A 72089-nucleotide genomic window follows, 5' to 3' on the forward strand; every position below is an offset into this window, starting at 1 on the left:
GCTGTGCCGCTAAAAGGCATGCAGTGTAGCCACTGTTTGTTGGCAGGAGAGAGCTCTCCTGCCAACAAACACCTTCCACCTCCAATGAGCGGCATTAGCATTGTCGGCAGGAGAGTGCTCCGACAAAGTGCTGTTCACACCGGCACTTCTCATTGACAAAACTTTTGTCTTTCGGGGGGAGGGAGGGGAGGGAAGGAGGTGTTATTTTAACACCTCTGAATGACAAGTTTTGTCTTTCGCTTGCCAGTGTAGACAAAGCCTGAATAAAGACACTGGATTTATGGCTTATTTCAACAATCTGTAATGCACTAACCTCCCTTTTTGCATCCGATGAAGTGACCTGTAGCTCACGAAAGCTTATGCTCAAATAAATTGGTTAGTCTCTAAGGTTCCACAAGTCGTCCTTTTCTTTTTGCGGATACAGACTAACACGGCTGCTACTCTGAAACCTTTTTTGTTCTATGATTGAAGAGGTGTTAATGGACCACTTCACCTTCAATCGTCTCTTAGAATGTGTGTTAACTACTTACACTAAACAATCTGTTCCACCTTGTATTTAGCTGTGACACTCTGAGTACCTTTCCCAAACCTGAAGAAGAGCTCTGTGTAGCTTAAAAGCTTGTCTCTTTCATCAATATAAATAAAAGATATCACTTCACTCACTCAATTTTATTATCATGGAATTGTTTCTTTTTATTATCCTGTTTATCCAGAAAGAAACTCAATACTTGTGAACCCCAGAGTCCAGCTGCCCAGCTGGTGAAAAATCGATGTAGCTCCATGGACTTCAACAGAGCTATGCCAATGTACAGCAGCTGAGGATTTGGCCCTACATGTCATTCCATCATGACCACTCATGTAAATGTGATCCCAATACCCCAGCATTGAGCGGGGAATGCCAGCTTTATGGCAGGTGCCTAATAACTCTGTCTAGTACACAGCACATGCTTTAATAAGCTCTTGTAAGCTCTTCAGAGCAGAGGTGGTCTTCTATTCAGTGTGTGTACAGTTCCTAGCACTAGGAAGCCCTCGCTTTGGATGGGGCCTTTAGGCACTACCAGATTGCTACTACTACCAGCAATTCGTATGTAGTGTATTTGTACCAATATATTGTTTTGTATTTGCAATTCAAATTCAATATGCAAATTATTTATGTCATTTTGCAATCTAATATACAGCATGGGCCAAATTCTGGCTGGACTTGTAGATTATGGAGAGAAGGTGCAAAAAAACCCCACATCCATTCAAGAAGAAGCCATTATTTGCCACAAGCTCTAGGAGGTGCGAGGTGGGTGAGAGCTAATGAACATAACCCTGTCCTCTTCTGAGCACCAGCAAGGGAGTGCAAGGATGAGAGCAGTTTCCAGAGGGGTAATAAGACTCACTTGGTATCTCTATAAGCATTATGAATTCCACAGTGATAAAGCCTTCTTTCAGTAGTAGAAGCAGCTGGGTGCTCTAACTATCAGGTTCAAAATATGCAGGCTCTGTTAAATACTTGCTTCAGACTCCAGAATGGTTCAATCAGGCCCTCAGCATTCCAAAGTAGAAAGAAGAAGTGTATAAGTAGGGGCATTGCCAGCAGATTGAGGGACGTGATCGTTCCCCTCTATTCAACATTGGTGAGGCCTCATCTGGAGTACTGTGTCCAGTTTTGGGCCCCACACTACAAGAAGGATGTGGAAAAATTAGAAAGCGTCCAGTGGAGGGCAACAAAAATGATTAGGGGACTAGAACACATGACTTATGAGGAGAGGCTGAGGGAGCTGGGATTGTTTAGTCTGCAGAAGAGAAGAATGAGGGGGGATTTGATAGCTGCTTTCAACTACCTGAAAGGGGGTTCCAAAGAGGATGCATCTAGACTGTTCTCAGTGGTGGCAGATGACAGAACAAGAAGCAATGGTCTAAAGTTGCAGTGGGGGAGGTTTAGATTGGATATTAGGAAAAACATTTTCACTAGGAGGGTGGTGAAGTACTGGAATGCGTTACCAAGGGAGGTGGTGGAATCTCCTTCCTTAGAGGTTTTTAAAGTCAGGCTTGACAACCCCCTGGCTGGGATGATTTAGTTGGGGATTGGTCCTGCTTTGAGCATAGGGTTGGACTAGATGAACCAGATATGAAGTTCAGCTCCTTGGGAATGTCTTCCCTCTATGATTAGCAGGAAGCTACTAGCTAAGTGCCAGAGTATATCCTCAGCCCTCAGCTCTGCTCCATTACTCTCTTCTACACACTGGTGAGAGATCTAACCCAGGAGTTAACCCTTGGCTTGCTGGTAATACAACAGCTGCCGGGTGCGCTGGGATATGGATATAGTAGATTTTGATCTTTGGATACCATAACTGTTTACACTTTGGGAATCTTACTGATCATAGATTCAAGAATCCAGCTACAAAGTTCAAGACTATACACGTTATCTGAAGTGGAGACAGTCCTACATCAATTTTTTGAAGAATGATTATATGCAATTTTATATTTCCTACTTTATCAGAAAAAAAGCTAGCATAAAATGGGCAGTCTTCCTTTTTTGGACTTTTTCCATAGCCTATGCCTTATCTGGTTCTCACGTAGGAAATTTATATTGGATACGTAACCTACTAGCTAAAATGATCAGACACATATAAGGCTTCTTAAGAATGATTTTGAACAATCATCTTATTTTTTAACTCCCCACAGGATAGTCTCAGTCTTGAGAAAAGTGGTAAATACAAAAGGTTCTCCTGCCAGATTAGTTGTTAAAAGTAAAAAAAGGGTGAGAATCACTGCAGAAGAAAATGTACTATGGGAAGCTATCCAGCACTGGCAAGAGAATGAAACCAGTGAACCCAATTGTTTTTTTTCCAGCTCTGTCAGATCTTTGGGACTAAGAAACCATTGAAGCAACCTGCGTGGAACTTGGAGGGAGGAGAACAGGTTGCAGGCCAGGTTGCCACATGTCCAGGTTTTCCCAGGATTGTCCCTTTTTAGAAGTAGCTGTCCTGAGAAATCTAGGGCTGCTCAGTATACAAAGCCAGCCAGCCAATTTTATGGGCTCTGGATCATCCCAGAAGTCCTGGTTTCTGGTACTTCAGAGGTGGCAACCCTACCTGTCGGAGCGCAAATTTGGAGGAGGCACTGGGAAGTCAGTTTGCATGCACATGGCTGGAATGCTGTAGCTAGAGAGCTACTGCTGCAGAACCTCTGTAAATAGTTCTCTTAATGAAGAGCCAGTTTAATTTTGGAAACATGGACATCTCTCAGAATGTGTGTACATTCCTATGTAAACAATCATAATTTCATAGTGTTTGTGGAGTATTAAGTCACTGATTTCTGATTTAAGCAGTGGGACCGGATTCTGCTCCTGTGAATGCTCTAATCACTGGGCTACAGAGTCACTCACGTTATCTCTCTCTCACCCAATGTTCCTTTCACTAATTATCCAGAGTGGGACAGCTTCAACAGGAGAGATCGAGGGCGAATACCCCATAGCCCAGTGGTTAGACCCGTCACCTGAGAGGTGGCAGATTCCTGCCAAATCCCTTCCCTCTTCCTGCCCAAGCAGAAGGCGCTTGAACTGGGGATCTCCAACATCCCAGATAATGACTCTGATCTCTGGGCTATGAGTTATTAGGAAGCACTGCCTCCTTCTCCTCCAGCTGTTTTGTGTAAACTCGTCGATAGTGACCTAATCCAGTAGGTGGGTTCTGAGCCCACTTACCAGATCAGGCCTTGAAGGCAATTAGGCACCCTGTACTAGACGGACCTCTGAACTTAACTGGGACTGTTCCAGTTGGGAAGGTCCTGACTGCTGCTATCCAGCCTTGGAGACTACAACTCTCATGATGTCCTTAGGAAGAGAGAGAGATTCCACTTCCAGGGGATAGAGGGAGAGCAGTTGGTGGGCTGCAACTTGTATATGAGGAGCTGAAATCCCTGGAGACTGCTATAAGGATCACTGTCCAAGCCAGGAGCTGCTGCTAAGCTAGTGACAGAAAGTCAGAAGCTGCTGTTGATAGTCTGCTGGGGCTCTGCCCAAGCAGGGAACCTCAGAGGCTGTTGGTTGGCTTCATGGCAACCAGAGCAGAGACTGTTGTGCCAGAACTGACTGAGGCTGGCCTGCAGTGAGGGCGTTGGGAAGGGGGATAGCAAAGAAACGTTAAGGGGTTGCTGTGATACTATGCCCCACATTCCCCATGGAGATGTTATGATATGATTATAGCATATCTGAGATATATTTTATGCAAGATGGGTCATGTGAGCTGGAAAGGTTATGATTTACTGAATATGATCATCATATTTGTATGCATGTATCATTTTTGTATCTGAAGTTAGGAATATTGTCTATGCACCTATTGCAAATGTGTGTAAACCTGGGAAGTGCCCACTAGACAGAATGCAATCAGTTTAGACTGCTAGCTGGAAAGGGCCATTAGGAAACACAATAGGTCTTTGAAGATGCTAATCTCCCACCTTCCTGGAAAGTCTTCCTGTGGACTCTGCAAATAGACTTTGAGTTATGGCTGCAGGGTCAGTGATCAAGTCACCTGATACTGGACTCCATGATAAAATTAGTACTTTTCCACTGAGTGGGGGTGAGAATCACATTGGAAGACAAAGGACTCCCGCCATATGTAAAACCTATTTAAGGCAGGGGAGTGATATAATTGTGGTTCATTCTTCACCGAATCCCTGCCCAGGAAGACTGCTGTAAACATCTAAGAAACAAAGATAAGGTGGGAGAAGGACTGAGCCCAGGCTGGAAGGATGTCTAGGCTCTGAATGAAATATCTGAAATTTTAAGCTGCAGGCCAGTGCAGCTGTCCTTCAAGAATCTCTGCAATCTGCCTAAAACAACATTCAGGGTGAGAATGTGCAAATTGTAACCAATTTCTTTAGTATCTTAAGCTTAGATTGTGTGTTTGTTTGATTTGCTAAGTAATCTGCTTTGATCTGTTTGCTATCCTTTATGATCACTTAAAATCTATCTTCTGTAGTTAATAAACTTGGTTTTGTTTTCTCTAAAACCTGTTTGTTGAATTTATAACTTGGGTGGAGGGGCAAAAAGCTGTGCATATCTTCCTCCACATTGAGGGAAGGGGCGAATTTCAATGTGCTTACGCTGTATAGTTCTCTGAGCAGCGCAAGACGATATAGTTTTGGGTTTACACTCCAGAGGGGGTGTACACTTGAGTGCTGGGCAATTCCTTAGTTGAACTTTTCCATGCAGAGTTGATCTCAGCATCTGTGTGTAAAGCTGCAGGTGGTGTGTCCCTACCTGTATGTTTGCTGGTAAAGTGCAATCTGAACCCTGACGGTTGCCTCAGCAATACAGTGTAAAGGGAACCCAGGCTGGTGGGACAGCTGGGCTCAGTAGTACCTCAGTTTCTAGTGGCACCCCAGAGGGAACCCATCACAATTGCCTGAGTCTGAGAAGAAACAAGGGCTCTTATCACCTAATCAGGACCTCTGGTTATAACAACTCCCATCTTCATGTTATTCTTGGTCTACCTTGTCACCTCTTAACTTGGGGGTTCCAGTCCCTTGGTTGTTCTGTGGTCCTTCTCATTACCCAATTCACTACCACTAAAAGATAATGGGTGACATAAAACATGCTTGTATCTACATGGAGAACAAATATTCAGTAATGGGCTCTTCAATCTAGCAGAGAAAAGTATAACATAATCCAATGGCTGGAAGTTGAAGCAAGACAAATTCAGACTGGAACTAAGGCATAAATTTTTAACTCTGAGTGTAATTAAGTATTGGGACAATCTACCAAGAGCTGTGGTGGATTCGACAACAATTTTTAAATCAAGATTGGATGTTTTTCTAAAAGATACACTCTAGGAATTATTTTGGGGATGTTCTATGGCCTGTGTTATACATGAGGTCAGACTAGATGATTACAATGGTCCATTCTGGCATTAGAATCTATGATGCCAGTAATAACTGCAAATGGCTGTGTCAGTTCACTATTATGTATTACTTGCATGTCATATTTCCATGTAAACTCTGACTGATGTTCACAATTTTTTGAGGGATTCCCTAGTAATATACCAACTTCCATAGAACTGTTTTATCCACTGTATCATAGGCTTTTTGGAAATCTACATGAATTTTATAAAGTCGTGACCACCATTCAACAATTTATGATGATATGCAGAATTACTATTTGCGCTATACATAATTTCTCCTGTCTGTACCCTACCTGTTCTTGTTGTAACCATTGATCTACTCTATTCCTTATTCTGTTTAGAATAATGCACATAAATACTTACTTGGGATAGACAGCAATTGAACGTCCCTCAAGTTTTTGCATGGACTCAAGTCTTTGGCAGCTTCATTATATGACCCTTTCCCCACTTGTCTGGTATTTTTCTTTTTCCCATATCTTTTGTAAGAGACCTATCAAAATGCCTACTGTTTTCTTCAAGTGTGCCTTAAGGACCGCGGTTGAGATATTTTCCAGGCCAGATGCCTTTCCACTTTTTAACTGATTGACTGCCTTCTCTGCTTCTAGTGATAGGTCCCAGTTCAATGTTCAGATCTTCTTCCTCTATATCCAGGGGATTGGTCATTGGCATGCCATTCAGTAGCTGATTAAAGCACTACTTCCATATATTCTGTTATCTCTGTTGTTAGGTTGCCGTCATTGTCTTGAACCAGCTGGTTTTTATTTGTTTTTCTTCCTAACAACTGTCTAATGATAGTGTACATTGCCTTTATGCCATTTTAGGCTGCAGCTGTCCGCACATCTGTTGCATTTTTGTCTATAAAATCTCATTTGTCTGTCTTAGGACTTTTTGGCCTCTTTGTTCTTTACGACATATTCCTCCTGTGTCTGTGTTTTTATTCTTGCTTGATTTCATTTTAGATTAATTTTGTGTCTTTCTTCTATGTTCTACCATCTATCCTCAAATAACCATCCATTGTTTCTCTCTGAATCCAACCCATTTCGACAAGTTATAATGTAAGTTTCCATCTGCCTATGGCCATATTATAAATGGCTGCACCTGCTTGGGTATCATAACTCCTATTTACAGTTTACAATTTCAGTAAGACAACACCTACAGGCAGCAATATCAGCTGAACTGATCAATGTATCTGTATTGTATACCCATTTTTATAATGTATGAAACCAATGGTTCAATGACATTCTGGAATAGGTTACCAAAGTGAATCTTACAGCCAAAAATAACACTGTTGTCTCTATGCTCTGAATTCCACTGTGGCATAGAATTAAATATACATATATATAAATAGTGAATGCTAGTCATTCCAGACTGTCTTTAATTAGTCCATCATAGGTTGTCATTCACTTATCACTGGTGGTGGAAGAGTTCAGCCTCTCCCTGTGAGCTGTGTCTTCTGCACTGACCCAATATGGTGCTCAAAACACATGGGGATTTGCAGGACACACATACTTGTTATTTACATAGCACCATAGTTGTATACATTAGTTATCTCCCCAAATAAATACCTCTCCAGTTCTGAAGATCTGACATCGTAAAAGTGATATAGTAGAATACAATCTAGGATTTATTCAGAGGAAGCTGTAGTCTTACTCCCTGACATGTTGTAGAGATCAGATAGGTATTTAGCAGCATTTTGGTCCTTTGGTAAATATTAATGTTGCTGCTCATTTCACTAATGGTTGTGAAGCACTTTGAGATACCTGAATCAAAGCTGCTATAGAATTGATCAGTGGCTGCCAGTATAATGCCAGATGTTCTGAAAAGGATTTATTTAAGATTCTCCTTTGTCCTGTCCTGCTCAGGCTACTAGATTTCAGTCTAGACACTCTGTGGGATGTTTAGTCACTATTATGAATTTAGGTCCAAAAGATTATGATCATTTGCATAGACCCAGAATATCAGAGGAGTTAAACTGCATGGTTCATCCACCCTTAACAATTACACATGACCATGACAATTCTAAGACGGAAATCAAAGGCTGTTAAAAATTAATACAGCAAGATGCTAGTTCCAACATATTCAAAACACACATAATATTACTAGAGAGGTTTTATGTTTAATTGTAATTTAATTATTCTAAAGAAGAAATAATAAACCAAGATCACCAGCTTATACTTCAGAATGACAGGATAATGTGATTTACTTTGACACTTTTATTACAGCTACTAGGTACAATAATATTTTTAACTATAGAATGCATGAGAAACTAGAGCTAGAGACAAAGGGAATTAACTGAGAGCTAATCAATATCATAACTGTTTTTAATTCATTGCTATTGACACTTTTTAAAAAGCTGTGGGTAAGAAGAGATGAGACTCTGAAAGCTACAGTAAGAGGCTGCTAGGGAGTTGTTCATTTATGTTTTTATGGGAATTTCAGTGCTCATAAGTTGCTGAATTGACAGCCCTGCAGACTAAAATCCTATATGCAGGGGACAAGTACAGAACAGTCAGCGGGCACAGTACAAGCTATCCTGTTCACTGCATCAGCATCATTCAGTTCCCATGCCTTTGAATCTAATCCAATTTAAACTGCAGCCTGATTTATTACATTGCAAAAGAGGATTGACCACATCACCTCCATCCTCCCACTTCCACTAGCTCCCCATATGTTCCATAATCCAATTCAAAATGGCCCTTTTTGTATTTTAAAACATCCCTGGACATTCCAGACTGCCATGCACACCTTCCCTCTTACTCCTTCTGCTCCTCTTATCTAGCATCAACATCTTTTCTGAACCTTCACATGATCTTGTAACATTCAGTGCAAAAACCTTCTTATCTGAAGTCCTTACCTCTCCTTGGTTCATTAACTCTCCCTGCTAAGCAAAGATTTTTAAATCTGGGTGTCTAAAGTTAGATTAAGGGTGGGATTTTCAAAAGCCCCTATGTGATTTAGGAGCACAGGTCCCATTGACTCTCTATGGGATTTGTGCTTCTAAGTCACTTAAGCACTTTTGAAAATCCCACCCAAAATTCATAGTGTTGCCTCTGCTGTGCAGGAGTAGCTTTCAGGGCCCCACAAGTCAGTTTCCTATTGAAAGAGAAATAATGGAGTCTGGGTATTTTCTTAGTATGACTTGTTTATTTACACTATGTATTCCAGTCTTTGAACAGAGATGGTTACAAACAGCAGGCAGGCAATCCCCTCTTTCAAAAATCTCATCTCAAACACCAATGCTCAGTTCTCAGGAAGTAACTTTACCCCAGGAATTGACTCAGAGAAAGGAAAACAGAAAACTCTCCAACTGCTTGCAACAACTGCCCCGCCTCCAAAAAAAATAATTACACCACAAAACAACAATATAGCATTTCTTCAAAGACTGTTCACTGCTAGCACAAGACAAAGAACTTGTAAGACTGTATTCAGAGTAGCAGCCGTGTTAGTCTCTATCTGCAAAAAGAAAAGGAGGACTTGTAGCACCTTAGAGACTAACACATTTATTTGAGCATAAGCTTTCGTGAGCTACAGCTCACTTCATCGGACACATGCATCTGATGAAGTGAGCTGTAGCTCATGAAAGCTTATGCTCAAATAAATGTGTTAGTCTCTAAGGTGCCACAAGTCCTCCTGTTCTTTTTGTAAGACTGTATGTAACTGTGCCACCTGATGACTCAAAACATAATATTTGGATACCAGTGTGACTCAAAAGTGATGAGCAGTCTGTAGTTCTCATGCGGCCTCTTATTTAGGTGTCTTAAAAATAAAAATGGATTTAGTAGCCTAGCTTTAGATACCTACATTTTAAAACCTTGTCTGTGATCTGAAAACCTCTCTTCTCCATTGTCCATTTATGCATTAAATTCCCCACTCTTCACTTACTCACGCTCACTTTTCTATGTATTAGTTTAACTCTGTAGTCACATTATTTAAACCAGCAGCAGACCTGCCTCATTAGACTCCCAGAATTTTCCTTTGGGTGAATCAGCGCCTGATTAGACAGGGTTACTACAGGGTTACTACAAATCATGAGAATGCAGATAGCTGGGTCAGCGTGTCCCTGATTTTTTTTTTCTTGACTTCTGGTACAACAATGTATGTTTGAAAGTTCACCATTTAGGCCACCCAGGGTATGTCCACACAGTGGCTGGCAGCAAACCTCCCAGCCTGGTAGCCAGACAAGTATTAGCTCTATTCAAGCTAGTGCACTAAAAGTACCAGTGTGGATGTTGAGGCAGGGAAAGTGGCATGGGCTAGGTGCCCAAATACAAGCCCACCTGGATCTGGTGGCTAGCCTCAGGCTCTGGCTACAGTAGAGAGCTTACACCAATGCATCTGCACCACTGTAAGCTCTCTAGTGTAGCTGGTCTAAGCCAACGGGAAAGAGCTCTCCTGTCAACTTAAGTAATCTATCTCCAACAAGCAGAAGTATTTATGTCGACAGGAAAAACTTTCCCACTGACATAGCACTGTCCACACTGGCGCTTTGGTCGGTGTAACTTATATCGCTCTGGTGGGTGGCTTATTCATACCCCTGGGTGACATAACGTAAGTAGCAGTGTAAATGTAGCCTCTGCTGCTGACCATGTTGCAACATCCACAATCGTTATTTTTAGTGCCTGTCTGTCTCCCCAGGCTGGGGGGCACACTCCCAGCTGCGGTGTTGTCATACCCACCAATGAAAGAGTGTAGAAATACATAAGTGAAAAACCACACTGCAGATAGATCAATTATGATTATTGTTATTGGTGAAACCATGTGTAACAAGCCAGCAGACAGTGCTTAGGTGCAAGCAGCCAAGTCCTGGAGGAAGAATGGCCTAGAGTGCCAAGAAACCAGAGGATTCCAGGACAGTTGAGAGGACTGAGGTGCAGGCGCCATCTTGGCAGGAGGTGTATGCCGGACCTCAGTGAAAGGAAGGAAGGAAGGACTGTGTTGCTCTAAATGCAGGTGTGAGTGAGTCCAGAGAACAGGGATATGATGGACCCTGCTAGACTGGGACGGGTGGTGAGCACTTTGGACTAAGGCTCATTTGTGTTCCAAGGGCAGGTGAAGGCTGAGTAGCTAAGTAGCAATGTGCCCTGCCAGGCTGGAGGGCCAGGCCAAGTGACACACCCCGCCAGGTTGGAGGGCCAGACTGAGCAGCCACTCAGCAGGTCAGTAGCTCACCAGGCTACCACATCTCATCTTTATGTGAATCACTGGAGGGATTAGACATATCGAGGAAGGTGGGGGGAGGGACTGTCCTATTGTGGTGGTGTATGATTTTTTTTGTTTTGTTTTGTTTTTTACTGTTTCACTGTTGCTGTTGAATTCCCTTCTGTCCCCCATCCCTGTTTGGTTCCTTAGGCTGTACCCATTCCCTTGCCTAGTATTATTTTATATGAATGGCCGCAGATCTCCTCTAAAAAATCAGTTTTTGCGTCAGAAGCTTCCAGATCCAGAGAAGCAAAGGGAGTCTATGCACAACCCGAAGAGAAATAGGTGCAGGCTTGCCTCCTTAGGGCATCTATCAGCACCTATGACCAGCACAGAGAAGGGGTTGGGGGTATTGGTACAATACCAGTGATCAACACTTCCTTATGTTTTGTGACTTGTTGCACATATCTACGGTAGAGCTGAGTGAATTATTGATTTTTAGGTTTAGTGCCTCAGTGGCTCACAGCTGAGGATACCAAATTCAGGACAGACTCCTGAGAAATAGGGCAGACTCACCCCAAACTGGTGGTTATTCTATCATTAAATTATACCAAGCCAGTATCAAAAGTGAAATTCTGTGTCACCACACTGGTTAAATAAGAAGCCAAAAACACATTAGGCATCCCAGCCCTTGACTCACCACCAAGACACTGGGCTTAATGATGAATAGTTACTGAAAACGAATTTAATCAGATATAGGATCCTTTCAATCCCAAGAGATCAACTACTTAGCCAGGTCAATATATAACTTAGATCTTACCCAATAATCACGCTGATGCCAATCCTTTAGTAACTAAAAAACTAAAGGTTTAATAAAAAGAGAAAAGAAGAGTTATAAATGGTTAATAGATCATATACCTGCAAGTGACTTTTTAGTGTTCATAGATCAGGAACATAGCTGTGATGGAATAAACTGCTAGCTTGCAAAAGTCGCTCTGGAAATTACCCAAACAGGTTGGAGGTCATGAGACCTTGTTTAGAGCTCTCTTAGAAATCCAGTCCAGAGAAATGAAGCAGGAAATGAAGACAAAATGGAGATATCTCAGGGGTCCTTTTATATCCTCTGCCAGATGCATGGAATTTTACTGTATCAAACAAACCTTACAGTCTCAGTTTCTGGAAAGTTACTAGCCCAAGATCAAGTCCAGGGTCACATGAGCATATCACATGTCCTTACATGCTTTGATGACTCCCAAGGGCAGCCATTGCCCTTATTCTTGCTGAGGCATCCACAGAACAGCTTACTGGGTGAGATGAGTTTTTTCTATGGCTCATTGTTAGAGTGAAGTGTCCTTAATGGGCTATCAGCATATAGCTGTCTAGCCTTGATGTAAATCTTATCTGGTGGGTTTTACCCAGGAATACAATACAATACAATACATGTATACAATACAAGTTCATGGCCAATATTCATAACTTTAGATACAATGGTGATACATGCATAGAAACAGGATAATCATACTTAGCAAAATCATAACTTTTCCATTGATCCTTACATGACATACTTTGTTGTAATTATATAACAGTGGTAATATCAGTGACCTTGAATATCAATTATGTTGTCAGGCAAGTTAGAGAGTTTCTCAGACAGGTGTTACTGGAAAGTCTCACAGTTGGTTTGGTCTTGAAGTGCTTTGACGTTGTACCGCTTAGTCTTTGGGTGTTTGCAGTGTGGTGGAGCGAGCATGATTGATCTTGCTAATCAGTGGTCTGTCCAACAGTGATCTGTACCTCTCATGGCTCGTGTTATATGGACGTCAGTGTAATCTCAGGCTCTGACTATAACAGTCAAGAATATCTCAACATCTCAAGTTTCAGAGTAGCAGCCGTGTTAGTCTGTATCCATAAAAAGAAAAGGAGGACTTGTAAGGTGCCACAAGTACTCCTTTTCTTTCAACATCTCAAGTGGCTGGAGTGGTTCCAGCAGCACTGCCTCAGGAGCATTCTCAGGATCAACTGGGAAGACCAATGCACTAACATCAGCATTCTCTCTGCAGCCAGCATCAGCAGTATAGAAGCACAGGTCATGAACACCAATTCCGCTGGGCTGGCCACTGTGTACATATGTCTAAAGACTTACCTCCCGAAGCAAGTACTCGTCTCTCAGTTAAGTCACGGAAGAAGGGCTCACAGAGGGCAGTGGAAGTGCTTCAAATAGATACTGCCTTAAAAAGAGAGGCATCAACCCAGCAAACTGGGAGGACTTGGTTCAGAACAGAACACAGCGGCGCCAAACCATGCACCAAGCCACAGCTCACTTTGAGGATAACAGACGTGCTCAAGAGATAGTGAAGCGACTTGAGGACTTCAATAGCTCAGACATAGGTGAGAGGTTTTTCGCAGGAGTGGGTGGGTGAGATTCTGTGGCCCGCGTTGTGCAGGAGGTCGGACTAGATGATCATAATGGTCCCTTCTGACCTTAGTATCTATGAATCTATGAAAGGGCACAACACTCCAGCCAACAACTATGTCTCATCCAAGATCACATCTATTACTTCTGTGGGAAAATCCACAGAACATGAACTGGGCTCCTCGGCCACTTAAAAACCCACCAATGAATCCTCTGGCAGACATCATCCTCCCGTTGAGGGATAGCCGAAAAAGGTAATGTCAATAATATAAATGGTCATATTCAATCATACAGCATCATAGTGGCCAAACAGAAAAAAAAAATCAGAAAAAAAAAAAGATTTGGTTTGTTTCAAACTAAAATAGATTTTTTGTTTTTGCCTCTTATGAACAAAACAAAAAAACAAACAAAAACTTTTTCAGGTCAAACAAAGTATTTTGCTCAACCCCAAATGACATTTTTTGATTTTTCCTTTAGTAACTTTTTTGGTGTTTTTATCCTTTTAAAATACATTTTAAAAACAAATCTACCTAAATTTCTAAAAAAACATCATCATTTGGAAACCAACATGTCAAAACATTTCACTCTCAAAATGACAAAAGTAACTGTTTCTATTTTTTAGATTTTTTTACCTCACTTTTATAGTTTGCCTGAAACTATTAGCCAAATCTACCCGCACTCGAAAATAATTTTGGTTGGCCTACAAATATATTTTTGGAAAATTTATTAGCTGATCAAACAATTGCATCCAGCTCTACTCTAGAGTTCAAAAATTCCTGTTCTCTGGTTGATCCCAGAACTACATTTATGAAAAATGTGTCTTGGCTCCTCAGTGAAAGGGCAAAAAGAAGGACATCTGATCTTGTTCCAATTGACTTCAGTAGCATACATCCCATGTGATTTCAGTAAAAGCAGGACAAATAAACATTTTCCTAAGTGTAGTTATGAATGTCTCAACAAATAGGACACCCAGTTACACGATTCTTTTCACACGGTGTAATTCTCAGTATGTTTCTCTTATATTTAAGCAACTACAGTAAATGCCTATAGTTAATTTAATACCTGTAATTTTCCATGAGCAACAACAGAAGTCAGCATAACTTCGTGAGTTTATGCTTAGAGCATCCATTAATTTTTTTCAGTCAATATGATTCTATATTTCGCAAAAGCAAAAAAATTAAAAATAAAATAAAGTATTTGACATATAAAAATACACAAAAGAAAAAGGAAAGTTGAATTATGTAAAACTAGGATATTGATAAAATAGCCACATGAAGAATGCTTTGCTATTTAAACAGGCAAGTTAAATAAAATATATTTTGGGCTAAATTAATTCCCCCGTCTAGGTCTCATGAACCCACACCTCGGGTCTCTGAATTAGAAAGGATGGGGACACTGAGAATGTAAACAGCGTTTCCCCCCCACAGGCACATTCATGCTTTCTCCTGTGCTGCCCCTTATGTTTGTGCAGATCTCCCTTGACAAAGCCACCACCTCCCAGCTTGTCTCTATGGTGTGGCAATGTTCACCACAGGGATGTGAATTTGAACCTGCATCAATATGTCATGCACTAAGTGACCCATGTGGACCCTGTAGGCACGCTACATGCTACATGCGAACTGCTAGTGCACAACACTCTAGTCCTGTTTCAAGCAGTACTACGTTAACATTCACAAGGGAACTTTAGAAATGTGCTCCAGCGGGGTCACATGGGCCAAAAATCACACCCATCTGGTGCGTGTTGCCGCACCTTTTCCCTTTGAACTCTCTTCTTACAGACTATCTTTGCTGTGATGACTACAACCCCTATTATCTGGCAATGATTTGGCTGGCAACCACGATTACAACACCACTGCACCCTATACAAATGATCCTGTCTCTGCTATTTTCATGTCCTTCCCCCATTTTCCCATACACTTCTGCTTCTCCATTTATTCACCTGGGGCTCTATCCTGCAATACTGTTCATAGAAAATATCAGTTACATCAACTCTCAGAATACAATTAATTATATATATTTTTAAATATATATATATATTTTTAAATTACATGAGTACAGCTCTCTCAGCTGAAGCCACAGCCTGTGATCTTATTCTATGTGAAAGGGTAAATATTAGTGTGGTAGGCAGTGCTGCTCTTCAGTACCCCCTTCAGGGCCACGAGTGGTACTGCAGGCATTCCCTGCCTGAGTCTGCAAGGTTTGGCAGCCTGCTTGGGGCAGGATAACCTGTGCTGTAAGCTTGGTGTCAAACAATCGAGTAACAAAGTAGCAACTCAGGATTTAGTTGTCTGCACCTTTATACAAAGGGGAGAAAACCCCTTCAAATGCACTTAGTTGCAGTTCTTCGGGCAAGGCCCAGGCCTGGGTTAGCCCTGAGGAGCAACTCCTCTGTCCCAGTCTCACCCAGCTTTGTCCCTGAGCAAAGGCGGGCAAGCCTTCTTAACTGGCATGATGGTCCTCGATTGGTCAGTATTTCCTCCTGGTCCATATAGGCCTCTGGAGAACTGTCTTGTTCGTCACCCAGTCTGAGTGGATTTGTCTTGGGAGGGAAGCATCAGAGCACTGATGACTTCAGCAGGAGGCATAGAAGGCTTGATAGACACTGTCACAAGCTGAGTGGGTAAGATTTCTAATTGTATATCCCATACCATAAGATCAAGGGTCTCTTTCCAGGTATTGAGAAATTCAATACCATTATTATAAAAATGTCGTTAGGATCAAAACAAAGTCTGACAAGTCTCACTACAAGCTCCCTATTCTTCTGCTCATTCCTTGCCCTCTCTCCCTTCTCCCCACCTCACAAATATTTGGATGACCACTGGGCAATCATGAAATGTTCACAAGCTTGAAAGTTTTGTAAGTGTTTGCACAAGTATCCAAAAGTATGGCCTAGAAATTAATTTCTCATTTATTCTCCTGTTTGAGAAGTTCCAGTCTTCCAATCAGGGTGAAGAATCAGTAGAATGTGACATAACTGACCAATCATAAACCTGAATAATGAATGTGAAATAGTCAAAGCAATCAATCCAGACAATGAAAATTACCAGTTAAAACTATTAGGTGGAAAGTTAAGAACTGATTAATGAATTTATGGAAATCAGGAAGGGTTTGAAAACAATGTGTTAACCAAAAAGAGGGGCCAAATTCATACCAAATATTACTGGAAAAGAGAATTCTGACCTGTTCAAATAGCATACCTACCTCACAGAGATGATGTGAAACTTGTTAGTATTTGGCACTTTGATGCAAGACAGTAGTTGTCATAAATATAAAGGGAAGGGTAAACCCCTTTGAAATCCCTCCTGGCCAGGGGAAAGCTCCTCTCACCTGTAAAGGGTTAAGAAGCTAAAGGTAACCTCGCTGGCACCTGACCAAAATGATCAATGAGGAGACAAGATACTTTCAAAAGCTGGGAGGAGGGAGAAAAATAAAGGGTCTGTGTGTCTGTCTATATGCTGGTCTTTGTCGGGGATAGACCAGGAATGGAGTCTTAGAACTTTTAGTAAGTAATCTAGCTAGGTACATGTTAGATTCTGATTTCTTTAAATGGCTGAGAAAAGAACTGTGCTGAATAGAATAACTATTTCTGTCTATCTTTTTTGTAACTTAAGGTTTTGCCTAGAGGGGTTCTCTATGTTTTTGAATCTAATTACCCTGTAAGATATCTACCATCCTGATTTTACAGGGGGGATTTCTTCATTTCTATTTACTTCTATTTTTATTAAAAGTCTTCTGGTAAGAAAACTGAATGCTTTTTCATTGTTCTCAGATCCAAGGGTTTGGGTCTGTGGTCACCTATGCAAATTGGTGAGGCTTTTTATCCAACATTTCCCAGGAAAGGGGGGGTGCAAGTGTTGGGAAGATTGTTCATTGTTCTTAAGATCCAAGGGTCTGGGTCTGTAGTCACCTAGGCAAATTGGTGAGGCTTTTTACCAAACCTTGTCCAGGAAGTGGGGTGCAAGGTTTTGGGAAGTATTTTGGGGGGAAAGACGCGTCCAAACAGCTCTTCCCCAGTAACCAGTATTAGTTTGGTGGTGGTAGCGGCCGGTCCAAGGACAACGGGTGGAATATTTTGTACCTTGGGGGAAGTTTTGACCTAAGCTGGTAAAGATAAGCTTAGGAGGTTTTTCATGCAGGTCCCCACATCTGTACCCTAGAGTTCAGAGTGGGGGAGGAACCTTGACAGCAGTGCTTACATTATGCCACCTTTACTCCTGTTGAGTAGCACCTTAATCTGCATGTGGACCAGTTGAAGACAATGAGTTTCACAGAGTAAGGTACTACTCAACAAGCATTTATCCAAATGTTTGTGAATAATGAATAATATGATTCTTGAATCTGAGCAAACGGTAAACCTCCCATCGCAGCAGTCAGTACTTTTATTCATGAAGACACAAACCAATGAATTTAACTATTTGATCAGCTCTAGTAAGAAGTATACTAACTTCTTTCCAGGATGGTTATTTGTGGTTGGGAGTCTGGGTTTGGTTTAGCAGGTGTAAACTGGTGTAGTGTCTGCAGATGCCCTCAGTATCAAGCATGGAGGACTGTCTGGGTTTTCTAACTTCTCAGTTCAGTTTTGTTAGTCTTTTCTTTCATTCCCAGTTTAGCAGCAGACCTTTGTAGCAGCATCTAAGATACCTTATCCCTATGGAGTAATTTAGGGGTGGATTTTCTCACTAGCCACCCTTTCTAGGACTGAAAGCACCTCATCTGTCACAAGGGGCACTGAAATGTAACGCAGGCTTATGTGCTGTTCTAAACAAGGTGTTTCTCCATCCTCCTTGATGTTTTCCTGAACCGTGTTCTTTAGAAGTGCTCTACTACTCCAGCACTCTTGATCACAAGAAAACTTGTCTTCCATCTAGTAAGAATTACTGTATCCATTTGGGGAAACTGAGGCAGAGAACGGTTAAGTGATTAAGCTAATATAGCTTAGGTGAGTTGCCCTATGTCATACAGATAGCCTGTGACAGAGCTGGAAACTGAATTCAGATCTCCTGTGCTCCAGGCCAGTGTCAATCACAGGACCATCCTTTCTCTCTTCCTTAAGAGGACGCTAGCTTTAGGTGAACAAATGGATTGATCAGTGTTGTGGTCAGAGGTACATTGCACTGAAATATTAAATATCAGGGCCTAGCAATGTTAGTTTTGTGAACGTTTACATGTTTTTTTTTACTGTTGAAGAAACTGGGACTATTCATGGTGTGAGGAGCCACTGTGTGAGAAAGGGTGGCACAATCTAGCCCTGTATCACTACCAAGAATTTGTATTATTATTATTGCGAAATTCTAAGTTGAATTGTGCCTGTAGATTAAATTTTCTTATATTCTAAAAAATCTCCAAGTAACATAGGCCAAGAGTTTCAAAAGTGACCAGTGATTTTGGATGCCCAACTTCACACTCTTTAATGGGGCCTGACTTTCAGAAGGTGCTAAGCACCTGCCTTCTGAAAATCAGACCCTTTTAAGGTATCTCAAGTTGGCCACCTAAAATCATTAGTCACTTTTGAAACTCTTAGCTTTATGCTTTATATGAGTTGAACACAATAGAAGTCACCTGGAAAATGCTTTACATACAATCACCCAACTCTGGATGATACTTTTTTTTAGTTAAAGAACATACAGGTTCAGTATGAATCAAAAAGGACATGTTAAATATGTTAGCAACAGATTTGTCAGGGCAATTAAGGCAATAATTGAAAGCAACTGAGGTTACTTCCAGGCTGTTAGCTCCAGGTGTTAATTTAAATGTATGGCATTGGGGACATCATTAGTACACATTAACTTTAGAATCAAAACTGGATCAATATTTAAACCATGTCCAGGAAAGACTCACTGAGATGATCATATTCACCAGAATTTCCTACAGGGACCCAGAGGGGGCAGACAGATGTTATTTCAAAGCAGTCACAAAAATATAATTGCATGACATCAATTAAATGTGTCATACAGCACTTGCATATTTATCCTTAAACAAGACAAGATGTTTGATTAGAATAGCAAATAAGTAGCAAGTGGCTTTCTGGCAAAAGATCCTAGTTGAAAGCAGCATGATATGTAAAATGAGATACAATCATGTTACAATCATTGTCAGAATTGTACTGTATACATGGATACAACAGATCAGATCTTCCTCTATTGTAAATCAGTTTAGTTCCAGTGAAGTCAGTTGAAGATCTTCCCCAAGATGTCACTCAATATTCCAGTTTCTGAAGTTCCCATTAGAGATGACCCTGTCCCAAGACCTGAGATCTAAACATGGCTGTTTGGATCCAGATTTCACACTTGGCCCAATATCTATAATGGCCCAAACAAAAATCCCAGATCCAAACTGTTTGAAGATGAAATCCTGGTCCCATGGCAAAACTCCCATTTGAATTCAGTGGGTCATGATTTCATTCCCAAATTTGGTTTGGATGGGGAGGGAGAAGAAGGTTCAAGCTAAGATTTTACAGCTCAGACAAATCTCTCCATTTTATGTTAATTACCTGACAGATCCAGTGGAATCACTGTTATTACCAAAACCCTTTTCTGACACTATCTTTACAGTCCCCAAACTGAAAATTAATCAGTACCAATTAATCTGACTCATAACACTTTGAGAAGGAAAATACCTATATTAAAGGTATCAGATCCTCTTGGGAAAGATTATTCTTTAAAGTATATTTTGTCCAGACTATCTTTTTAAAAATATCAAATGATGAGCCCTCCACAAATTCCCGTGGAAGAAAGGGAACCTTATCTAATGGTTAGTGCAAAGGAATTGGGAGTTGGAACTCATGGTTCCAGTATTGACTCAGTATTTGCTTGTGAGCAAGTCACTTCAAAACTCCACTTACCTCTAATGTTCCCTCTAATTTTTTACATGTGTGGAGTGAATTTTGTTATGTGCACCAATATGGAGGTGATGTGTGGTGGGGGTGAGGCCAAGGGTTCGGAGTGTGGGAGGGGGCTCAGGGCTAGGGCAGAGGGTTGGCGTGCGGGGGAGTGCAGGCTCTGGGGTGGGGCCAGGGATGAAGGGTTTTGGGTGCAGGCTGCTCCAGAGCTGTGGCAGGGAGAGAGGACTCCCCCCAGTCCTCTCTCGCTGCAGCAGCTCAGGGCCAGGTGAGAAGCTCCTCTCCCTGGCCACAGCAGTTCCAGCAGGCCTGGGCTGGGCCGGGGGAGGGGCTCCTCTCCCCAGCAGCTCTGGTGGGGCTGGGCCGGGCCAGGCCGGTGGAGAGGCTTCTCTACCCGTCAGCTCCAGGGGGACTGGGGGAGGGGCACCTCTCCCACCTGTGTGGCCCTTGATAGCCTGATGCATGGCCATGCAGCTTACAGGGAACTTAGCTAGACGTCAGTGCTGAATGTGTGAGCAAAGAAATAACCATCTCTCATATAACCAGCCAAGATTATTAAGTACCTTATTTTATTAATTATTATTACCATCATATTCTTCTCACACCAATGTCGGCACACAGGGCAGAAACTACCATCCCTTTCAGTACCCTTTCTCTACTTCCCTTTCTCTACCATCCCTTTCAGTCATTAGCCCGCTGCTTCGTTTGCTCTATGGTGTTGAGACTGAGGGTTCTGTCCTCCCGGATAAGGGTTCTTGTTAAGGTTTCTCGAGGGCATCCTCATTTCCTCAGACCAGTTGGTTTCTACTTGACAGCTTCATGCGGGAGTCTGTGTGCTGGCATCCAAGAACATGGTGCAAATATGTCCAGGATTTTCTTCTAATTCCAGTGGAGAATTGCTTCTGGTTGGTAATTTCTCGGTGATAACATCTCTCCATCCAAAGCGCAGAATCTTTTATGGGCATGTATTTTCAAAGGCATCTAGATTTCTACCTAACATTTTAATAGATCTCCAGTTCTTGCAGCCATATTACTGTTTAGCTAAGTAGAATTTTGACAGACTTAATAGGAGCAGGAGCGAGCCTTTTAAAAGTAAGGAAGGGAACATGAAGAAGAAAGGAGAGATAGAAAGAGATTTTCTTTTCTGAAATCACTTGGTCAGATTTCAAGGCAACTAGGTCACTGAACTTCAGCCTGTCAGCTGTACCACCAATATTAAGGCTGATACCAAAGAAGCTGAAATTTGTTTATTTCAGGTCAAACTAAATGTGTTGTCTGACCTGAAACAAAATATTCAGTTTTTGAGGCTTTTTTTTAACCTTTTGGCAAAAAAAAGTTTCATCTGAAAAATATTTGCCCAGCTCTTATCCTACTGAGTCCTTGATGCAGAAACCTTTTCAGTGCTTCCCACGGTATAGACCACAGGATTCAGGCTGCATCATGTGTTTGGAACGTACTACAGGACTGCTCCCTGCATCAAAGCCACCACTCTTGATTTTCCAGTCTACAAAAAATCCCACAATTCCTAATTATTCAGATTTTGCCACTCTGACAGTGCAGAATCAGATCTTAATCCTGGGGCTGTTAGCAAAGTAAGATACTACTAGACCCAGACATGGCAAGCCCATGGAAAAAACGTGAAATTTGGGCTTCTTTTTTACTTAATTGGCTTGTGAGTTGCTTGTTGGCTAGTTTTTGGCTTGTAACTTGTTTGTTTGGCTTGTAGCTTGTTGCTTCTTTTTTTTTTAATCAGCTCCTGGTAAGCAGGGGCAAGGGGGGTAAAAGGGGTGCAAGGGCCAAGCAGAGACAAGAGGGGGAGATAGTCTGGGGTGCCCAGCGGGCCCACCACAGTCCCAGACTGCATACCGGGGGAATCTAGTCACAGAGTGTTGGGGTTCTTAGGGATTGGCTTGTTTTGGCCTTGTTTTGAAATGGGATTAGCTTGATTTTTGGCTAATTGTGAAAGTCGGGGTGCTTATTTACTGTGTGAAAGTTGGCAACTGTGACTAGACCTGAATGAGGCCCTCAGGTTTTTGAACTAAATAAGGTCATACTCTATGACATATCTTGGCATTCTGCTGAATTCTGTTTGCAGCCAGATGCTTAAATCAGTATCTTTAATCACGCAGAGCATGTCAGTTACTCCTTTTTATTCAAAACAACAGCCTAATTTCCTTATTTCTAACAATGGGGGCTGGGAGAGGAAGGCTGCATACAGTTCAGCTCTTATTGTCTGGATGGGTAACTCATACTGAGAATAAAGATAATACTTAATTACTTTGACCTTTCATCATTATAACTTTGCTTAATAAAATAATTAAGATATGTTTTTCATTTAACAAAGTGATCCTGAGTTATTCCTTTCGGATTATTTATATATTTCAGAAACAGAAGAGGCTTGAATGAATGAGTGACTTTCCTTTTTCTCTTTTACCCCTCCTCTTTACACTATTTTCTTTATTCAGCCTTAGTTTTCAATGTCTGAGGAGAAGTATAAGGTTAGGCCAAGTTATGGCTTCTAAGGCACCATTTTCAGATTCACAGATTTTAAAGACACAAGGGACCATTGTGCCATGAGACTATTCATTCCTGTTTCAAGACCAATACCTGTAGTTGAACTAGAGGATCTTTGTTAGGAAAACACTCAATATGGATTTAAAAATGTCCATTGATAAAAAAAAAATCTCCACCACAACTCTTGGTAAATTGTTTCAATGTTTAATTATCCTCACTGTTTAAAACGTTTGCCTTATTTCTTCTCTGAATTTGTTTCAACTTCCAGACATTCAATATTATATCTTTGTTTGCTAGACTGAAGAGCCATTTATCATCAAATTCGTGTCCCCCATTTACGTACTTGACTGTGATCAAATCACCCTCTCACCTTCTCTTTGATAAACTAAATAGATTGCTCTCCTGGAGCTTCTCACCATAAGATATTTTTTCCCAGTCCTATAATCATTCTCATGGCTCTTCTCTTCTCTTTCCAGCTTATCAAATTTTTCCTTGGAAGTGTGGACATCAGAACTGGACACAGCAGAGGCAATGCATGGGAGGGAAATGCGGGGTCAAGTGCCCCAACCAGATTTCTGTGAGTGCCAAGCTGCCTGCTGTGCCTCCACACCGGCACTTCCAGCTTGCTCGGTTCCTCCCCCACCGGTGAGCCCGAGCAGGGAGTGGAGGGGGTGGGATGGAGCCGCTTCTCACTCTGGCTGACTCTGTGCAGGGTCGTTGCCTCCTTGCAGCATGGTGGCTGCCTGAGAGAGCCCAGGTGGGGCGGCAGTGGTGGGCCACCCGCTCTGCTCCCTGCACAGGCCCAGCTGCTAGGGAATGGGGTGGAGCGAGTTGGAAATGTGCTGAGGAGGAGGAGGGCTCCAGCTTGCTTGGCCCCCGTTCTTGACAGCTGGGCCCGGACCACCACCACCTCCCCAGGCAGGCCCTCACAGGCAGCCGCTGCAGCAGTGCATAGAGGCAGTGACCCTGAGCAGCCACCCTCACCCGGCGTGAGAAGTGGCTCTGTCCCACCCCCTCAGCTCCCCACCCGGGCCTGGCTGCTGAGGTGGCGGTGGTCCGGGCCCAGCTGTCAAGAACGGGGGCCAAGCAAGCTGGAGCTGAGTGAGCCACAAATGTGCTGGGGTGAGGGGAGGCACAGCGGGATAAGGACAGGACCCCCGCCCCCAGGTAATTCCGGCCAAGACAGCACATTGTCCCCAGGCTGGGCCCAGGCTGGGGAAGGCACTGGGAACAGGATCCCTCTGTTTGGCCTGATTTATGGGCATTGTCCATGCCCCTCCCCCTGCTGAATCATCAGTGAGGGTGCAAGAAGTATGTAGAGACACTGTGATGCTGAGAGTCTCCCCAGGCTGTGGCCTGCCCAGCCTGGCCCCAGGCATGTGGTCCCTGCTCCTGTGGCCCCGGCCTCCCCAGGAGCCAGCAGATTGGTTGCCCTAGCCTAGGGAGATGGGGCTAGAAGGTTCCTCCCAAAGGCAACACATGGGATGGTCACGTGCCCCCACCCCTATCCTCAAATTGTGCCCCACCAGTATCAGTTGGTACGAGTCATCTCTGGGACACAGTATTTAGTTGTTGCATCACTGAAAAATACAGAGGTAGTATAAGCTCTCACTCCTACCTGAGATTCCTCCATTTATACATCCAAGGATTGCATTAGTCCTTTGGCACACAGTGGGAGCTCACATTCAGATGATTATCCACCATGCCCCCAAAGCTTTTTCAGTCACTGCTTCCCAGGATAGAGTCCACCATCCTTTACTTACTCCTTGTGGCCTACATTCTCAGTTTCTAGATTTATAACCCTTTACACCTCAAAACTTCTCTATTGGGTTGACTTTTGTATCTATGGATTCTTCTCAGGATCCTGGTGATTCACATCAAATGTCTGAGATTAGAATTTAGTTCCTGGTTTTGAAAGCACCAAGAGCCAAATCTTATAAATCTGGTACTGTTATGGCCTCCATTACCATAGTATCTGAGCACTTTACAAACGTATGTGAGAAAGGAAAATATTTTACACATACACACTTTTTTAAGTGCAACTGAGCCACCAAGAAATTAGGGGTCAGATCCTCAGGTAAGGAATGAAAAAATGAAAGTTTAATTTAAAAAAATTTAGCCACTTCTACACACATCTTTTAACACATCTAAAAAAAATGAGCCACTGTGACAGTCTGTACCCCTATGTTCACCCCTTTTACAGGATTATGATAAATTTTGCACAAAATATGCCTTGTGAGGTATCAGCTGAAAACTCATAACTTTATGATCATTATTGTCCTGGTAAAATGTGTGTGGCAACACTGCATGTGGGATTCCTCTGTATGGTATTACTAAATATGCTCCAATTCTGTGGGGAACAGCCACAAACCAGTTCCCTGGAGACAAAAAGCCAGCCAAAACCTCAGCCAGGTGTCAGAAAAATCAACATGACCAGGAAAGAGGATGTGGGTGAAAATCTACATATTGACAAAGAAACAGTTTGGGGGTTCCCAACCACAAGATTTTCTGTCTCCTGAACCTCAGCTGGAGAAGAGAAAGAGCAATAAGATGGGGGAGCAAACATCCCAAATGATTCCCCTCTTTCTCTGTACCCATGGCATCCACAATACTTGAAGAACAAAGAAAACAGCTTTGAACTGGGGGAGGGATCCTGATTGAAAGGAATTCAACCAGTAAGACTGCTGGAACATGTGATGAGAGACACCTTTGCTTTGAATTTACTTAGCCTATTAAGTTAGGTACTAGTTGCATTTTACTTTTATTTTCTTGTAACCAGCTCTGACTTTTATGCCTCGTTACTTACAGTCACTTAAAATCTATCTTTTGTAGTTAATAAACTTGTTTTATCTAGACTAGTGTGTTTGGATTGAAGTATTTGGGAAACTCTATTTGGGATAACAGGATTTGTGGATATCATTTTCTATTAATAAAATGATAGACTTTATATGAGCCTGTATTGTACAGGCCAGCTCTGGGAATTTGCTGGTGTTGTTCTGCAGTGTAATTCATGAGTGGTTGGCTACAACACTCATATAGTATAACCGGGAATAACTTACATACTGAAGGTTAGTGGGGAGATTTATATACAGTGTGTATGGTAACACCCATTATTTCATGTTCTCTATGTATATAAATCTCCCCACTGTATTTTCCACTGAATGCATCCGATAAAGTGAGCTTTAGCTCATGAAAGCTTATGCTCAAATAAATTTGTTAGTCTCTAAGGTGCCACAAGTACTCCTTTTCTTTTTGCGAATACAGACTAACATGGCTGCTACTCTGAAACCTGTCATACTGGAGGTTGTGTGTAAGCAGACCAGGAGCGGTAGTGAAGCAGTGTAAAAGGCCCTCAGTTCTCCAACATGGGGGTGGACACAGCTGTTCATCAGTCCAGATTGTAACCTGGGTAATGTCACAGCCACCCGTGATGATTAGGATGAGTGACAGTCTTGGACAGCTGTTTGATAAAGACATAATGACTTAGACCCCTCAGCATTTCACAAAATTATGCTATGTAGCATTTCCTTACTGTTACCCTTCCCCTCTATTTCCTCATATTAGCCTAACAAACAATTTCAACTGACCAGCAACGCTCTTACAAATCTACTTAATTTTAAGCACATTAGCAGTCCCATTGAGATGTATAGATCAGCTCCTGTGGCTAAAGTCATGCATGTATTGAAGTATTTTGCTGGTTCAAAGATATCACGTGTTACACTCCAGAACATGGCCTGTTACAATTTTAATCGTAAGATCTCGGGAATTTATACAGCACTTAACACAATGGTATCCCATTATGGATTGGTACAAAAAATAAATACAATTAATAAGAAAAATTGATAAATAAACCCATTCTTCAACCCAATCATGAAAAAACTCAATTAATGTTATGCTGTTTTTACTTTGAAAAATTAAAAACCTTAAACTAAAAAGTTAATTTAAAATGGAATTAATAATTGTTAAGATTAACATTGGTTGGGGGGAGGGAGTCAAAGCCAATAATCTAATAAATATATGGGACCAAGGAATGTGAGTAAAGACTATGGACTATAGGATTTAGCCATGGCTATCTGTGCTCTGGAAAAGGAAAAAAAATCTTCAGAAAGTCTTTTTTGAACCATTGTTAGAGACATTATAAAAAATGAAAGGTTTGGCTGCATATACTATAGTTCTTTTGATTCCTCATTGAACATATTAGGTGTGTAAAAAAGCAGACTTACTGAAATCCTCTCTGCTTCTATGCTGATGAGCAAAAACCAGCACTTGGCATTTATACCAGGCATGCTTTTCTAAATCTACCTCCTACATGAACTTATCTAGGGAAATGTGCATGCAAATTGGGGCCATTCCTACATCCTTTTCTTGAAAGTTCCCCCCCCCCACCCCTGCCAATAAACATCCCACTTCTTTTTGTCTTTAAAAGTAGTAAGTTTCACAATAAAACAAACATTTATTTTAACATGAGGCAGTGTTAAAGACTGGTGATTTCTAGCACACCCATTTAAGAGAATTTTTCTTCTTCATTCTCCTTCTTTGCAGCATAAAAAAGTAAATGAACATGTTCTCCATTTTGTGAGGAAAGGTATCCTTCTAGATTAGGAATATGTTGAATCCAACCATAAATATTCACCGCAGCTCAGTCTTTTGGAGAAGAGGGCATGGAGGCCACCTATTCCATTAGAATGAGTTTATTTTACTCACAGGTGTCATCCACGGGGACAGAAGAGCAACAATTTGGCAGGGGCCTTTGTCGAGATGTTTGCTAACATCAAGTGGCTTGACAAAAGCCACTGGCTGAAACATCAATCTCTTATCCTGCTGGGCGACATCTATAGGTAAAATAAACTCATTTTTAACACAGCAGATTATCTAAATGACCTTTCTCTCCAAGAGATTGCTCTATAGACAACACCTATTTTGTGCATAAGAAATTATTTGGAGTACAATACAAATCTCAGGGTATTTGCTGACAGATCATTGACAAATCACACACTTTGGAAAGAGGAAAATGACTGAATGGAGATGAAGACTTTAACTGCCCTATTGCACAGTTAGCAGTGATCCTGTCACATCAGGGGTGGGCAATGTGGGGAAGCGTGCAGCGAGGATTTTAGTCTCCAGGTCTGTCAGGGCTTTAGTTTAGTGAACTAATGGAAACTTGTGCTTTCTAAGGAAGCAGACACTATTCATATAGAGTTCAGTCTCTGTCAGAGGTGGTGAATAATATCCAGGCCTGGTAGTTGGGAACTATAAATCCATAGAAATTCATTTTATTAACAAAAAGTATGTAATTATAAAATATCAAATTCCATGTTCCACTTGGCTGCAAAGATTATTCAGGATTAAAGTGAAGTATAGCCCTTTTTATTTATTTATAAGGCATGTGAGGCATGCCATGCAAGGAAGTTGTTGAGTTAAAGTAGGCCCTATATAAATACAAAATTTGCATTTAGACTAATAAGCATAATAATGCTTATTACTCTAAATGCAAATTTTGTATTTATATAGGGCCTACTTTAACTCAATGACTGCCTCACATGGGAGGTGGATCAGGCCCAAGGTCCCCTTTGCTATGCCTGGCACTTTAAAGGTGAATACCACAAAAGAGAAAGATCCCCCACCAGGATGCTTCTTCCTGAATCCACAGTAGTTTTTACCCATGCTGACAGGGGGTTGCAAAGAGCAGCAGAAGACCCCACAGCCACTATGGAGATCTCTATGGTCTCAGTCCTACAAAAGGATTCACCTGCAGGGACCCTTACACTTAAAGATCCCTTTGTAGGAGCAGGACCTTAAATAGTAAAGTGCCATCACCTAAACACAGAAAGCATTAGTGAATACACCATAGGCCAGTGCAGATTGTTCCCTATAGAGGGGGCACCAGATGACTTATTGGGTCTTTAAAATAATTAATTTGTAGGATATTGTGAATGTGAGAACTGAATCAAGGAAGTAAAGGAGAGAGTTTTGATTGAGGTTGGGAAGCAGGGCTTTTATCTTGTCTATCTAAGGATTAATGTTTCTCCCACTAGGTTGTATTTGAACACCTCCTGAGTATATAAAAATGCTTGCTAAGAAAAGAAAAATTATAACTCTGCAAGGGTCCTGTGGAATTTAATAGGTATAAAATTAACAGTGTTCTAAGACAGGGTTTTATAGACACTACTCAAGTCCCCATGCAGAATTTAACAGAGAATAATATCCCTTAAATATTGTAGATTTTCTTAAAGACAACAAAAAGAATTAAGCAATTATGTGTCTGCTATAAAAATATATAGACAGTTTACAAATGTACATGCAAGCTAGAGGATATATCTGGAACTCTTGTTTGCAAATAAAGTGGTAATGTAATGCTAGGTAATAGAATACAGGGTATTATCCACCATCTTCCCATCCAAAGGTAATAATGTCTTTTCAAAATTATTTAGTTAAGTCTTACAACATCTCTGTGAAGTAGCTGTCTGTCTAGTACATCCATCCAAAGCACCTGCATGAGCCACATTATCATGGTACCTGAGTGACTCACAATCTTTAATGTGTTTATCCTCACAATGCCCAAGTGAGATTAAGGATAATTGCACTGCCCTTTTTACAGATGGGGAACTGAGGCCCAGAGAGACTAGTTGACTTGGCCAAGGTCACACAGGAAGTCTATGGTAAAATAAGGAATGGAAGCCCAGTCTCCAAAGCCTCAGACCAGCACCCTAAGCACTAGACAATCCTTCACCTCTCTGTTATTATACCTATTTTATAGATGGGTAAACAGAGGCAAAGATAAGTCAAGTGACTTGCTGAAGGTCACACAGCAAGTCGGGGACAGAGCCAGGAATGGAACACAGAACTCTCAAACTCTTTTCTTATCAATGAATCTGACATTCTCTCCTAATTTACACCAGCATACACTGTAGAGTTACATGGGATTAAGGAAATCAGAATCAGACCCTTAAAAAAAATAGAATACAACCTATCTTCAGGGAGATATGAAATCTCTTCTTATTATAGGAATGAAAAAGAGTTGAAAATATCTGCCCAGGCCTGTGATCAGTGAGAGAGCCTGAAGCAATTTCCGGTTATTTGAAATAAAAGTGATATTGTACTTTAGAGTCAGAATGAAATATCTAGAAATGTGTGACACTACTGTACAGTGCAGTCTCATAATGAAACATGCCCAAACCTCTAGTGAATTGATCATAGCTCTTATTTTCTCAGTAACTAAATCCAAAATTGCCTCTGGTCTTCTTGGTTGCTTTATTTATTTAGTTTATTTTGATTTATATAAACATAAGAAACCTGCCTATCCAGTGCTCTAGGCACCTTTATCATATATTAAAAATACAATAAATTAATACAACTAAACTAGCTCTAGGAGCCTCCTGAAAACAAAAACAAAAACAACAAAACCGCAGCTACAGATCCTCACACACAGCCCCTCCCCAAAAGACTAGGAAGAGAGATGGGCTTTGTAGCATGCCCTAATAGTCAACAGATTTGGGCTATTTCAGACCAAGAACTGAAGTTTTGCTTTGTTTTCAAAAACTGATTTTTAAAGAGAAATTTTGTATTTTCCCCTACAACTTGCCACTGATGGCAATAAAATGAATGACATCCAGGGTTGAGGTGGGAGTGGAGTCTCCCCCTTTTTTTCCCTTTTTCCGCTCTAATTTTTCAAAATTTCTCATGTTTGATAAAATTACAAAATGGCAAAAAGAAAAAAAATGAAACAGTGACTTTGCCACTCTGAAACTTTTCCAAAGTAGAAGTTTTGGAAAGTTACAGAGTAGAAAGAAGTAAAAGAAAATATGAGAAAAAAAGTTCTGGACATTTCTCATTTTATTGTGCTCAATGGCCAAGTCAAAAACAAACAAACAAAAAAAACCAAAACAAACCACCCTCCCCCCCAAAAAAAGAAGGGGGGAAATGAAAAATTAAAAAAATCCAAAATATATATAATAAATTTATATACATGTACACACACACACACATATATATATACATATATACACAGAGAGAAAGAGAGGTCCATTTTAAACCCAACAAAATCAACACAATTTTAACATTTGGGGGGTTTCTGCTTATTTTTCCATTTTTTAGCCAGTTCTAACCAATACCAACTGCTGAAACCCCATCTACTAACCAGCCTTGCAGCCAGTGCAGACCATGGCACTCGTTTTATGTATTCACAGCAAGAAATTCCACCAGCGAAGCAAGCCACTGCATTCTGCACTAGAGGCAGTTTCCAAAGGGATCCAAGGTACAATCTCAATGAAGAGTTCATTGCAGCTTGAGCTAGCCCAGCCGTCCAAGCCTCATGAGCCTGGGTCAGCTGACCCAGGCCAGCCATGGGTTTTTTCCTGCAGCGTAGACGTACCCCATGAGTACTCCTGGACTGTGGACTGAATTGACCCAACTGTGAATGTGAATAATACATAAACCATTTTAAAGTATCTAATAAGATACTAAATTGAGCTCACAATAATATGGGAAACAATCTACTTTGGTCTATCCACCATCTTCCCATCCAAAGGTAATAATGTCTTTTCAAAATTATTTAGTTAAGTCTTACAACATCTCTGTGAAGTAACTGTCTGTCTAGTACATCCATCCAAAGCAAACGAAGAACGCCCCCAGAGGCAGTCCACTCTCAAAAGGTGTAATCTCTGTTAAAAGCTCTCCACAGAGAGAAGTACAGAAGAGATTGGACGGGAAGTAACCAGTTTATCATTTATGTTCTGTCATTTGACTTATTTTGCATAATGTTTTCTTTTCCCTTCTTTAATAATAAAACAACCACAGTTAATAAATGATTTTTGCTTGGTTTTGATCATGGTGGTAAAAGAACTCCTGTGACTAAAACAGTGGGAGCACACCCCTGAGTTGGCAGTCAGAGAAACAACTGGTAAGAGCTGGGCTACCATTTCTTGTTTCTCTACATTAAATATTTGTAGGTTTCAGAGGGGTAGCCCTGTTAGTCTGTATCAGCAAAAACAATGCAGAGTCCTTGTGGCACCGTAGAGACTAACAAATTTATTTGGGCATAAGCTTTTGTGAGCTATAACCCACTTCATCAGATGCATGGAGTGGAAAATACAGTAAGCAGGTATAAATATACAGCACATGAAAAGATGGGAGTTTCTTTACTGAGTGGGGGGTCAGTGCTAACAAGGCCATTTCAATTAGGGTGGTTGTGGCCCATTTCCAAGAGTTGACAAGAAAGTCTGAGTATCAACAGAGAGGAAATTCTTTTTTGTAGTGATCCAGCCACTCCAAGTCTTTATTCAGGCCTAATATTTGTAGTCACTTTTAAAATTCCTTGGTGGCCAACAACTTAAAATTACCCCTTTTTACTCCACAAAGACTTGTAGATTAGAGTGATGATGGGAAGAAACTGATGTTCTGAATCCCTGTAATTAATTGCATGCTATATAGAAACAGAAAGATGGAGCAACCATTTATGCCATATTACTAGAGGACAGATATGTCTACATGCATTATAATATGCAACACTGAAAGTTACAGATTTTTGTTATGGTAAGAAAATGTATGTCTGTCCTCTGGCAAAGATGCCTGTTGGCAAATTATTTTAATTGTTCTCCTGGCAATTGAAGCCCTACTGGCAGACTCAATTTTTAAAAGGAAAAATAAAATTAGGCCAGTGTTTACAAAGACTTAAGTATTTTTCCCCTTCCTGTATTGAGAGAATTTGATATGACTGTAATAAATTAAACCCAAGCAGAATGAAATTATAGAAACTGAGAAGTTCAGGGTTATTTCAGTATAATGCACAACTAAAAGTCCATTACTTTGGTACTAAGTAAGTACTAATTACCTCCTCTTAAAGCTATTTTTCATCTGATGGCTCATCTGGGGTGAAATATGGTAGTCTTTTGTCAAGTCCCTCGTGGAGAAGTGTTCATTTCACAATAAATCCCACTGCAATTTACATTAATGAACAAGCTCATTGGCAACCTCAGAAAAGAGGCTAAGGACTGAATGGACATGGGAATGGAACTCACTAGTAAAACACTCATCACTAAAGGTGGAACCTCCAGGTCAGGGTAGCAAGACATTGATTAGACAGGGGGGAAACCTGAGCTACAGGAGCAAATGCTGATTGGATCTGATTCTCCTCTCATTTACAGACGTGTAACTCAGAAGTAACTCAAAAGAGATCAATTGATTTGCACTGGTGTAAGTGAAAAGAGCATCAGACCCTATAGTGCACATTCATGCCTGGTGTAACCCCATTAACTTCAGTAGAGATACACTAGGGATGAACTTAAGCATATGTACTTTGGCTGTAGAAAGGAGGCCAGTCTCCAAGCTCCCCTCACAGCAATAACTACATTTCTTTTTTGTCCGCCTTCCTTTTTCTTTTTAGTGGCCAAAACTAATACTTTTCATGGAATAAACATAATAAGGTTACTGCACCCAGAATGCAGCAAAAGGAAGTGTCCTCACACCAGTTAAATGAAACTCAACCAAATTTCAATATGGTCCCAGCATCACATATCCCCATGTTCACTGTTTCTAAAGGCTTTGGTTGGGCCTCCTGATGGGAGAAGTCCAAAAAGCCTGAGGAGAACTCCACCCCCTCCCCCAAGCATTAACAGATCCACATGTAACCCCCTTTTCTTTTTCTTAGTTCATGGTGTTTAGCTAAAAACACTTATTGCTGTAATTAGAGCGGCTGTTTCTACTTGCTTGGAGCTGATATGGAAACATTCCCAGACAAGGTGGCACTATAGAGCCTCGAGTGACTGCAAAATAGTTGCTGTTTCAGTAAACGAGAGGGAGCGCAAGAAGTTGTTAACCAAGCTCAGCAGCTGTTTGAAGCTACTGTGGAAGACTTCATTTAAGGGCAGACATCCCTTGTACGTTAAGCACATACCTTCCACATGTACACACATAGCCCCTTAGCTGGAAGCTCCTGGTTAAGCAGTAGTGAGTTCGGTCAGGGGTACAGCACTGGCAGCAATGTTGAGCACCTGTCAGATCTGCAGGGAGGAGATGGAACTGCCAGAGATAACCCAAGCTGAATCTGTGGGTTGGATCTCAGCACAGTTTCGTGTAATTTTTCAGAAGTCAGTGGGATTGAGACTCGAAACACCATAAAGGAGGAATCACAGACTGGAGGCGAAATATCTTTGCGAGGTAGATTACATCATTGAACCGAAGACACTGTGTGCGCCTAACAGCTACAGTTATTGTCAAAGGTTTTCTTCTTTTTTGAAGTTGTGTATGTGCTAAATAGTGTGGATGCTGAAACAACTGGTTAGGTGATACAACTAAATGTTTTTATTTAATTGTCAATATAATACCCAGTGTGAACATACATTAAAGCAGAAGATCTCTGGTTGTCAGAAGTCCCAATCCCTTTATGTAGCACAGAATTGGTAAGTATACTGACTTACCTCCCCTCTACGTACATTTTAAGGGCTGCAGGGACCACTTAGTAGACTTGTCTAACCTCCTACATAACAGAAGCCTTAGGAATTACTTGGTGAAATCCTAAAGCAGAGGGACTTTAGCATAGTCAGTAACTTCTGGCTAAGTTAGAACTTAGTTTGTAAGCTCTTTTTGTTCTCTGTTTGTACAGCTCCTAGCACAATGGGGTCTTGCTATGTGACGGGGGCTCAAAGATTCTACCACAATACAAAAAAATAGAGCATATTTTAAGCCCCATTCCTGCAAACATTTATGCATGTGCTTACTTTTACACATATGAATAATCACATTGACTTCAGCTGGACCACTTGCATGCATAAAGTTAAGCACATACGTATGTGTTTGCAGGACTGGAGCTGTAGACGATAGCAAGGTAGGCTCTTGAGAACATTAGAGGAAAATTTTCAAAGGAAGTAAAAAGAGAGGGGAGATAAGCAGTTTGGGTACCAATATTGTGAATGGCTTTTCAAAGCATGAGATCCACATTCATATGTTGACAACCATATAAAAGGCAGTAAAATAAAATAACCTGTAAAATTAAAAAATAATATGTAGCAGGCACTCTCTGTAAGCAGAAGGACACTGTTGATCCCAGTTTTCCTGCTAAATAAAACATTGAGTTCTGGGCATGCACATGTCCAGGCTATGGAATGACTCATGAACTATTTTTCAGTTTAACAAAGGAGATTCAGCACCTTATTCATGGGGCAAGGGGAACTGTCTGAAATGGACTCAACATGTGTTGACTTCCTCGGTCAAACCCAGTGACTTATTTTTTTTAAATCAAAACATATATTAAACACACATTTTTACTGAGGGTTATTTTCGCACATTCTTCACCTAGCAGATGAAATGCAGGATGCCTTTGAGTTTATGAATGAATCCATCTGAAGAACAAAGGTAGGGTGACCAGATAGCAAGTGTGAAACATCAGGACAGGGGTTGGCCTATGTAAGAAAAAGCCCCAAAAATCGGAACTGTCCCTATAAAATCGGGACATCTGGTCACCCTAAGCAAAGGCTATATTTACCTAAAAGGCCAAATGTGGGGAAAGACTCCTATTATTCTGGGCCCTGACTTAAATGAAAGTACATAATGGACACTTCTTATTCAACCACCTGCCCTTCACTCCCTAATCTGTCTTCTCCAATGGCTACAATGTACTATTTATTCCATCAGCACTCTCTAAAAGGTGATGTCTGTATGAGAGGTACATTCTTTTCTCAAAAAAACCAAGGAGTACTTGTGGCACCTTAGAGACTATCAACTTTATTTGGGCATAAGCTTTCGTGGGCTAAAACTCACTTCATCGGATGCATGCCGTGGAAAATGCAGTAGGAAGAGATATATACACAGAGAACATGAAAAAATGTAACTGTAACAAGACTAATTAATTAAGGTGGGCTATAATCAGCAGGAGAAGAAAAAAACCTTTTGTAGTGATAATCAGGATGGCCCATTTCAAACAGTTGACAAGAAGGTGTGAGTAACAGTAGGAGGAAAAATTAGCGTGGGGAAATAGTTTTTACTTTGTTGAATGACCCATCCACTCCCAGCCTTTATTCAAGCCTAATTTAATGGTGTCCAGCTTGCAAATTAATTCCAATTCTGCAGTTTCTCGTTGGAGTCTGTTTTTGAAATTTTTTTGTTGGAGAACTGCAACTTTTAGGACTGAAATTGAGTGACCAGGGAGGCTGAAGTGTTCTCTGATGGTTTTTGAATGTTATAATTCTTGATGTCTGATTTGTGTCCATTTTTTCTTTTGCGTAGAGATTGTCCGGTTTGGTCAATGTTATTGTACATTGTCTCTAAGGTGCCACAAGTACTCCTCATTTTTTTTTGCTGATACAGACTAACATGGCTTCCACTCTGAAACCATTCTTTTCTCAGTGTCAGCAATTTCAGTATTGAAAGACATCATCAGAAAGATCATTTTAAAAGATGTTTGTTTGGTGCTGCACTACTTAGAATACCTGTTAACAATCTGCCTGACGTCCCTCACTCTCAAAGGAAATCTATTCATTCCACATTAAAAGCAGTTCCTTGTTAAACTTTTGAAAGTCAAATAATTTACAAAGATATAGAATGTTAGCCTAAATTACTTAACTGTAACAGATTGAAACCATTCCAAAGCTCATTCACTTTCTCTGCAGTGAAAGACTCAGTAAATTATCATTATTTCTCCAAGAACTGTTTAAAAAAACCCACCAATCTAGTCTCTGTCCCAAATGGATTAATTTGGGGTCTGATCATGTGAGGTGCTGCGAACCTCACAGGATAGAACTCCTGCAGCAGAATTTGGAGGGACATGCAAAATTTGGCAGCTTTAGTTCAGAGGTGTCTGCAATTTTGGTTCCAATTCATGTGTGTTATGAATCTCAAGTTTCAGTTGGAGTTTCGTGGTTAAATACATGCTAAAACACAAAGCAAAATTCTGCCTAAAGTTTCATCTACAAAACTACAAATAATCTCAGATGCCCTGGGTAACTAAGGGCACATACTGAGGGTTAAATTAGTAATGCTTAATATTTATAGAGTCACAAAGTCAAAGAGGGATGGGGAGCTTAGATGTACTGACAAAAATAAAACAGCTCAATTCCCTGCTAAATGCTAAGAGATAAAAGCTTGCAAAATATCTTCCATTGCCTGATATCAGAATGTCCCTCAGCAGCATCTGAGCCAAATTCAGGGTCATGCGTGAGGTGGTGGAAGCCAGACTCCCTGACACAGCATACTTACACCCACTTTCTGCTGCATAAGGAAGTCTCACATGAAGAACCACTATCCAGGGGATCCTCAAAGGGACTCTCACAAGCAAAGGAAAAGTTAATGGCATTTATGGCTGCAACTTTATTAAATGAATAAAACTGTAAACAAATGAAGGAGGAGGGTGAACATAGCAGCAAAGCGTGGCTGCCGCTGCTCTGTCAGCACATGAGTGCAACACTCTTTGTCCTGGTTGGCAGATATCAAGATCAAAATGGCTACCTAGCTACTGATATGTGGTGTTTAGATGCTGCTTGTAATTAGTAGAACTGGGAGCACTAGCTGTGGGAGTCTGAAAGGACAGGAAACAGGACGGGGTGGGGAGAAGGCAAGTTGAGGAGGCTGAGTGAGAGCTACCAAGGGTGCAGCAGCAGCTTGGTAAAGAGGTTTCCACTTTAAAAATAAAGTCCTGTTGAAGTTTGTTAGTACCTGGCCTGGTTGCTACAACATGATAGTGTCCAGCCCACTCAGGCCTGCATATGTGGCTTGTTCCATAGCCACATTCCATACGCAGAGAGCGGGTTAGAGCTGCCACTGAGACGGTCTCTGTCCCAGCAGCACTCTGAATCCCACCAGTCTGGGAGATGTAAGGCCTTCTCCTCCCTGAACCAAAGAGCCTAATACAGTTACCTATGCAAAGCCTATGTCAGCCCCAAAGTTGTGACAGACTGAAATATGATACAAACAACAAATAATAATAATGGGGATACGCAGATGGGATTCTAGTTTGACCCAAACTGACAGGGAAACACAATAGTTAGCCAGCACAGCATCATCCATCCATTCATCTAGGGTGACCAGATGTCCAGATTTTATAGGGACAGTCCCGATTTTTGGGTCTTTTTCTTATATAGGCTCCTATTACCCCACACCCCCGTCCCGATTTTTCACATTTGCTGTCTGGTCACCCTACATCCATCACACACAAATACAATCTCCCCTGGATAAACCCTGCTCTGTAGCACATGGCAAGGTGAGAGGGCAAACCCTGCTGCAGCAGATGGTGAATGTTACTGGCCCTTTCATTCTCCCACAGGCCAAAGTAAGGTGGGGGTGGAGCTCTCTTCCTGCCAGCCAAGAAGGAAGCTCCTTAGAATCAGAGGAGTGAGTGACCTTTGGCACAGAGCAACACAAAGCCAGACTACAATTACTCAGGAGGGACATCCATGCAGAAAGATGCCTGGCTAATACAGCCCAGCTAGCCATTGCCCCATGAGTCAGGGCTCGGGGAAGTAAGGAGGGCAGTAGCTGAGCTGAAGAAGAATATTCAAGAAGCTACAAGTTAAAGTAGGGTGGAAGCTATTTTAATTTATGTCCTCTTCTACCCTCATTAGTTGCTTTTCTTTCTGCCCGTCTCTTCTGGCCCCTCTACATGTGAGTTATACCCATTTAAATCCTCCTTAGCCATAGCATAGTGGGGGCATACAGCAACTTTGACTCCCTTAGATTCACCTCTGAATTTGGCTCTTTGTTTCTAGGCTGGGCTTAACAGAAGTCTTCAGACGGAACTGCACCAATGGCCAAACCCAAATGTGCAAAAATAATGAGTCAAGGCCCACAAAATTATGAGACTGCCTTAAAAAGTAGGAGATTGTTAAAATCACACCTTTGGCGGTTTTTTTCCCATCTGGCTTTTGAACCTTTAGGGTTGGCATTTTCAAGCTTATCATCAACCACAATAAGGCTAGAAACTTACTTTAAAACAATAAAAGCTGGGATTCTGGTGTATTTACATGACTCCAAAGCTCACCTCTCTCTATTTCCTCCAAAAGGCCCCGGATAGCCCCCAAACAGGACAAGAACAGAAAGGCAGCGTAATCAATCATGTGTGCCTTCACAGTGATTGGTACTGAGAACTTAAGCAGGCTTTAGGCACTCAACTGCTAACTCATATGTACAGTGGATTTGATTCAATTCCAAGAATCAGCAGCCTGAAATTCTGCCACTAGAAATGATATTAAGTATCATCATATTATTCCATTTCCTGGGGATGTCAGGCTTTGGGGACATTCAGCCTAAATTCCTCAAAACAAAAATGTCACTTTATGTTTGTTTCTCTTATCTTGCCTGACTCTATCCATAAGGGTATCCTCTCGCACATCATGAATCTTCAAAACAGACAACAAAACTGAGCTCCCCTCCCACTGCAATTGAGAGGATCAAATAGTCTCCCACATCAATTCACCCCTCACATTGAAATAAAACCTTCATTGACTCACCCAGGAACTACTAGCTTTGAACTCACCACTATCATTATTACAGATTGCATCAAGGACATAAGGATAGTTTTGTCTTTCAAACTCATTGACATGGCAAAGATCTGGTGAGGAGGGAAGTATCTAGTCTGCCCTAACTCTGTGAAATCTTGTAAATTGTATGTTCTCTTTTCACCTAACCGTTCTGAAGCTGCGGGTCATGGAGCACGCTGCAACAGATACCTCTGTGCTCTAAACATAGCTGCCTGTTCTGTGCTGCATGTGGAAGAGGGGCAGGGTCCGAGCTCCGCCCACTCCCACTCTTTACGGACAAAAACAGAGGAGAGGCAAACTAGGATCAGCATGGCACCACGCTCCCTCCTCTTTCCCTTGCAGTCAGGAAAGGGAAGGGTGCCAGTAGTCATTGGCATCAGTGGCTACTGACTCCACATGATGTGCTTTGGGGCTACAAAAGGTCATGCTAGAATTGCCAGCCTTCAAGCATTTAAAAACCATAAATCAGGTCCCAAAATTCATGAGTTTGGCTTAAAAATCATGATATTTAGGGTTCTTTTTATTTGCCTCTTGGTTTTTAGTCTTCAGGGTTCATATTTTCAAGTTTTCCTCCACAAGGACTAAAACTTACTTAAAAAAAAGAAAAGCCAAGATTCTGCTCTAGTCATCTGATTCCAGAAGTGGCGGCTTTAAAGAAAAACACCAAAAATGACAATACATAAATATTTGCCTCATGTCAGGGGTCCCTGTCCATTGGATCTAGTGGCTCCTGCTACAGGCCCATCTTGCTACATGTCACAAAGCCACCAGCTATTTTTACTGCACCCTAGCTACACTGAACTCAGCCCAGGAACAGATCTGGGCTGAAGAAGACTATCCATCATTTTTCTGAGTCTAATTCTTACTGGCCTTTTTGAAATCTCTATATCAAAAACAAACACACAGAAAAAGACCCTATCAAAACACAGTAGCTAACACACTATGACGTATACAATAATTATAAGGCAAAGGATTACAAACTCTCAGAAAAACCCCCTAATCTAAATATAAAACAGAATCCTGTGCACTTTTGGCCCTTTCCCCTCTGGTATTATGCCATTTGTGCCTCCCCCAACACAGATACCATCTCAATGATGTCTCCACTTCTATCCTACAGAATGTATCAATTAGAATCATAGAATCATAGAATATCAGGGTTGGAAGGGACCTCAGGAGGTCATCTAGTCCAACCCCCTGCTCAAAAGCAGGACCAATCCCCAATTAAATCATCCCAGCCAGGGCTTTGTCAAGCCTGACCTTAAAAACTTCTAAGGAAGGAGATTCCACCACCTCCCTAGGTAACGCATTCCAGTGTTTCACCACCCTCCTAGTGAAAAAGTTTTCCCTAATATCCAACCTAAACCTCCCCCACTGCAACTTGAGACCATTACTCCTTGTCCTGTCATCTTCTACCACTGAGAATAGTCTAGAACCTTCCTCTCTGGAACCACCTCTCAGGTAGTTGAAAGCAGCTATCAAATCCCCCCTCATTCTTCTCTTCTGCAGACTAAACAATCCCAGTTCCCTCAGCCTCTCCTCATAAGTCATGTGTTCCAGACCCCTCATCATTTTTGTTGCCCTTCGCTGGACTCTTTCCAATTTATCCACATCCTTCTTGTAGTGTGGGGCCCAAAACTGGACACAGTACTCCAGATGAGGCCTCACCAGTGTCGAATAGAGGGGGACGATCACGTCCCTCGATCTGCTCGCTATGCCCCTACTTATACATCCCAAAATGCCATTGGCCTTCTTGGCAACAAGGGCACACTGCTGACTCATTCCAGCTTCTCGTCCACTGTCACCCCTAGGTCCTTTTCCACAGAACTGCTGCCTAGCCATTCGGTCCCTAGTCTGTAGCTGTGCATTGGGTTCTTCCGTCCTAAGTGCAGGACTCTGCACTTATCCTTATTGAACCTCATCAGATTTCTTTTGGCCCAATCCTCCAATTTGTCTAGGTCCCTCTGTATCCTATCCCTGCCCTCCAGCATATCTACCACTCCTCCCAGTTTAGTATCATCCGCAAATTTGCTGAGAGTGCAATCCACACCATCCTCCAGATCATTTATGAAGATATTGAACAAAACCGGCCCCAGGACCGACCCCTGGGGCACTTCACTTGACACCGGCTGCCAACTAGACATGGAGCCATTGATCACTACCCGTTGAGCCTGACAATCTAGCCAACTTTCTACCCACCTTATAGTGCATTCATCCAGCCCGCACTTCTTTAACCTGCTGACAAGAATACTGTGGGAGATCATGTCAAAAGCTTTGCTAAAGTCAAGAAACAATACATCCACTGCTTTCCCTTCATCCACAGAACCAGTAATCTCATCATAGAAGGCGATTAGATTAGTCAGGCATGACCTTCCCTTGGTGAATCCATGCTGACTGTTCCTGATCACTTTCCTCTCATGTAAGTGCTTCAGGATTGATTCTTTGAGGACCTGCTCCATGATTTTTCCGGAGACTGAAGTGAGGCTGACTGGCCTGTAGTTCCCAGGATCCTCCTTCTTCCCTTTTTTAAAGATTGGCACTACATTAGCCTTTTTCCAGTCATCCGGGACTTCCCCCGTTTGCCACGAGTTTTCAAAGATAATGGCCAATGGCTCTGCAATCACAGCCGCCAGTTCCTTTAGCACTCTCGGATGCAACTCGTCCGGCCCCATGGACTTGTGCACGTCCAGCTTTTCTAAATAGGCCCTAACCACCTCTTTCTCCACAGAGGGCTGGCCATCTATTCCCCATGTTGTGATGCCCAGTGCAGCAGTCTGGGAGCTGACCTTGTTCGTGAAGACAGAGGCAAAAAAAGCATTGAGTACATTAGCTTTTTCCACATCCTCTGTCACTAGGTTGCCTCCCTCATTCATTAAGGGGCCCACACTTTCCTTGGCTTTCTTCTTGTTGCCAACATACCTGAAGAAACCCTTCTTGTTACTCTTGACATCTCTCGCTAGCTGCAGCTCCAGGTGCGATTTGGCCCTCCCGATTTCATTCCTACATGCCCGAGCAATATTTTTATACTCTTCCCTGGTCATATGTCCAACCTTCCACTTCTTGTAAGCTTCTTTTTTATGTTTAAGATCCTCTAGGATTTCACCGTTAAGCCAAGCTGGTCGCCTGCCATATTTACTATTCTTTCGACACATCGGGATGGTTTGTCCCTGTAACCTCAACAGGGATTCCTTGAAATACAGCCAGCTCTCCTGGACTCCTTTCCCTTTCATGTTAGTCCCCTAGGGGATCCTACCCATCCGTTCCCTGAGGGAGTCGAAGTCTGCTTTCCTGAAGTCCAGGGTCCGTATCCTGCTGTTTACCTTTCTTCCCTGCGTCAGGATCCTGAACTCAACCAACTCATGGTCACTGCCTCCCAGATTCCCATCCACTTTTGCTTCCCCTACTAATTCTTCCCGGTTTGTGAGCAGCAGGTCAAGAAAAGCTCCCCCCCTAGTTGGCTCCTCTAGCACTTGCACCAGGAAATTGTCCCCTACACTTTCCAAAAACTTCCTGGATTGTCTATGCACCGCTGTATTGCTCTCCCAGCAGATATCAGGAAAATTAAAGTTACCCATGAGAACCAGGGCGTGTGATCTAGTAGCTTCTGCGAGCTGCCGGAAGAAAGCCTCATCCACCTGGTCCGGTGGTCTATAGCAGACTCCCACCACTACATCACTCTTGTCGCTCACACTTTTAAACTTAATCCAGAGACACTCGGGTTTTTCTGCAGTTTTGTACCGGAGCTCTGAGCAGTCATACTGCTCCCTTACATACAGTGCTACTCCCCACCTTTTCTGCCCTGCCTGTCCTTCCTGAACAGTTTATAACCATCCATGACAGTACTCCAGTCATGTGAGTTATCCCACCAAGTCTCTGTTATTCCAATCACGTCATAATTCCTTGACATCACCAGGACCTCCAGTTCTCCCTGCTTGTTTTCAAGGCTTTGTGCATTCGAATATAAGCACTTGAGATAACCTGCTGATCGCCCCTCATTCTCACTATGAGGCAGGAGCCCTCCCCTCACAGACATTCCTGCCTGTGCTTCCTCCCGGTATCCCGCTTTCCCACTTACCTCAGGGCTTTGGTCTCCTTCCCCCGGTGAACCTAGTTTAAAGCCCTCCTCACTAGGTTAGCCAGCCTGCTCGCAAAGATGCTCTTCCCTCTCTTCGTAAGGTGGAGCCCGTCTCTGCCTAGCACTCCTCCTTCATGGAACACCATCCCATGGTCAAAGAATCCAAAGCCTTCTCTCCGACACCACCTGCGTAGCCATTCGCTGACTTCCACGATTCGACGGTCCCTACCCAGGCCTTTTCCTTCCACAGGGAGAATGGACGAGAACACCACTTGGGCCTCAAACTCCTTTATCCTTCTTCCCAGAGCCACGTAGTCTGCAGTGATCCGCTCAAGGTCATTCTTGGCAGTATCATTGGTGCCCACGTGGAGAAGCAGGAAGGGGTAGCGATCCGAGGGCTTGATGAGTCTCGGCAGTCTCTCCGTCACATCGGAATTAGAATCTTTCACCTTGTGTATCATTTACCATTCTGATTTTGCAGCATTTTAAACCTTGCACAGATGTGAATGATGACACATGGTGTAAGACAGTAGGGAATCAGGCCTTGGGCACCTCAGGGCAGTGCCATGCACACTTGCTAACATATAGCACCATATAAATAAGGTCAACCCCAAATTTGACTCCCAAATGACATTGCTCCATTTATGTCTACTCGAGGAAGATATCACAAAGGTACCTGCACAATGTTTGTCCTGAAGATTTACCTGAATTGCCATCTGGACTGTATTTGGCTAGGCACGGCTTTTTCCTTTGCTTTTAAGAGTCTGGAAGCCTCTTCCTTTGCTCCAAACCTCCCACCTCTACTTCTGCCTTGAAGCTGCCTCAGGCTGTGCCTATCATTACTCTTTTGGTTGCAAAGTCTTGTTTAGCTTCCAAGTCCCTTTTTCCTCTGGCTCCTTGCACTGATTCCTCATTCTCAGTTGCTAGCGAGTCTCAGATCATTAGCTACCTGTGCCCCACAGACATCTAGCTTTTGGATTTCCTGAATTGTCCTGTGCCATGGAGCTAATTTTGCTTGTGAATTGTCCACAGCTTTCCTGATAAATTTAATAAGGGGCGACAGAAGTAAGTATACCACAATATTCTCTCCAGCAATGCTCCAAAAACACTGTGGATCAGATTCGGCCACCATAGCCATTTTAAGTAGTACATTACTTCACTTTCTCATTCAAATCAATGTAAGTAACAGTAAACTGTAGAATACTCTGGATTTTTTAATACATGAGAGGGAGTGTTACCAGTGCCAAGAGTGAGAGAATGAGAATCAAGACTGCTGGAGTTTACTGCCAGCTCTGCCACTGCTTTGATGTATGACCTTGGGCAAGTCACTATACCTCTCTGTACCTTCGTTACTCCATAGGTTTAATAGAGACAAATTTTATATACCTACATAACCATCACAACGGTTTTGTGAGGCTTATCAATTAATGTCTTTTAAGTGCTTTGGGGTTCTTAGTGCTACCTAATGCTAAGATTACTACTGAAACAGTCAGATTAAAATGACAGAAGTATTATAGACCATATCAGCATGTAGTTATGCCAGGCCTGATAAGCTATAAATGGGCTTGACAGAATTCAATTTTCATTTTTTAATCATTTCAACAGATGCTGATGTTTATTTTAAGCATTTTTTTAGGTTTTTATCGATAAATTTTCACAGTTACGCACAATTATGGCTTGTAAGCATTTTTCCAATTGTTATCTGTTTAAATTTTCACAGTTCTGGGAAATTTTGAGGGGAGCATTAGACAATAATTATTTAATGACAGTTGACATTGAGATTCAACAAGTTAAACCTTTGTAACCCTTAAAACACACATTGTCCACATCACATGTCAAAATATAGACAATAAATATCCTTAAATCAAACTCTAATTAGTTCTCAAGTAGCATTTTTTTTATTTTGCCTATCTGCAAATTTTGATGATTATTAATGGAAATACTTTTTGTCGGTATGTGTATATATGGTGACATTGATTTTTACTGCCATTTGCCAATAAACATTTCTTCCTTCCAAGCCTAGCTATGAAACTGCGTGGAACAAATAAGTATTTCTTAATTTACTCAAGATAGTTAAGTCCAAAGCAGAATGTGAAGAGTTACAAAGGGACCTCACAAAACTGCGTGACTGGGCAACAAAATGGAAAAGAAATTCAATGTTGATAAATGCAAAGTAATGCACATTGGAAAACATAATCCCATTTATACATATAAAATGATGGGGTCTAAATTAGCTGTTGCCACTCAAGAAAGGGATCTTGGAGTCATTGTGGATAGTTCTCTGACAGCATCCACTCTATGTTCAGCAGCGGTCAAAAAGGCTAACAGAATGCTGGGAATCGTTAGGAAAAGGATAGATAATAATATAGAGGCAATATGATATTTTCTGTCTAAATCCATGGTATGCCACGTATTGAATACTGCATGCAAATGTGGTCACCCCATCTCAAAAAAGATATATTGGAATTGGAAAAGGTTCAGAAAAGGGCAACAAAAATGATTACGAGTATGAAACAGCTTCCATATGAGGAGAGATTAAGAAGACTGGGACTTTTCACTTGGAAAAGAGATGACGAAGGGGGGATATGATAGAGGTCTATAAAATCATTTCTGGTGTGGAGAAAGTAAATAAGGAAGTGTTATTTACTCCTCATAACAAAAGAACTAGGAGTCACAAAATGAAATTATTAGGCAGCAAGCTTAAAACAAATAAAAGGAAGTATTTCTTCACACAGTGCAGTCAAGCTATGGAATTCTTTGCCAGAGGATGATGTGAAGGCCAAGACTATAACTGGGTTCAAAAAAGAAATGGATAAATTCATGGAGGAGAGGTCCATCAATGACTATTAGCCAGAATGGGCAGGGATGCAAAACCATGCTCTGAAGTGTCCCTAGTCTCTGTTTGCCAGAAGCTGAGGACGGGTGATAGGGGATGAATCACTAGATGATTTCCCGTTTTGTTCATTCCCTCTGGGGCACCTGCTGTTGGCCACTGTCAGAAGACAGGATACTGGGCTAGGCAGACCATTGGTCTGTCCCAGTATGGCCGTTCTTATGTTTTTAGTTTACAAAACTTTGCACTTATATAGCAACTTCCACCAAAAGACCTTAAAGCACTTTAGAGCAATGGTTCCCAAACTTGTTCCGCCACTTGTGCAGGGAAAGCCCCTGCTACTAAATCCACCCAAAGAGAAGCCCACCACCACAGTCCCCACAAATCATTCTTGGTTCCCTCCGTATGATGAAGCTCCAGGGTTTTATACACCACAACTCATTTCTTCCAAGACTCTGAATTAAGCAGCACTGCTTTCAAATATATATTTGATTGGCATTAAAACACTTTTTGTAATTAAATTATTGCTTTATTCCAGCAATACAATTAATTCTGAAAAGGGCTGAGCCAAGGCCAAATTCAGACTGTGGAAATGGAGCATAGATGGTCATGCTCTAAAATAATAAGGGTCAAGAAGCAGCAGGCCGTTTGTGCTGATGGCTTGTACAGAATAGGGCATGTTGCCCAGATAGGACATTCTCCAAAAGAAGAACCAGAAATAAATAGTAATGTGAGGGTACAGAGGCATCAGTGTATACTTTCTCAAAGAAGAGTTTCCTGATTTATGAAGCTTCAGTAGCAATTCCATAGTTAAACCTTTAAGAAATTTTCCATGATAAAGCCAAGTTCAGTCACAGCTTTAAATTACAGAAAAAGAGATATTTTCTGTTCAAAGTGTATGCGATATGCAACTTCAAAAAGAGCCAGGTATTTCATTTTTGGGCACGTCTGCTGCTGTTTCTTTCGTAGCATGCAATAGTGGCTTGGTCAAATTAAGAGGTTTAAAGTTGCAAGGAAAAGTGCTCATATGTGGTACTCAGGCTAAATGGATAATAGAAAAGTCCTGCACTACAGAAAATAATTGTGTGCACTATGCTAAGGGTCCATAAAGATTATAACCCTGAGCATTGTGTAATGGTGAGTCTAAGCACACTGGGAACTCACTGTGGGTGCACCTGACTCTTGTAACATATACTCATAAAAAGCCTCCTCACTGGACATCACCATCTGATACTGTGCTGGGGGCAGGGAATGTTCAGGCAATGTTCTGTATAAATCTATTACACTCCCCTTGTTCCTGCAGGTCAGCTCTCAGAGCATGACTAGGGTATGACCTGCCAGGTGGGTTGCCAACCATGAAAACTTCCTATACCATCTCAGAACAGCTACTGAACATGTCTGGTAATTATCACAACCTGTTCTGGAAGTTTCTTTTGGGTCCTTCTAGCTGAGTTGCCCTGCTCCCTGCACAGCGACACAGAGTATTTAGCTAAAATGCATGTCTGCTCCCCACGGCTTCTCTCCCCATGCTCTCCCAGAGGAAAAGTCAAATACTGCAAGAAGGACTTGGGTTACAGTCAGTGGTGAGCTGGAGCCAGTTCTAGCAAACCGGTTGTTAAATTTAGAAGCCCTTTTAGAACCGGTTGTTCCGTGAGGGACAACCGGTTCTAAAAGGGCTTCTAAATTTAACCTGCCAAAAGTGGCGCCTTAGACGCCGACTCCATGGGTGCGCCAGCCCTGGAGCACCCAAGGGGAAAATTTGGTGGGTGCAGAGCACCACCGGCAGCTCCCCGCCCCACCCCCGGCCCCAGCTCACCTCCGCTCCACCTCCGCCTCCTCCCCTGAACACGCCGCCCCGCTCTGCTTCTCCACCCCCCCCCCCCCAGGCTTCCTGCGAATCAGCTGTTCGCGCGGGAAGCCGGGGTGGGCTGAGAAGCAAGCGGCGGCTTCCCGCTCAGGCCCAGGGAGGCGGAGGTGAGCTGGAGCAGGGGGGGTGCGAGTAGGGCCGCCAGCGCCGCAGCAGGTAACCGGGGGACGGGACGGGATGTGCCGGGGAACCGCTCCCCGCCCCAGCTCACCTCCACCACCCTCGGCCTGAGCGGGAAGCCGCGGTCTGCTTCTCAGCCCTCCCCAGCTTCCCGCCGAACAGCTGACTTGCGGGAAGCCAGGGGAGGAGGCAGAGAAGCAGAGCGGGGCGGCGCGTTCAGGGGAGGAGGCAGAGGCGGAGGTGAGGTGAGCTGGGGACGGGCGCGGGGTAGGGAGCTGCCGGTGGGTGCTCTGCACCCACCAAATTTTCCCCGTGGGTGCTCCAGCCCCGGAGCACCTAGGGAGTCGGCGCCTAAGGTGCCACTTTTGATGTGATGAGTGGGGGAGCGTCCGCTCCCCCTGCTCCCCCCCAGCTACGCTCCCCCGCCCCTAGGAGCCAGAGGGACCTGCCGGAAGCTTCTTGGGAGCTGCCCCAGATAAGCACCTCTGGGACTCCCCACCTCGCCCCCTGGCAGGTGCCTCTGGCTCTTAGGGGTGGGGTGGACACCCACTACGGTGGCCCACAAGACCCTCCTGCCCGGTTCTGGGGACAGACAGGGGACAGGGGTGGATGGGGCAGGTGTCCTGGGAGAGGGTGTCAAGGAATGTGGGGGGGTTGGATGGGGCAGGAGTCCCGGGGGGCGGGGGTGGGCAACGACCCCCTCGTGGGGTGAGGAGGGAACCCATTGTTAAGATTTTGGCAGCTCATCACTGGTTACAGTATTACATAGAAGGACAGAGGATGGCTCCCACCCACCATTGGGAGGGCTGTCACCTGCAAAGGAGGAAAGGTGCCCGTAACACCCTAGCTCCAGCTGGGCCACCACTGAGGAAAAGACTACAAGGAAGCATCCTCACTAAGACACATTCCTATTCCAAATCTCCTTCCCCTCATGTCTCACCATCAGAAGGTGAGAGGCATTCACGGCACTAATTCCATTTGCTCAGAACCTGGGAACTACAGGCCAGTCAGCCTCACCTCAGTCCCTGGAAAAATCATGGAGCAGGTCCTCAAAGAATCAATCTTGAAGTACTTGCATGAAAGGAAAGTGATCAGGAACAGCCAGCATGGATTCACCAAGGGAAGGTCATGCCTGACTAATCTAATCGCCTTTTATCATGAGATTACTGGTTCTGTGGATGAAGGGAAAGCAGTGGATGTATTGTTTCTTGACTTTAGCAAAGCTTTTGACACGGTCTCCCACAGTATTCTTGTCAGCAAGTTAAGGAAGTATGGGCTGGATGAATGCACTATAGGGTGGGTAGAAAGCTGGCTAGATTGTCGGGCTCAACGGGTAGTGATCAATGGCTCCATGTCTAGTTGGCAGCCGGTGTCAAGTGGAGTGCCCCAGGGGTCGGTCCTGGGGCCGGTTTTGTTCAATATCTTCATAAACGATCTGGAGGATGGTGTGGATTGCACTCTCAGCAAATTTGCGGACGATACTAAACTGGGAGGAGTGGTAGATACGCTGGAGGGGAGGGATAGGATACAGAAGGACCTAGACAAATTGGAGGATTGGGCCAAAAGAAATCTGATGAGGTTCAATAAGGATAAGTGCAGGGTCCTGCACTTAGGACGGAAGAATCCAATGCACCGCTACAGACTAGGGACCGAATGGCTAGGCAGCAGTTCTGCGGAAAAGGACCTAGGGGTGACAGTGGACGAGAAGCTGGATATGAGTCAGCAGTGTGCCCTTGTTGCCAAGAAGGCCAATGGCATTTTGGGATGTATACGTAGGGGCATAGCGAGCAGATCGAGGGACGTGATCGTCCCCCTCTATTCGACATTGGTGAGGCCTCATCTGGAGTACTGTGTCCAGTTTTGGGCCCCACACTACAAGAAGGATGTGGATAAATTGGAGAGAGTCCAGCGAAGGGCAACAAAAATGATTAGGGGTCTAGAACACATGACTTATGAGGAGAGGCTGAGGGAGCTGGGATTGTTTAGCCTGCAGAAGAGAAGAATGAGGGGGGATTTGATAGCTGCTTTCAACTACCTGAAAGGGGGTTCCAAAGAGGATGGCTCTAGACTGTTCTCAATGGTAGCAGATGACAGAACGAGGAGTAATGGCTTCAAGTTGCAGTGGGGGAGGTTTAGATTGGATATTAGGAAAAACTTTTTCACTAAGAGGGTGGTGAAACACTGGAATGCGTTGCCTAGGGAGGTGGTGGAATCTCCTTCCTTGGAAGTTTTTAAGGTCAGGCTTGACAAAGCCCTGGCTGGGATGATTTAACTGGGAATTGGTCCTGCTTCGAGCAGGGGGTTGGACTAGATGACCTTCAGGGGTCCCTTCCAACCCTGATATTCTATGATTCTATGATTCTATGAGAACCTACCTCTTGACAAATCCGAAGGCTTCAGCTGCACCCAGAGGCTCAGCTGCTCACTCCTCTTAGTGTGAGGAGTTGAGCATGCCCTGTACATTAATAGTCACAGTGTGAGGCCTCATGGCTATACTTCTGTATGCTGTAACAATTTGTACCATGGCTTCAGAATTAAGTTAGTCTCCCGCCCTGTGGAAGAAGCAGGTTTTGCAGCCTGCCAGAACAAGTTCTGTCCATAGGGGTAGAGGAAAAAAAAGTCCATGAATCCTCGAAGGTTTATAAACACTTAGGGCTCCTGCAAAGTTTATAAAGTCTGTAGGAACAGAGCAGGAACCAGAACAAGAGTCCTATTTGGGGAAAAGGTTCCCTAAGAGCACAGAAGGAGTGAAAGAGGAAAAAAGCCAGCCTACTACACCCAAGGCTTTTATACAGCAAACACTCTGACCTCTTTCTGCTCCAGACTTGCAGCAACTTCGGTACTTGGACATCTGAGTCTCACACATTAGGTTTGTAACCCAACTACCAAACAAAACTAAAATAATTCCCACTCAAAGCTTTTTGATAATATAAAGTTATTGTAAGCAATCTTATTAGAATACAGTAGTTATGCCAAAAATGCACACGGCAGTGAGAATTTCAAAGTTAAAAAGGAAATATTTGAAAGTCAGATAAAATTCGAGGGTTGACGATGAAAACACTATCAGAAAGTTCAATTAATGGCTCTGACTCCAGCCTCAATTCTGTTCTCTTTTAGGTCCCCACCATTTCCTCCTGGTGCGGTGAGTTGGTGCATCATGGGAGATGAAGTCTGGTTTGGGGTTTGGACGTTCTGTTTTCAAAACTTTAATAGAAAAGTTTCGACCAGTCCTGTTCGTCATTGCTAAAAAAACCATTACAAATGTGAACTGAGACAGTACTGTCTCATGGACCCCGCAGACAGACAGACTATAGGTTAAATGAGTGTGAACTGCCCCTACGTACCCCAATGGAGCATTCTTTCTGAAGTCCCATGATGACAGTTTAAATATCAACTGTTCCATTGATGATGATAATGATTTAAAATGGAAACACCCCCATAATTCTTGGATTATATAAGTAATAATCCATGACAAAATCCCATGGGTTTCCCAGGATCTGCACAGAAGGCCAACTCCTCCACATTTGTTCCCAGTCCCCCTACCAACACTGCTCCCTCAGAAACCGGAACCTGAGCCAATAACTCTTCCCTACCAAGGGCTTTAAAGTGTGAAATGAGAAACTATGGGAGTTAATACTGGCAAGTCCAGCAATAATTTGTGTGTTCAAGGAGGAAGATTAAGATGGTTAGGCTCTTCTCTCCCTGCTGTCTTACAGTGCAGTATTGGATGCCTTTCAGCCTCCCTGCATCTAAAGTTTTTAGTTTTGGCGGATCTAGAGGATTTTAATCCCAATATTGGCTCTGAGGCTTGTTTTGGTTTTTTAATTGCTTGTACATTAACCTAGAGTTTTTGCTGGGTCCATTTTAAGAAACTGAACATAAATCAATAAATTCATAATAATAAATAATAAAAACCAAACTGATGGGATTATATGGAAAAGTTGTTATATGAAGTTTCATTGAACTGCTGGTGAACATACCAGGTAAATTAGATAACACATTATCTGCCACCCCGTAGATCATAAACATCTACAATGAATAGTTGGAATATCAATAAAATGCTGCTCTGTGCCCTAGTGGGCATGTGCAAATGCCAACCTGCTCATGTACATTGGTAGTTGCTACTTCCTAAATTGGACACCCACCAAAGCGCACACATGCTTTTGAAGATTTGGGTCTCCCAGTTATAGCCCAAACTGAAAAGCCTCCTTAGTGAGAGTAGCAAGTAAACATGTGCATAAGTCTAATTGAAGTAAACTTTAATCATTTTCCATTGCAACTCCCGTGGAAGTCACGTGTTTAAAGTTAAGCACATGCTTATGTGCTGTTCTGGGTAGCGATTGCCCGAAGCACATGCTAGTGTATGTTGCTGGAGCACAGCCCTAGCTTGGTTGTGCTTTTTCGGGAAAATTCCAAACCAAGGGCCCAATCCTGCATACCTGCACCACAGCAGCCTTGTCCATGTGACTGATCCCATTAGAATCCATAAAACTCCTGTGTGTGAAGCTACTCAGGTACAGAAGTATTTGCAGGACTGGACACAAATCAGCAATACTTAGTTGGATTGTAAGCTCTTTGGGGCAGGGAATGCGCTTTTGTTCAGTGTTTGCATAGTGCCTAGCACAATAGGATCCTTGTCTATTACTGGGGCTCCTAGAAGCTATGGTAATACAATAAATAATAATAACACAGAAATCAAGCCAATTAAAATGAGTTTCCCCCCTTTGTTTGGCAGTTAAATTACAATACTGCCACAATCCAACACTTGAATATTACCAAGACCAACTTGTAGATCAGGTTCAACAGGATTTAATGTAGAGTCACTGCATTTTCCAGGCAGAATGCAAACCATATTTAATGAAAGGGAATAATGGGCGCCAGGAAGGAAACCTCCAAACAATCTGTACCTGAGATTTGTTCCCAGTACACTGCATGTCTTTTATTACTTGTAATAGTTTTGTTGTGCTTTGGCCTAAAATGTTTAGCTACTGCATTGTGTGGGATATAATGCAGCACTGGCTGCTGGAAAATATTTTCTTATGTAAACACTGAATAAGAAATACATATTTTAGGATTCAAGAAAAATAAGATGTCAGAATATTAACCTTCCTCAGAGGATGTGTGGGGTGCTCACAGAATTACCAAAGCATTATGAAACATGAACAAATTAATTTAAATTATCTTTCTTGGGCTATATATTTACCTCAATGTTTATTTACCTAGTTGATGATATAGCAGTACCAATGCATACAATCTTAGGGGGAAATTCTGTCTTCTGACCCACAAAACCAATCTCTAATCCACTCTCCTGATCTCTGTGACATACGCCGCATGCAAACCTTTCTGTCTAAAAGAGTCATAACAGAGATATGCAAGTGGGTCAACATTATGCTTGGATTCAATGGATACAGGAGATCACCAAGATAGTGATGCACCCTGGTAACCCACTGTTCAGTATGTTACAAATTGCCTTGTATGCCTGATCCACAGAGTCTGTTTCAGCCTGGGCAATACAGAGAGCATGATTTTTTTAACTTCAGCTGTAGAGACACAAATCTATAGATCCCTGATTTAATACCCTGAGGCAGCCATCAGCATCAGGGGGCAGCCCTCACTTAGCAGGGTCTCTCTGGGATTCAAACTGCTGTGGATTTCAGATGCTTAGGACAAGCTTCTTCTGTCCAGAGGAAGCATGTAGAGGAAGTGTATGTTGCATGTTCCTCTCTGTGCCCCACCCACGGAGTATATGACTCCATTACAGCCCACCAACACAGAGCTTGGGTCTTCAGTTAAAGCTGTAGTGAGTGACCAATGCTTACAGATCTGGAAGTCTCCACTTCACTCCCTTCTGTGTTGGGCAATATGGTGACTATCATACCATGGACTCACCCTATGCTGATGACACCCAGTGTCCCTCTTTAGTGATTCAACCTATGCCATCATCGAGATGTCACAGTAGGTTGAAGAAGCCTCTTCCTACTGTACAATTTTAGCAGCAGTCCTGCAGTCAGATCCACGCAGGCTAACTCTTATGCTTGCTGGAGTCCCACTGACCCCACAGGTGAGGTGTCTGCCCCTGAGGACTCCTTTGCAGGATTGACATCTAACATAGTTTGGTACCTGGAGTCTCAGACAGAACAAAGGGTGTGATTGTCAGTAGCATCCGGGAAGAGTCTGCTCTATCAGCATTTGGGATGTTTTTGATCTCACCAGCCCACAATTTGTGCTCACCTCTTTCTTTAGCCTGCACTCCTGTGCACCACAAAGCTAAGATGCAATAATAGTGTTAACAGGAGATGTTCATTTGCATTTTCCATTCTGGTCCTTATATTAATCCCCTCCAACAAAAATCTGTTACTGTTTGTAGCCCTCTTCTGCGTTACCACTGACCTCCAATGGCAGCAGAACCTCTCATTCCCACCACACAATGGGGTAACCTGGCCACATGCAGCCCCTCCTGGGCCTGTAGTTGGTCATTGATACAGGTCATTCAGGCCCTGCACAGTAACTCCTTCTCCTCTGGGGTCTGCTCAGGCTTAGTTCATATGCATGGGTAGTCCCAAACACATGCAGGCTCTTTAAGGACAGCAGTTGATTGCTTGGCTTATCTGTCAGGCTTCTGGGCTGTCCTCAATACACTCTTTATGTGTCTCAAGCAGAGGAGGGGCAGGTAGCCTCAGTTTCAGCTCCAGTCCCTGCCTCTATTCTGCTGTGTGTGGGAGCCTCTAGGAGCCACTTCTGTTAAGCCCCTAAATTAGTCAAAGTTGCTCCATTTTCATTGTGGAGTACCACCATTACTGCCTCCCCAGCTAAAAGTACCAAGTTGCCATTCGACTGTACAAGCCACTAGGAAAATAGACTTCACCTTCTCCAGCTACCTGCCTGGCCATACCCAATAAGAAAAGGAGGCAGCATTGTTGCATGGACTGGAGAGGGGAATAGAATTAGTGTCCTGTATCACTTCCTGATCAGTGTGAGGATCTGTATGTCCCCTACCTGCCTTTGGAATGCACATTGCACCTATTCAAAACGTGACCTTGACTTTCTGTCTAGAACACTTTTTTTTTTTTATTTTCAGAGTGATTTTCAGATTCAAGTCCAAGTGGGTTTGAAAATGACACTTTACAAATCTTTTTGAAATATCTGATAATGTGACTTGGGGGACCTTGCAATTTGGCTGTCCTTTAGCTGCACGCTCTTTCCAAATGGAATTGCCCTTTAAGTTAAAGTCACTGATTCAAAACAATGCTCCAAGCAAGCACACCTGAAAATATATATTCCTAAGAAATAAAGTACTTTCCGATAGATAATCATTTTGTGTAAGTCACATGGGGCCATTCTGTACCATCATTTTTTCAGCTGTTCTCCATATTCAAAACCAAGGAGCAGGATGATTTAAAGAAGAAACGGCACAATGCATCTGTCACAAAAATGGTTGGCAAGGGCTCTGTCAAAGGGCTACTAATTAATTTGCTTGATTTAGTTGGGTAGGGGAGTTTCACTGATGTAGTTTTGCAAAAAAATATTAAAGTTAAATTAGGATTATTCCCCATCAAATGATTTTCCTCATTATTTATGCCCGAGTTCAGCAAAAGCGCTTATGGACATCAGTGGAAAAAGTCACTGGGACTTATGCATATGTTTAAGTACTTTGCTGAATTGCGGCCTTACAGTGGCAGAGTTGAGCACTTCAGAGAGAGCAGGAGAGAGAGCGCAAGCGTATCTAGAGGGATTGGAGATTAATTTAATTTAAATAAGGAATCTGTCTTTCTACCTCTGAAGTTCAAATTTATTTGTGTACCATGAAGGTAGAGGCTGCATTATTCAGTAATCTGCTTGTGCAGATTCAACTTTATTCCTACCTAATAATCAGCAAAATATCAAGTAAATCAAAAAGACAATGCACAAAAACAGGCTTAATATATTGCATTACAAAATATCCAGTCACATTGCTTCTAGTTCAGTATGTAACATCTCCACAATGGCAGCTCTAACAACTCACTTGTGGTTACTATTATAATTATAACAATAGATAATAACCATTATAAAAATGTATATTATATACATACACAATGCCATCTAATAATGATTATAAATAATAGTAGCCAAAAGTGACTAGATAGAGATGTTCTCTCACTCGGAGAAAAACCTTCCAATGGAACTGAGTTGAGTGGATCAAAAAAGAATACAAAGAAATGCTAACCAAATTCTTTGACTCCATCTTATTTTCTATATCATGTTTGTGCTAATTTAGCACTTGCGCAGGATTAATGGGAGTGACTTCAATCAGAATCAGCTCATTTTAAATAGGCCACCAATCAGGTGACAATAACTTTCAATCACTATTGATCTGGGCTAGATTTGAACTGGTAACTAGGTCCAAATTTTCAAGTCTCTACATGAACCTGATTTGCAGGAGAACTCAGCTCTTATTTAGGCACATAAATAAGGACCAGATTTTCAAAGGTGTGCAACACTTAGCAACTCCCATTTTTACACTAAGAGGTAGCTTTTCAAAAGAGCTCAGCACCCAATATGCACATCTCTTTGAAAATATGGGCATTTAATTTGGTGCCAAAATGGGTGCTACTGAACACTTTTGAAAATCTGACCCTGAGAGGTGAAAAGCTCTTGAGCCCTGAGCCATCCACTCCTCTCTTTTAAGCAGAAGAAATGTGTTCTGTACACACCTACTATATCTACCAGCATCAATGGAAATGATGTGCCTCTAGTCAAGGAGAGGACCCCATAGTTTAAGCTAAATAAATATATTTTTTAAAAAGTCAGTTATTAACAAATGATTTTCTGTTTCTTGTATGATCTTCCAGAAGAAAAAACAATAATTGAATCTACACCATCTAGTCTAGAACATGGCTTGGCAAGCTGTACATCTACTACTAGCCCACCAGGCTGTCCTGCAGGCACGCAGCATAAACAAGGATAATTGAAAAAAGAGGTGAAATCCCCAATTACCTTGAGTGCAGATGTTTCCCTGATTGGTTTCTGCTGGATACATCATGGTTTCCTGTGGCTATTAATTGGCTTCTTTGCAGGGAGATGGATGCCTGGAAATGGCACAGTGCTTGCCACCTGATTGTCAGCACACAGTCACTATCAGGACTTACAGACATATTGCTGACCAAATAGTACAAGTCATTTAAGTAGTAGGCTTCTGTTGGGACAGTGCCAAATTATTACTGATTACTGTGATTGACATGAATAAGCGTGGTGAGCAGGAGTTTGGTATGGCCTGGTAGTCTCAATTTTCTAGAAGATTCTGGGAGCAGGGGTCTCTTGGCATCAGACAGCTGGTATGGAAATTTACTGAGCATGATCAGAGGCACTATCTGTGTATGTGTTTCAACATAGAACTTTGAAATATATCAGACAATGGCCAGCTCACCAAGTAAAGAAAATGCAAAAACATGGGATCAGTGAGCTCGGCACAGGCTGACCCGGGTCAAAATGGCCCTTTTGAACAACACCACACTAAAAGGGAGACATATTATAGAACCTTTTACTGCTTGTGTGATTCTCTCTCAAATAAACTGCTGTGCATTGAGCAAATTGAATCCAAGTTTTCACTGGTATCAATCTGCCTAGCTGTGGGCCATTAAAGATCGGTTTCAACAGATTCCACTTTCAAAGCCTAGCCCCACACACAAGCTAATGTGAATGGAGGTCTGAGCTGTCAGAAGGCAGTGTATCTGCCCACAAATGACACTGACATGTAAAGTCACTGATAAAATAGCTTTCTAGCAGTTCCTATGAATAATCTGCTACCTTTATCCTGCCACTCAATATTTAGACAATTTTGGCCTGGTCTGATGCTGTCAGAGCAGGTGGCAGCTCATGCCAAGGCATAACAGGAGACCAGTCTGGCTCAAGTGTGTGTTAGCGCTTTCTTAAAATAGATGTAAAGTTTATAAGAAGGTGTTTCATGTTTGGACTCTATGAAATGCTTGCGTGTTGCTGCATACATTAATCTCACATATCTGCATCCCATGTTATAAGGGAATATTTAAGTGTTTGCTATGAAATGGGAAAAAAACACGTCAGGAGAGAAGCATTACCAAGTGTGAAATACTAGTTTACCACAAGAGGTGTCATCTCCTACCCAACAAAAGAAGGCCTATAGGCACCAGACGTCAGTGGAACATCAGTGGACAGAAGACTTTATTGATTGTTCCCCCACACCAATGAAGAGGGAACATGAACGGGGCGAGGGTTTATCAGTTTGAACTCTGGGGGAAGGGACTAAATATCCCTGACCAGAAGGAACTGTATCACTGTGCTGCTTGGAATTTGGAGAGGGCAATATTTCTAAGCATAAGCAAGAGATCCCCAAGCTGCTTAGCTTAGCCCTAAAAGACTTAGAGAGCTTGCACATTTCAGCAGCTTCTACTACTTTTAGAAATGTAAAACTGTAACTCATTCGTATCTGTATGTTTACCTGCTTTAACGTTGCAAATAAATCAATTCTTTTTCTTAGTTAATAAATCTTTAGTTGTGTGTTATAGGACTGGCTACAAGAGTTGTCTCTGGTAAGAGATCTCCAGTACAATTGACCTGGGGTAAGTAACTGGTCTTTTAGGACTGGGAGTAACATGAGTATTGTGGTGATTTTTGGCGTAAGGGGCCATCTATCACGAAGGCAGGCTTGTCTGGGTGACAAGATAGACTAGAGTGCCCTAGGGGATCGTCAGACTCCATGTTAAGGCTGTTGTAGTGGCAGAGGAGTTAACACTTGATACTTTGTTGGTGAAATTGAAGTATCAACCAGTTTGGGGTTTGTGCCCTTGTCTGTAACACTCTGCCCTGAAGTTGGCACCTTTGTGTGGTGAGCCACTCCAGACGTCTTGTGGCACCTTAGAGACTAACATAAATTTGTTAGTCTCTAAGGTGCCACAAGTCCTCATTTTCTTTTTGTGGATACAGACTAACACAGCTGCTACTCTGAATCCAGACATCTTGACACCTGGTTCACTTCTCATTTCCACTTGTATAAATGTGGTGTAACTCAGTAAAAGTCATGGGATTTGCACCAGTGTGAGAAGTGAGTCAGTTTCCCTGTGTCACAAATTGTCATTACATTTTCTTCTGGGCTAAGACAGGGTAAGAAGGGTATGGATGTTTGTGAGAAACTTGTTTGCTGACCTACTGAGTAGGTCAGCCATATACATCGGCATTATTGTACACATACTACTGTTTAAAGAAACAACTTACCTGATGATCGTTCCATGCCTTCCAGTTATCCTGGCTCATCTCCCATGTGTTAAGGGCTACATCAATACGTAGCTAACGTTGTCTTGTCACTTTTAGCAATAATTTGATTAATGCTGCCTGGATGTCTTTTCATCTCTTCTGCATATCTTTCATGTTGTGGCATGAGAAAATAAGCACTGGAGTTCATTTGTAACAAGCCTCTATGCCTTTTTCACAGCTCCAGGTTGGGAACCTTCACTGATACAGGATGCTACAGTTAGCACTAACTCCATTCAGATGAAGGGCACACTCTTCACTGTGAGAACCCAACTGCTGTGGCTGCATTGTGTCGGGCTTGAAATGCACAAACAGCTGTTCATCTGCCAAGGAACCATGAGGTCTGACTATTGCAATGCCTAGAATTTGTGATATCACAAAGTGATGTGTCTTGGCTGTAGCAACTCTGAGACATGCTTTTCTTACAGGTCCACGTCACTCATAAATCTGTATTGCTAATATGGATCCAGATGACAAGAGAAAGCACCATCTTGGTTTGCAGGTCATTCTCCTGCTCTTGCTCTGGTTATCTAGAAATGGTCATTTATGCCAGAAGGTGGCTATATTTGGCCCAGAACAGATGTACTGAAGAATGCACATGGTGTCCAACAAATTGATTAACTGAGCAAGCTAGTTAATAGGCCTTATTATAGTCAAAGCAATCCTGGGACTGGCTGGAATGTAGCATGCCATGAAATATCACTTCAAGTACCTGAAATTTACTTCTCCACACCCAGAGGTGGATTAAGATTTTGTGAGGCCGTGGGCCAGAGGAAGTGGGGGACCCTCCCTCCCCCTTCCACCTGCAGTCCCCACCCCCTCAGCCAGTGCTCCTGCCAGGGAAGTGGAGTCAGGGCACAGGGACTTGCCTCACTCCACCCACCTGGTGCTCCTGCCAGGTGGGCAAGCAGAGCGGGTCAAGCCCCCATTAGCTGACCCCGCTCCCCAAGAGACGCGCCAGGCAGACAGAGCAGGTCAGGGCACAGGGGCGCCCATTTTTCTCCCCCCCCCCCCCCAAATTGGCCAGGGCCCCTGAGCACGGGCCCCACTGGCCTAGTGGCTAGTCTGCCACTGTCTACATTCGCCACTGAGAGACCAGAGCTGAGCAAAATATTTCAGACAAAAAGTCTTTTGGTCAAAAAGTAATCTTTCAAACAAACCAGTTTTTCCATAAAATTGTGGATATTTGTTTGCTTTTCATTGCATTTTTGTTCCAATTTAGCCAAAAAAGTATTAATTTTAAGCGTGTGCTTTAGTCCATTGACTTTAATGCTTAAGTGATAATATCTTCTTACTATATGTTCCATTCTATGCATCCGATGAAGTGGGCTGTAGCCCACGAAAGCTTATGCTCTAATAAATTTGTTAGTCTCTAAGGTGCCACAAGTACTCCAGTTCTTTTTACTTGATTATCCACATTCTTCTAGAAGATATTATATCTGATGTATTATCTTACAGCATATGATTTGTTACCTTCTCTTTTATTCCATTTTAAAATGATCTGCATGGGAGCATGGTCCAGTGAACAATGCACTGGACTGGAAACTCAAGAGATTTTGATTCTATTCCCAGCTTTGCTGCTGACTTGACATGTCATGTGATTCGTCCTAGGTCACAACTTCGTTCTTCTATTTCCCTTCCCCGGGAAGGGAAATAGAAGAACGAAGTTGGTCTGTGTCTGTTTAGAGTAGTGAGCTCTTCAGAGCAAAACTATGTGTTTGCAGAGCATCTAGCACATCTGGGCCCTGATCTCAGTTAAGACTTTCCGTAATATAAATAATATACACAAAAGCTGGAAAGATGATATCGTACCTTATCACACAATCCAACAGTGGTGCATGTTCAGTCTCAGGAGGAAGCTAAGAGCATGGTCACAAAAGGTAATTAACCCGGGGTCTTTCTACTAACACTGCCGCAAGCCCATTGGGGGAAACTGAGATAGGGATACACTGAACTGCAGTTACACACAGGGCTGCCAGGGACACTCCAGCAATGAGTGCTGTTGTAATAACTGTCAGTCTCATCTGTGGAAAGTGGGGAGAGGTTCATGAACTGCAACTTACTTCTGTAAAATTGTTTAAGAAAATGTATTAGAAGGAGACCGAGCCTGAATAGATTTAAAACAAGAGGGTTTACTGATACAACAACTCAAGGACTGTGTTAAGATTGTGACTGGTAAACAAGAGGAATAGGGGACTGGAAATCAATTGAGCAAAACTGGTGCCTTGGAAATTAGGCCAAACTGATGGGCAAACCAATGAGACAGTCGATCGTTCTGCCTACCACTCTTTTTGGGGCCCTGAAAAAGAGACTTGAGGGAGCCTGTAGCAGATGGATTGATGCCGTGACACCAACCTTGACACGCCAGTGGGGATGCTTAACTGTCATTGCTTCTTCCCTCGTGTGCCCCTTTCCATTCCCCACTACCTTGCTCCTGTCCTCTCTCTGCTTTTCACCTGAGCCTCAAATCGACTGTACTGCACCACCATGGTGAGGTGAGATCTCCAGCAGAGCTGGGTGGGCTAAGGACCAGTGAAGGAGTGGGACCTGACTGGACCAACCAGATGACATCCCTGACCAGGGAGGCAAGCTGGGGTCCATATCAACACCTGTTGTGGCCAATTTGCTAGCCTAAAGCATCCATTTATGACTGATCAGCTACCTTATATCCTAAAGATAACAAAAGCCATATTTCACCCTTCTTTCCCCCCATAATGTCTGTTTCGTCGAACACAGGAAAGTAACTATCATTTTCAACTCAGGGTTAGTTCAATTGTTCAAATCTTTCTTCCCCACTATGACAGCCACAGTCCAGACCGCACTAAGGGCTTGCACCCAAAGAATAAGCAGCTGAACCAACTGTACACTGTAAAAATATATCAAGTAAGGTCTTTCATAAAGCTTGTATGTTCTGCACTTGATGGGCATCATGAAATATGTATGTGGGCCTCAATTTGTGCTGGTACATTCAGCTATTCCTCACTGCCGGGTATGAGCAGTTAAGCAGGGAGTAGCACCTCCCAAGCTAGGTGTTTACAACAAAAACCAGTTCCACGTAATGACCTGTTGTCATTTTCCAGAGGAAAAAAATCTGATGAACTATTACAGTTAATGGGAATACATGGAGACATCCTAACTAAGTCAAGAGCAAATGTGCCCTGCTCTGATTACCCAGGAGTCACCATACTCTGAGAAGAAGTGGGGGAAAGGAGTGGGTGGGGGAGAAGGGGGAAGCCTTTTAGGCTTGGAACTGAAGTTTTCAACTAGAAACTCAGGGGCAGCCTTTAAGTGGGAAGCTGTCTGTGAAACAGTGGATTCCCCCAAGGCTAGGGGGTAAGATGGGAAACCATTTAAAGGCAAATAGAGGACTTGTATTAGAAAAGGGATTTTATCTCATATGAAAATACAAAGCTGAGGTTGCATTTTATGTTCATTTTCTGAGTAGCTAGTATGTTTGCTCTCTGTTACCACTTCCATCTTTGAGTCTGTGGTTTTTCTATTAAGCAAACTTTATTTCTACCCCCAAACAGGTCTTTGGCATGCAAACCATATGGAATGTGCATCTCAAAGTGAGCTGGTATTTGGGGTGGTATACCTTTGGGATTGATGACCCAAAGGGGAAAAGTCCAAGTGTCTGGTAGTGAAGAACTCAGGGAGGAAGGACTGGGGAAGACTGACTGGAAAGGCTCTTGGTATCATCCTCCAAGGAGTAACTGGGCTGGTGGAAGCCAGGGTGACTCCTTGTGCTTGAGGGCAGCCTACTGCTGTCAGAGATTGAGCCATAGCAGCACCACATTGAGGCACCCCAAAAATACAGTGCAGGTGGTGCCAGAACCCCTTACTGGTCTGGTGATTCCCAAAATGTCACACCCACCAGGAGGACTGGTTGGTAGAATAAAACACTCTATACAATATTCACCTTCTTCAGAAAGAGATTTAAGGGAGGGAGGTTAGTTGTATGTTTTGCATCACCCCGCAGTTTCAATCCTTTTTGCTTTGTTTTAATTCTTTTCCTTTTGTGTGTTTTAAATCAATAAATTTCTCACCTTTGGCATGAATTTTACAGTGTTTGCCATGGTAATAAGCAGGCCAAGGTCTCTGTACATCAAACCCCATTTAACACTGCTTAATGTTGGACAATAACAGAGTCATGTTAACCTCTGTCTCTTTGGGCCCTTTATTTCATCGAAATTAATGGATTAGTGCCAGCCATAACGATCAGCACCACAGGGGCTGTTCCTGCTTCTGGCCTTCCATTCAGCCCCAGCCTGCTCTGCCGGTTCTCTGTTGCTCTCGTGGAGGATCCCTCCCCATCTGACCCCTGGTCCAGCTCTTCAGGCTGAGGATTTGCCCCACACCAAACAGGAACAGCCACAGCAGAAGTCAGACAGCAGTTATTAAAGCATCCCGTTTGCTGAGGTTGCTTCTCCTCTACACATTTCCATCACAATTTCTCCACAGTTGCTGTACACTGATCCACAGGGAAGCACTGCTAAACATCCCCATCCCCCCACTGTTTCATTTATGGATCAGCACAGAATATTGTGATGACCGCAGAGGAGCTCTTAAGTCTCCCTCTTGTTCTGAGATAAATGCTTGTGGAGCTGTGTGGTTTGCAGTGTTATATGAAAGCACCAAGCAAAATACAAATACCACCATCAAATATAGTGCCTTATTAATGTGTTACATGATAGGAACATTCAACGAAAAGTGAAGCTGAAATGTGAAAGACAAACCATAGCAATTTACTGTACATAAAGAACGTGGGAGGAAACACAGTTTTTGTGCTTCAGCCAGAGGTGCTGGAAAAAATTTTATAGAGGGTGTGCTGAGAGCCATTGAACCAAACTGTAAACCTTGTAGATAATGGAAACCACTTTGAGCCAAGAGTGCGGCAGCAGCCCTAGTTCCCATCTCTCCACTCAGTTTTGCTGAAGCCATAGGTGCTGGAACATGAATGGTACATTGATACAGAGTGAGCTGGATTGCTTGGTAAACTGGGTGCAAACAAACATGCATTTTAACACAGCCACGTGTAAAATTAAAAATCTGGGAAAAAAATACAGGCTATACAGAATGGGGGAATTATCCTAGGAAGAAGAGACGCTGCAAAAGGGTTAGTCAGCTGAACATGAGCTCCTGAAACCTGTCATGATGCAATACTGTGGCCAAAAGAATTAATGCAATTCTTGGATGTATAAACAGGAATATTGAATAGTAGTAGGGAGATTATATTGCTTCTGTATTTGATACATTTGATGCATACTGTAGCTATCTTTAGAAATCTCACATTGGTACCTTCTTTGTGTTTTGTGAAATCTGCAGTGAAAGTGTTCTTAAAATGAACAACGTGTGCTGGGTCATCATCCGAGACTGCTATAACATGAAATATATGGCAGAATGTGGGTAAAACAGCAGGGGACATACAATTCTCCCCCAAGGCATTCAGTCAGAAATTTAATTAACGCTTATTTTTTTAATGAGCTTCATCAACATGGAAGCATGTCCTCTGGAAAGGTGGCTGAAGCATGAAGGGGCATACAAATGTTTAGCATATCTGGCACATAAATACCTTGCAATGCCGGCTACAAAAATGCACGTTTGCACTTTCTGGTGACATTGTAAATAAGAAGAGGGCAGCATTATCTCCCTTAAATGTAAACAAACTTGTTTGTCTTAGTGATTGGCTGAACAAGAAGTAGGACTGAATGGACATGTAGGCTCTGAAGTTTTACATTGTTTTGTTTTTGAGTGCAGTCATGTAGGGGAAAAAAATCTACATTTGTAAGTTGCACTTTCACGACAAAGAGATTGCACTACAGTATTTGTATGAGGTGAATTGAAAAATACTATTTCTTTTATCATTTTTACAGTGCAAATATTTTTAAGCAAAAATAATATACACTTTGATTTCATTTACAACACAGAATACAATATATATGAAAATGTAGAAAAACATCCACAATATTTAATAAATTTCAATTATTTAACAGTGCAATTAAAACTGCCATTGCAATTAATTTTTTGAGTTAATCATGTGAGTTAACTGCGATTCATCGACAGCCCTAATATTAATGAACCATTATAGCAAGGCAGGGGATTCACTGGCTCAACTAAAATTGCTAGTTGAACCTGGCTCTCTTTTACCTTGTTCTCTGAAGGTTTGCTCCAATCCTATTGCACTGATCAGGAGTCTTTCCACTGATTTCAGGGAGGCAAGGGGGTGTTGGATCAGGCCTGCTTCTGCTTCAATATCTGGTGTCCCAGCACTTTGCAAACATTTAACTAAATCACTTTCAAAATCCCACTAGGAAGCAGATGTTATCTCTGTTTTGTTACTGGGAAAACTGAATGCAGAGGTCTAGCCACCGGCAGGTGGTTAAGGTGACACAAAAAGTCAGTGGCAAAGTTAGTATTTGAATTCAGGAGAACTCTCTTGGTTGCCAGTGTCATGCTTCATCTGCTAGAACATGCTGCCCAGTTAAAGCAGTTTGACTGAGTCACCGCTAAAGAGCTTTAGCTAGGGAACAAAATGCCAAATGCAAACTCTCTTTCTCTCCTGACTGCATTTAAGGAGGTTTCTTGGGGATTTAGGCGAGTCTGGAATCCACATTTCCAAGTGAACCTGCCAATTGAGTTTATGGGGTCTAATCTGTAGCCTGAACACTCTAAACGGCACAACATTTGCCTAGCCCTAGTACCTAATTTAGATGCTAAAATACCACCTCTGTGTGCTTAAATGGCCAGCTATCATCAGAATTCAAATATCTCTTGAAAGCACCTCCAGTTTGAGGTCAAATACAGGGCAAAGCAAAAGCCTGGTAGTATTTTATATTCAGAAATTTTATGTCTACTGTTTGTGGTCAATAATCCCAAATTTATCTAGTTAGTCCGTCAGCATAGGTTAGTTAGTAGCATTCTTATGTCTGGGCCTAACGGTCTTTGAGGGCTTGAACCAGGACTTCATCTCATCCCCTGTGCTGGCACTGCAATAAGGAACAGGAAGGAAATGGATGCACTTAGTGATGCTGCTATTTGGGTAGGATGTCAAAAGCCAAGGTTCTTTTACATACTTCCCAGGATGCACAAACAAGGGAACCCAGGCAACCCATCATCTCTGGCCCAAGAACTCTTACCAAAGGAATATCAGGAATCATAGAAACCATCCTCAAACCACTCACCACACAAAGGCACAGCTTCCTCCAGGACAGAACCGCCTTCCTCCAGAAACTAAGCAACATTAATAGCCTTTCTCAGAACACCATACTTGTCATTGTGGTTTCAGAGTAACAGCCGTGTTAGTCTGTATTTGCAAAAAGAAAAGGAGTACTTGTGGCACCTTAGAGACTAACCAATTTATTTGAGCATGAGCTTTCGTGAGCTACAGCTCACTTAGCTCACGAAAGCTCATGCTCAAATAAATTGGTTAGTCTCTAAGGTGCCACAAGTACTCCTTTTCCTTTTGTCATTGTGGATGTCACTTCCTCTACACTAAAATCCCTCAAAATGATGGCATTGTTGCCTGCCTCGAATATTGACAAGACAATGGACAACACTCAGATATCCTCCCCAACACATCACCAAACTCATCTATTTCATCCTCACCCATAACAATTTTATATTCAAACAAACACTTTTGCCAAACCACGGGAACAGCCAGGGATAATAGGATGGGTCCCCAAGATGCCAACCTCTTCACGGGCCAACTTGAGGAAGAATGTATGGACAACTGCACAATGAAACCAATGATATGCCCAAGACACATCAATAATATTTTCGTCCTTTGGACAGATGACTTAAATTCTCACATAGATTTCCACCACAACTTAACAACCAACACCCATCCATTAAACTCTCTTTAGAACACTCCCACATTAACGTCAACTTTCTGGACACCATGATCAGCTTCAACAGTGGAATTCTACAGATATGTATACATAAGAAACCCATGGATAACCACACCTGCCTTCACATATTGAGTAACCATCCCAAACACACCAAAAAATTTGTTATCTACAGTCAGATACCACACAATATAGCCCAAGGAGAAAATATGGAATATACAATCTAACACACTTAAAACCACCTTCACCAAACAAGGACACTCCACCAGAGAAGTAGATTGCATCATGGAATGGGCCACCCAAATAACTCAAGAGAACCTCCCTCAATAGAGAAATAAAACCCCTCTGACTGCAATTCCCTAGTTGCCACCTACCATCCCACACTGGAAACCATACAGGGCATCATTAAACAGTAACAACCCACACTAAATTGGGACCACAGCCTGAAATAAATCTTTCCTGAGCCCCCTCTTCTGGCCTTCAAACAGCACCCCAACCTCACCAAGCTCATCATGAGAAGCAAGCTCCCCACACACTAGGACACACCAACTTGAAGTGGCACCAGACCCTGCCAGAACAACAGATGCAAAACCAGTGGCCATATCTCCACTGCTACAATTATCAGCACCCCCCACAACACACCTTTCAAGATCTATGAGTCCTATACCTGCCTATCACAATATGTGGTGCACCTCATCCAGTGCACTAAATACCCCAATAACAACTATGTGGGTGAAACCAGACAATCACTACGCTCTGGAATGAACTCACAGAAAAACGACGAAAGACAAAAACACCATCTCACTCATGGGTGAACACTTTTCACTAAGTAATCTGTCTATATCTGACCTCTCAGTGCTCATCCTCAAAGAAAACTTGCACAACACCTTCAAAAGACGAGCCAGGGAGCTGAAATTAATAAATGTATTAGACACTAAAAATCATGGACTGAATAGAGATACTGGATTTATGACTTATTACAACAATATCTAACCCACTAACTCCCCTTCTTCCCCAACTTTTTTTCCCATTATCCCCTGTGACTGAAGCGGTGTTAACCGGACACTTCACCTTGAATGGTCCCTTGAAATATGAAAACTACTTATACTAATCAATCTGTTCCACCTTGTATTTAGCTGTGACACTCAGGGGACTTAGGCTCAGCATTACCATGCCTAATGTTTAGGCACCCTGCTACTCAGTGGAATCCTAAACCAACAGCAGAGGCCCAGTTAAGGGCCCAAGCTCCATATACAAGGCACAGGCAGAGTTAAAGGCCTAAGAATGGGATTCACAAAAGCCAGCATGTTGAGCAAGAAGTGGGGAGATGCTGAGGAGAGTGGAGAGGTACACGGCCTGAGCTCAGGGGAGGCGGGACAGGGGGGTTGAGGGCCAGGGCCCTCCCACTTTTTACCGGCTGTAAGGATGACAGATGGGGGTGGGGAGAGGGCTGGGTCTTGGGGGAAAAAGGCAGCATGGGAACAGGGCCGCAGGGAGAAGGGGGATGTGGGGGCAGGGTCTCAGGGGAAGGGGTGGTGCAAAGGCGGGGGCCACGGGTTGGGCACCGGTGGCCCCCCCACTCCTAGGAAGCTTCTGCTGCCCGTGTCTGAGCTTCAGAGGGAGTAAAGACCAGAGGGAGGCACCTGACTTGATTTAGGATTCACAGCCATGAACCCTCTCCTAGACAGGGTGAACTAATGTAAACCAAGGCAATTTAAATCAGTGATTTAAATCGCCAAGTGGAAAGCCTCTGTTTAAATCATCAATTTTAAACACCTTTCCCATTTGTACTTCAGTTATTTTCTAAAGGAAGGTGCATTCTCATTGTTTGATATAACCATTAAAATGTTGATTTACAACTAAATAGACCCTTTACAGTAGATCTGGTTTATCTTTTTGCTACCTAGGAGGGTACACTGTAACTATGTTTTATTTTAAGAGATTATAATAAGTTTAGGCCTTCACATATATTGTATTAAATTCAGATTTCATGTTAAAGAGGTTTATTTTTCAAAAGAAAAACATAATTCAAATAACAAAACAAAAAAAATCCAATGTAAATTTAAAAAATCAATTTTTATTATCAGTTTTTATCCACCCTGCTCCTAGAGTGCCTAAGAAGAAGAAATTATGCAGGAGCCCAAGCCCCCAAATGCCAGTAATTAGAGCACGCAACAGGGATGTAGGAGACCCAGGTTCTAATTTCCCCTTCTGCTTGATGTTCAGTGGATTATAGGAGTTGTGTGTCTGTGCACGGGCCTCTGGCGAATCTGTTCCATTTTGACTGAAATGCTTAAATAGTCATTATTCCAGCACAGATTAGAATGATTGTATAGGCCAGTGAGTAGGACATTCATTAGGGAGGCCCAAGTTCTGCTGACCCAAATGAAATTTTTGTCAACTTTTACAATTGTGAATTTTTATTTTTGTTTTTTTGAATTTTCATGGTTGGTTGACCCAAACAGATATTTTTTCTATTTTTTTCAGAACTAGCCCGCAAATTGAAAAATCAGTTATTCACCCAGGTCTAGTCTCCTTTGGAACATCTTATTTCTAAACTAAATAATACAAGAGAATTTTTCCAGGCCCCTGAATCATTCTTGTCTCTCTTCTCTGAACACGCTCTAATCCTGCAATATCCTTGCCTCTGCTGTTGGTACATCAAGTATTAGGTTAATCCTAACCCACTGGTTCCCAGACTTGGGGTGTCACTTGTTCAGGGAAAGCCCCTGGCGGGCCGGGCCTGTTTGTTTACCTGGCGGGCCCGCAGGTTTGGTGATCGTGGCTCCCACTGGCCGCGATTCACCACTCCAGGCCAATGGGGGCTGCGGGAAGGGTGGCCAGTATGTCCCCCGGCCTGCATCAATTCCCGCAGCCACCATTGGCCCAGAACGGCGAACCATGGCCACCGGGAGCTGCGATCGGTTGAACCTGCGGACCTGGCAGGTAAACAAACTGGCCTGGCCAGATCATACCTAGAACTACTCAGTTTGAAACCCAAGATATGTAAGTAGAGCAGGAAATGTCTAGAAAGACACAATTAGGTTATTTCTTTTATTTCTGTAAGGCTTGTGGACTCCTCTGTGTTAACCCCCAAATGCTTTTGTTTTGCGGTAACCATTAAGCTGGACTTCAAGAAAACCATTCTTGATGCTTAATTATTATATTTGCTTTTTAAAAATCTAGCAATAGCCTAAGTTCCAGATGTATTTTCTTTCTTTTTGTTTTTAATAACATTTACCTTTTTTAAGAACAGGATTGGGCTTTTTGTGTCCTAAGAGGTTTGTGCACATGTTGTTTCATTAGCTGGTGGCAACAGCTGATTTCCTTTGTTTTCTTTCTCAGCTCTTCCCCGGGGGTGGGGTGGGGGACTTGAGGGTACCCCACAGGGAGGAATTCCCAAGTGTGCCTTCCTGGGTTCAAAGGATTTTTTTTGCATTTGGCTGGTGTCAGCATCTACCCATCCAAGGTCAGAGAGAAGCTGTAACCTTGGGAGTTTAATACAAGCCTGGAGTGGCCAGTATTAATTTTTAGAAACCTTGCGGGCCCCCATCTTCTGCACTGGAAGTGCCAGAGTGGGGAATCAGCCTTGACAACTGCCTTTGCACAAATCCTGACAAACCACTTCCTCAATTAACACCTTTTGGAGGTAGGCTGGGTGGCAATTTTTTCCTTAAACCCCAGAATCGTTTTACCCCACACTCACAAGCCAGCTGTGTGGGCTAAGATGCTGAGTCTCCATGTCTAGAGTATCTGCAAAGGAAGCTTTTCTCTGATGTTTTTACCCTAGAAGAGAACAGTTGCGGTGGTGCTTGATGGCACTAGCAGTGGCTGCAAAAGATATTGTTGTACATTACCATGGATGGGGAGGGAGAAGAGATGTCACCGGTGGGGCAGTGAACTGGAAAACTGCCTGGGTCACTGCAGGAGGAGCTGAGTCAGGGCAGCAGGCGTGAGGGCTGCCTGATAGTGTGGGTAGAAAGAGACTTTGAAAGACTACCCCAGAGGGGAAATCACTTAGTGACCTAACTGGAGGACTGAGTCACAAAGAGGCAGTAGCAGCTCCTGGAGCAAGAGGGGCTGCAGGATGGGAGAAAAAGATGGGTGGAGAGACTTCCAAAGGAGGGTGCAGCCCCTGGAAGGAGCTAATGCATGGATTGGCCAGGAGGTGGTGCCATGGTGGTGAGTGTGCACTATGACAGAGGGTAAAAATAGGCAGCACCTGTCTGGGCTATGCCAGGCTCTGTTGTCCAAGCATGTTGTTCCTGTCTCTCTAAACATATTAGTGCGGTGTTATTGAGGTAATACTATTGTGTTTAGAGCTATGGAGAAGATGAGACAGGGCTAGATTCAGAGAGGAGTATAGTAGGAGTGTGTGTAAGTTACGTACACTGCCTCTATCTCCAGACTTCATTAAGCCTCATCTACATTGGGGATTTGCCCTGATTACTACAATTGGCAGCAGTCATCACTACACTGGTACAAACCCAGCGTGTAGACAAGCGCAGCACTGATGGAGCTTTCCCAGGAGTGTAAATTGCAGCTTTCCTGGTCTACACTTGGAGTGTACACTGGCACAGCTACATTGGGGGTACTGACAGCTGGCACCAGGGCAAATACTCACTCGACAAAAACAAGCCTTTATCATGCAGATTTGCCTCACAATCTTTAATGAATTTATACTTAAACACCCGTGTGAGGTAGGAAAGTGCTATTATCCCCTTGCAAAGCAGGCCCAAGTTTCTCCTGCGACCACAATGTGTGTTTAGAAAGCCATTTCAGGAATCTAACCCGGCCTGCTATTCAGGTTAGAAGGTACAAGCAAGTGAAGCATTG

This window comes from Eretmochelys imbricata, chromosome 1 (genome assembly GCF_965152235.1).
Source record: "Eretmochelys imbricata isolate rEreImb1 chromosome 1, rEreImb1.hap1, whole genome shotgun sequence".
Classification (NCBI taxonomy): Eukaryota; Metazoa; Chordata; order Testudines; family Cheloniidae; genus Eretmochelys; species Eretmochelys imbricata.